At 35.7% G+C, this 72089-nt stretch overlaps 1 long non-coding RNA gene across 1 annotated transcript; it reads left to right on the forward strand.

Moving 5' to 3' along the window:
• Positions 1–20914: 20914 nt before the first annotated feature.
• LOC124081887 (uncharacterized) lies at positions 20915–36354 on the forward strand. The gene is made up of 3 exons (XR_006848177.2): positions 20915–21192; positions 34515–34591; positions 36136–36354. It is a non-coding gene; the product is annotated as an uncharacterized LOC124081887 (long non-coding RNA).
• Positions 36355–72089: the final 35735 nt, after the last annotated feature.

Consider the following 72089-nt stretch of genomic DNA (forward strand, 5'->3'; position numbering starts at 1 on the left):
TCTTCTTGGACTCCTTCCCTTCCTTTGGGTTCCAGTCATGGGTGACTGCTTCCAAGAAACTGTTTGCTTTTCTACTTTTTTAGGCTCATATTATTACCCTGTCCATCCCTAGCCAGTGTCCCATAAAGTGTCCTCTGTGTCTCCACACACAGATACTTCATTTTCCCCATGATAATATAATAATGATAACATGTATTTTTATATATTATAAATCTATGAATAATATAATATTTATTGAAAATATTAAGTTGTTTAACTCTTAAATGGTGCTGCAAAACTTTACGATGGAAATGTTTGGAAAGACTGTAATAACTGGAACCCATGAATATTCATTGGTGTTGGTCTAGATAATAAACTTCCAGAAATATACCAGCCATATAAAAGCATCATCAAAGGGTCTCGCCTACTAATTATGGGACTTCATTTGTACACTGTGTGTTATAGATCATTTTATTGAAAGAAAAGACAAAATTGAGAGGAGATTGCATGACTCTATGGCAACAAGACATCTATAACATCTTCAAGAAACGCTTGACATTTCTTCTAGTGTCCTTGGGTGTTAATTCATGGATGATTTTTCCTGGGTCAGAAAAATTGACATGGCTTGAGGAAGGGAATTGATCTCTTCATCTTAGAAAGGTAGCACAGTTCTTAGATTTGGCAACCATACAAACAAATGTGTAGTTACTATGGACTTTTCTATAAGAAACATTTTCCCTCTTCAAATTTCATTTAAATGTGGTTCAAGGATTCAGACTATACAAGTAAGTAAATACACGGCAAATCAGCTGGTGAAAAGTTTAGGAGAAAGCTAAAACAGAATTAGGAGTTGCCCGTCAAGGCCATGATGTCCTCTTGTAAGTATTAAGATCAAGATAGTTTTCAATGATAGTGTGCTATTGAAGAGAGAAAGAAATGAAGAAAAAAATCCTCATGGGCATCTATACAGAACATGCTTTGGAACAGGAAATAGAGAAAAGGGAATATTTCTGTCTTAATACTAAGGATCCCTATGAGGGTATTGGTCATAAATTTAAAGTGATATTAGGACAGTTGTGTATCTTTTGCTTCTTTATTTTGTCGTTGTTGCTGATGATGTTTCATTTAGAGGTCATAGTAGGTGGAATTTGTATTTAACCAAATTTGAGGGTTTTTGAAGGGTAAAAGGAGAAAGAAGATCAAAACAGCAAGAGGGGACAAGGAAGTGATAATGAATATGGAATCTAATGTGAGGATGAAAATGAGGACATTTGGAAGGAAGAAGGGAAAACTGGAAAGGTAGCAGCATCAACTGACTATAGGACAGTTTAATGCCCCAAACTATTTAATCTGATGTTTTAGAGTTCAATTTGGAGAAATGAATGATGACCATCAGAGAATGGGGTACTTAAAAGGGAATCTGTGAAAGGCGCCTGTCATTGATAAGAACATTGGTGTGAATATGTCTGCCAATAGCAGAGGTAAATTAATTCAAGACCATTGAAAAAGAAGGATGACAAAACTCAGGTTCTGGAGATATCACTCTGGTGATTACTGAAATTATAATACAGCATGAAATAAAGTAATTGTATATAATGAGAATAAACCAGGAGTTAAAATATTCCAGGAATGAAGTGAAATGTCCCCATGACGTTGTAGATGGCAAGAGAAAGAGAAAAGAGATCCTTTAATTTGATGGCATGTGATTAAGGAGAAGAATACACCAATTAGGAGAGAAAGAAGAGGACATCCTCCCTGCCACAGGGTTCAGTGGTAAGTGGATACAAGAGAGCAGCTCATCACCCTCTGGGAGGACCATTTCAGCATCAGAAACCATGGGCAAAGCAAGCTTTGTTTTGAATAGCTTATCTCTTATCAGACCCAAGACTTCTTTTATAACCAAGATTTTCAGTATAAAGTCATAGATAATTTAGCATATAGAAACCATAACTTGAAAACAAGAAATGAAAGAAGTTTTTAAAGGATATTTCTTACCTATCTCTGCCACATGACCAGCGCTGGATTCATGAAAGAAGGTTCCGTTCATAAGTAATTGCTAGGGAGTTTTAAATTAAAGAGACAATACTCTCATTACTTTTAATACCAGCTCCGAGATGGCTTTTCCTAGCTCCCACCTCCAGCCACCTAATTCAGTGGTGAGGTTTACAGAAGAGACTAGCGAGAGAGAGAGAGAGAGAGAGAGAGAGAGAGAGAGAGAGAGAGAGAGAGAACCCGCCAGGGCGTGGGCTTTTATTGGGGAACAAAAAATTCCAGGGAAAATCCCATCCAATGAAGGTTAAGGGAGGCAGCATCCCAAGGTCCAGACGAGATTGGGTCTTCAGGGCAGTGGCCAGGCACACCTCTGCACGGACAAGCCCTTGGACCTGGGAAAGGGTGGGGAATGGCTCTAACACAGCTGTGTCTAAGCGCCTCTCACACAGCCAGGGAGGTAACTCAAATCACGTGAAAGGATGGCCTCCCACACCTATCAAATTATTTTGAAATATAAATGTTCATCTATATCGACCCTGGAAGTCAAAATGAGAGGTCAGATGTACAGTGCTGGTGACAGTTGCAGGTTAGGATGGATAAGGAAATATTTTGGAGACAGCTCAAATACCACTGGCAATGTTGCCAAGGGAAAGTGATTTTTTGAAACAGTAACAATTTCTGATAAAGTTCTAAATAAAACAAAGCAATGTCTACTTCTGGTTTTCAGAAAAGCTGCATTTTTAGAACACTTTCACATATATTCCCAATAGGGAAATATATTTTAGCTTAAGCATCAGCTGTTTTCTAGATTCAGGTAATAATACACTGCTTTATCACCTACAGGAATGTCTAGTGAAACATCAGAAATTAACATGGAATGCAACCAAGCCTTTCTTGTGAAAAATCAACGCTTTTATTGAAGACAATGTAGTTGATTCCCGTCTGTGCCATCCCCAAATTCAGTCACTGTAAAATAGTCACTCTTAGAGTTTAGATATAAGGTGTCACCCAAAAGCTCATGCATGAGACAATAGAAGAAAGTTAGAGGTGAAATGATTGTGTTCTGAGAGTTTTAATCTAATTAGTGCATGAATCCATTGACATGAATTAGCTGGGCAGTAATTGAAGGCAGGTGGAGAGTGACTTGAAGAGGTGGGTCATTAGAGGAATTTGGGGGGGGGGGGAGTATATTTTGTACCTGGTTGCCATGTCCTGAGCTGCTTCTCTCTGTAACACCATTTTGCCATAATGTTTTGCCTCGCCACCTGTCCAGACCTATGGAGTAGCCATCTATGGATGGAGACCTCTGAAACGGAGCCCCAAATAAACTTTCCCACCTTTATGCTGTTCTTTTCAGGTCGTTTGGTCATGACAATGAAAAATCTGCCTAAAACATCAACAAATATCCATATACTTTTCTGAAGTACACCCATGCTGTCCCTGATGAGTACAAGATTAATATTCATTTCAGTTTATAGGAAAAAATGAGGAGCTTAAAGAAAATCTAAGATATAAATGAAACTTTGAAATTTTGATCAAGAGAATTTTCAAAGTGATTAAAACACAGAACATTTGGGACAAAAGCTAAACCTGAATATACATATACTTTGATGAGTTAAAACTGTCTATTATTATTTATGATTCAATAATTTTATATGTTTGCTTCCTATCCACTGCCATTCTTAAAATTCACACATTCAAGGAAGAGGGAAAACATGTTCTCAGAGAGTACTACTCTTTGCTAATTTTAAAAACTACTAAAAATTCTGAAATTCATTAGAGAATTTTGTGAACCTGAACTTCATCTTGGTTTACTGTCTAATGAATACGCATTCTGTTTTTACCTTAATGTGCTTGTGGACCTGTGAGGGTATATACAGTTATACACGTCCATGTTTATCATAAGCTTTGTATAGAGAAGGCTTCATATTTGTGATAGGAAAGTCTAAAGCTAGTGTCATTGATGTGCCCAATCTGTTAATCAGAAAGACAAATTGTTATGGGCCAAAGGAAGGGTGATGGTGGTCACAATAGTGATAAGGAAAATCAAACCTACAATATTGACTTATTATGACTGCAAATATTACTTTCAACGACAACAGTAACAACAAAATATGAAATGATATACTGTTATTCACAGCTGAAAAAAAAACAACAGAACAAATCACCCCCATTATATCAACATTCATCATAAAATTCTTACCATCAAAGCCTTTTCAGATTGTAAAATAAATACAACCTAGTTCTGTCTATATATATAAATATATATGTATATTATATATATATATATATATATATATATATATATATATATATATATATATATATATATATATATATTTGTGTGATTCAATATATGCACGTACATTTTGGGTGCATAGATAAGCAGAGTTTAGTTTTTGTTCTATCAAACATTTCAGAATCTTTTTCAGATATTTAGGCCTCACTACTCTTAGCTTTTTAAAGAAATTTAATGTAAAGGAAAAGAAAAAATAATCCATTTTTTAATTCATTTACACTTCAATCATCCGTGTTGTTTAATATGAGCTATTTGATATTCAAGAGCCCTTGGGTCTTTTCAAACATGCTTTGGAAAAAAAAAAATTCCCTACCCTAATATTAGAAGCAGCATTTTGCCAAAGGCAAGCCATAGTGAATGCCAGGGGAGCAAGGTGCTACTTGACTCTGAACTTGTGAATTGTTAAGTAACGTTTAAATAGGAGGAAAGAGAGCTCGTGGTAACTTGCTGTGTGTGCATATGCAGGCATCTCTGTCTTATACATTCACATACGATTTTCATCTAGATCTGGGGAGATCCCATTGTGGATGTGTTAGTAGTATCCTCTTCTTCCTCCTGCTCTTTTTCTTCCTCTACCTGGTCCTCTTGGTAGTCCTTTGTCCTTTTGTTCTTCTTCTCCTCTTCTTCCTTCTTCTCTTTCAATGATGTGAAGACTCATTAGACCTAATTGATATCTTAAGATAATCTTTCCATGCTTTGAAATGGAGGAAGAGAGCCATCTTTAAACAAAATCATGGGACTTTCAGTTTTCATAATTTCATAATTGCAAGTTCATTATTATTTTTTTCTGGTAAATTCCAAACTGATAATGATCCACAATCTAGTGAATTCTAGATGTGTGAGTTTCACTGACTCTAAACAGACAAAGTACATTCTTAAAAATTGTCAAAACTTCCTTCCTTCTAGAGAAAAATGTGCAAGATTTGTGGAAATAAATGAAATGCTCATGTCTGAACATTTTGGGGAATTTCTTTAAAGAAAATAATCAAAACTCTATATACAGAATCAAGAGTAAATATCAATATTTGTCTTATATGAAATGAAAACACAAGACATTATATGTTCTAAACACTTGAAATATAAAAATATGTATACTTATATCTATCATGGTAGATTTATTTATTAGCTGCTTGATGCATCTATCAATTCATTTTCCTTAAACTTTTTGACTGCTGGCCCTTTGATCACCCATCCATGTGACAGTGACTATATTGCATCATCTTTTTTTGTGGAGTAGGAAGATATTACAGTATTTCCTTTAGTGAGGTTGATGAAAATATGTTTTTTAATCATTGATGATTTACTAAATTTTTTCATTCGACAACTTAACTACTTAACTTGTGTACAATAGTGTGTACATTAGTAAGATTCTTATCAAATTTGGAAAAACATCTCAAGGTTTTTTTTTTTAACATATGCAGCTATGAGATGTCAGGGCATTTCAAATTGTGTGTGTGTGTGTGTGCGTGTGTGTGAAAAATGACAAACTAAAAGAGTCCTCTTTGAATTGATGGCATGCATTAACCTAATATTTGTGGTAAATGTCCTCTTGGTAGCAATTGCTTAAGAATTTTACTCTATATTTACAAAAAACTGTACTTCATTTAATTATGACATTAGCAACAAGACCCATGTATATATAAAGGGAACATCATGTCAGAGAAGAATGTGTAAAAGGCCTGGGTTCTAAAATAGAAGACCAACATGCATGAAGCACAGTGGAGAACACCAAAGGATGAAGGGACAGAGAGTGTTGTTTGACCAGGTGGGAAGCTGGAAGATGGGGCTAAACACTGGGTACTGTTACTCAGTCTATCAGACTTCCTGGTTAAGAAGGGAACAGGCTTTTAATGGATTATTATGCAAATGAATTGTAGCATCCTGATATTTTCATTTGAGTTCTATAAACCCAACACTTACACCATCTAGTCTGTAGGACCTAGGTAGGGGTAATATTCTTATTTATTTATTTATTTATTTATTTATTTATTTATTTATCTTATTTGTTATAACTGACAGCATAATGCATTTTAATTCATATTACACATATAGAACACAATTTTTCATGTCTCTGGTTGTACACAAAGTAGAGTCACACCATTCATGTCTTCATACATGTACTTGGGCTAATGATGTCCATCTCATTCCACCATCTTTCTACCCCAATTTCCCTTCCCTTCCGCTCTCTCCCCTTTGTCCTATCTAAAGTTCCTCCATTTCTCCAATGCCCCCCGCCATACCCATTATGGATCAGCATCCTCATATCAGAGAAAACATTCATCATTTGTTTTTTTAGGGGATTGACTTAACTTCATTTAGAATAATATTATCAAACTCCATTCATTTACCTGCAAATACCATAATTTTATTCTCTTTTAATGCTGAGTAATATTCCATTGTGTGTGTGTGTATAAATCACATTTTCTTTATCCATTCATGTACTTAAAGGCATCTAGGTTGGTTCCACAATTTAGCTATTGTGAATTGTGCTGCTATAAACATTGATGTAGTTGCATGACTATAGTATGCTCTTTTTAAGTCTTTTTAATTATATATCACTTCCTTCCTGAGTCCTTTGTACCTAGTTTTACACTCCATGAACCTGCTACATAAGTCTTTCAAATGTCTTACTGTAATTTTTAATTTTTTTTCATACATTTTTTTTCCTGCAAGATAAACATCCATATCTCAGGCTCACATTCCAGGGTGTTTAAAGTGTCTCCTTCCATCTGAGCCTTCACTTTGCTGTTGCACCTTCAATGTCATCTCAAGATCTAAGTAAAATAAAAGGCTTTCAGTGCATATGACTCATCCATTTTTTATTTGAACCATTCCAGGTTTGTTAAACAGTCCCTGCTAGGCCTCATGAACCTAAAAATTGTGTTGGTATCTTTGACTATTGCCATCAATGTTAACATGTGGAGTATGATAGACTCTCATGTATAGCTATAGGAAAAATAAATTGGTGCAGTCATTTAAGCAAAATACATTGAGCAATAACTAATTAAGTTAAACATCAACATACATTTTGATCCAGTACCAGCACTAAGTTTCTGCCCCAGAGGAACATGCTCATGTGCAAAATGAGTGACTTATAAGAGAATATTCACCCCAGAACTGTTTCTAGCAGGGAGACTGGCAATCATACAAATATAACAAATGACTCAAAATGTGTTACATTCATTTTATGGCATACTATAGAGAAGATCACCAGGGAGATTAATAAGTGTAAAGATTTATAGAATGTCAAGACATACTTTTGAGAGTAACAAAACTATCATAATGTGCACAGAGTATAATGTGTTTATTGTAAACCAAACAGGAACAGAATACATAAACATATATGTAGAAAGATATATTAGCAGTTGGTATGTCTTCTGTGGGCCAGAATTGGGATTATTGAATAAAGAAACATTTTATATTAGGTGTGATTTTTCAAGGTGTATTGTTTTAAATAATGTGAACATATTATTCTGATAACTGATATTACATAACCCCAAATTATATTATTTACAGTAAATATGTTACATTGTTATTCCTCTTCTTGTTCATATGTGCATACAAACAAACACACACACACACACACACAAACACAAGAAATTCTGTATGCCTGGTTTAATGAATAGAAATAAGATGACCAGATTCAAAGTATACACAGAAACTAATCTTGTGTTGTTGGGAGTTCTGTGTTCATGTCCATCAGATGCTATCAGTTGTTATTGGGATGATATGAACTTGGTAATAATTATGAAATTTCCTGGTGAATTTTTATATTTTAAGTAAAAATGCTTCCCTCAGTTTCTCTGAGAAATACCTGACTCCTGGATGTGCATTTTCAATGGATGAGGGTGAGGGGAGGTGGGAGGAAATGGAGAAGGGATTTTAGGTGCAAGTAATGTTGAGGTGTCCTGAGCCATTTTTTTCTGCTCCATTTTTGTATCAACCACTGCTCCTCATGGCACATTATGAGCATTGTCAGAATAGCATTTGTGAACTCTCTCTTTAAAGTGTAAAGTGCTTCACAAATACCACATACTGTTACCCACAGCTTGGTTCTTACCCCAAAACACTAGATTGACATTTCTCTACTAACTCTAAAAATGAGATAGATTAGTAAAGACCAAAAGAAAAGTTCAGTGAATAGTAACTGAGATCCAAAATGTATAAGCACTGTGACCATGTATGTAGTATTGACAAGTGTCACATGTTTCCTTAAACGGGTCTGTTAAATGGTCCATTCTTGTCATCATGAACCTAAAAATATGTGATGGTGTCTTTGACTATTGCCAGTATATTATAATTGGAATACTCTGTCCAAATAATACTTGTTCCCCTTCAAAAGACAAAAAGTCTGAAGCTGGTCAGACAGGAGGAAAAATTCATCAGTGGATCTTTTAACTGGATGGATATTGGACCAGGATGTTGAGAAGATTTACTTTACTTCTCTATCAAACAAAATAATCGGTTCTCTGTTCTTTCCTTTTGCATTCAAGCTTGAAGATGATTTGTGACAGGCAGAGATCTGAATCTCATACTTTAATGTTGTTTTAACAAAGTTTCCATTTTAATCTGTAGATAATCCTAACATAATAGACTGTGAATCAATATTTATAAATGAATTTTAATATTTTATAGCAGATTCATTAACAAACCCCAAATTTATTGAGCCGTAAAAGGTAGGCCAACGCTATGTCATATAGTATAGTCTTATAATTCCCAATTGAATCACTAGGCACTGTAGATATGTTGCTTCCCACTGCACAAGTGCCCTCAAAAAAAAAAAAGTCTATTTGTTACGTCTTTTACTTTTCTTTGGGATAAACATGAAAACAGTAAAAAAGGGGCTAAGAAGCCACAGGGGATGCAAAGCAGGCAGGCTTTACACAGCCTACAAGGGAGGCTGTTACCAAGTTACAGTAGCTGCCACAGAGCAACCAGCTGTGCATCTGGAATGAGCTGGTGTAAATGGGACACTTTTAAGAGGACCAACATAGTTCCTTGCATGTTACTTCATTTGCCTTTGGGTTTTATTAGGAGATTTTCAAAGTGTATCCTCCCACAACCAGATGTGCAAACAATGAATAAAATAATGGTTTTGCCCTCTTGGCATTTTTTCAATAATTGAATTAAATGAAGGTAAGTAAAGTGAAAGATGACCAGCTTTTCTGGGTTCCTAATCCAACCTCAGAAGGTGATGAATCTGTGTGTGTGGACCTCCCTCTGAATCCTTGATGCTGTGTTGTATTGCGATATTTTTGGACAGCTTCCTTGTGATGATTGCTTAGCTCACCCATGCATGAGGCACAGACACACTGGACATATGTGTAGACACAGAGATTCAAACAATAGCAAGAAGGTCCTTTTACAAGATGGATTTGGCACATTGTTGGCTCTCCTATGGACCTAGAAGTTCATATGGAGAAAATGCTAACATTTTAAGTCTAGCACTTGAAGTGGCTGTAGTCTTTTGTAAAACTGATGAACTACTGGACCACAGAATAAATTTGCAGGCCTTGAAAAAATGCTATCACTTTCAAGTCTCCTTAATTCATTTTCAAGGTTGTGAGTTAGTGAGGATTTCCCTGAGTCTACCTGTTTTTTTATAGACTGATGGAAACATTGCATTGTGAAAACCAGAGGAATTGACAAAATAATATAGTAGTTATCCTGGCTTTCCTGGAGATCTGAGTTAGATATCGGTTTCCAAATATCATATTGCCTTTGTGAGTCATATCCTGAATCAACACTTACAACTTTGTAGGCAGATATATTATATTTTATGATTTAATTAATGGCATTTCTCTTCCCATTTTCTCCAAAGTCCTGCATACTCTTTAGTCCAAAATTAGAGAACAACTTTGCAAAGTAGTATCTAGATACACCATTCCAGCCTGGATGTCCTTGATGTTTCCCAGCTTGGAAAATCAGGTTCATAAGCTGAGCAGCTCCCCTCAAACCAGGCAATTCTTCTACCGCTCTTAGATCTCATTGCTGAGTTCAGCCTCCCAAAGGACATTAGTTACACTGTTTGTTCTATATTTTCCAAAATATGCATATGCCTATAGTCTGGCTGATTCTAATGCTTTTGCAAAAAGAATTGAACTGCCTCATCTGATGTGATGCTCCTTATTCTGGCTGTATTTTTATGTAAGAAGTCAATAATTATTTTTAATGTCTAATTGGCAGAGACTAGTACCTTGCTATGGAAATGAAATCTGATTGTCAAACAAACAAACAAAAAAGTGAATATGAATCTGAGAACTAGAATTAAGAGGAAATTCAAAAAAATATGGAAAAATGAAAAAGAGATAGGAAGATAGTAAGAGTGAGGGAGCAACAGACTTTGAGACCTGGTTTAAGTTATTCTCTTGAGCTGCTGCCAAATGCTTTCAATCCTTTATGAAGGCTGAGAGTCTATTTCTCCAATTTTATCCTAAAATCTGCTTTCCTCTGTATAGACACAGTTCTAAGAGTGAGCTAACCCATGTATACTGAAGGCCAAGTCTCTAGGGTTCAAGAATTCCATGTGTTCCTACCTAGATCAAAGCTGACTTGATTGAATATCTCAGCATTTCAACAATCAAATCTCTAATTAAGAGTTGATGGAAAGTTGCACTGAAGAGACGCCTGTGCTGCTCCAAGTGCTAGTTCAGCCCACAGACCTTTTCTAAAATGTTCAGTTATGGTTTGCATATGAAATGTCTCCCAGAAGCTCTTGCATTAAAGGGTTTTCCTCTGTGCAACAGTGTTCAGAGCTGAGGCCTTGGAAAGTGATTGGATCAAGAAATTTCTGATATCATCAATGGATAAATACTTTGATGATTTCATTGAAGAATGGGCTAGTGGAGATGGTGAAACAATAGGAATGGAGGTTTTGTGGGACACAGTGAGTCACTGACGGCCAGGCTTGAACGATACATTTATGTCACTGGTACCTTCCTCTAGCTCTGTCCCTTTCTGCTTCATGACTCTCATGAAGTGATTAGCTTTACTCTACCACAAGCTTTCCATCATGATGCTCTGCCTCATCACAAGCCCAGAAACAAAGAAGCCAAATGATAATGGAATGATATCTCCAAAACTGTGAACCAGAATAAATATTTCCACATTTAAATTGCATATTTTGTCACAATGATGAAAATCTGACCAACATAGTCTCCTTACTCACAGTTGGAGAAAACTGGGACCTATGACCCTGCCACTCTAGACACAGTTCATGGTCATGGAGGTGAAGATTGAAGAATCAGCATAGGAGAATAGTATGAAGCCAGGGAAATGCAGAAAGAAAAAGGAGTAAGCAGCACCATTACATTAAAAGAGGAGAGAAGTGAATGTGGTGTTATTAACCAGAGAATTGGTCCTAGGAGAAGAGAAAATCCCAATGGGCATAATGGATAATACTGTTACAAGATATTTGGCAATTTTTACTGATAAGATATGCCATGACTTGTAATTGACTCCCATGAGATTCTGCCTACCTTCTAGAGTTTAAAAAAAAAGGGGGAAATACTGATAGTTGCTTTCATATAAAAAAGTGATAAGTATGGTTTCTGGTGCAACATAGCCAAGCAGGATATCTACTGGAACACTTTACCTTTTCTTCTTTTTTTTTTTAAGAGAAAGAGAGAAAGAGAGAGAGAGAAAGAGTTTTTTAATATTTATTTTTTAGTTATCGGCAGACCCAACATCTTTGTTTGTATGTGGTGCTGAGAATCGAACCCGGGCTGCACGCATGCCGGGCGAGTGCCTTACAGCTTGAGCCACATCCCCAGCCCCAACCTTTCCTTCTTTTTTCCTCAAGTTTTCCTGTAGCAAATACTAATTTTCTGAGGAAAATTTACACACTAGTGAGGGTCAATGCCTTGTGACCTATACTTGCCATAGACATTGTTTAAAAAGTTCTGCATCCGATAATCTATAGATTTGTCCTGGTACCAAGCCTAGTTTAACCACATTATTTATTTATTAGAAATATTATAGAAAGTAGTATATGAAATGTAGGATAATCATATGGTGGTGGGAGGAAAAAAATGGTTTAAAGAGACATTAAAGCTGAAATTAGTCAAGGATAATAGCATATGTTTAAAATTGTATTTAATGAATACTAATATGTGCTCACAATTTACTAATAACCAGTCTATGCACAAATTCACTGCATCAAAAATAATAACTCTATGAATTTTAACTCACCTAATCCTTATTACAACCTCATGATATAGGCACTATTATCCTTATTTATAGTGGTTTGGATATGAGGTGTCCCTGGAAAGCTTGTGAGTGGGACAATGAAAGAATGTTCAGAGGTAAAATGATTTCATTATGAGAGCTGTGACCTTATAAGTAGATTAATCCATTTGCTGAAATAATAACTTATAAAGACTATTGTACTGCGTGGTAACTGTAGGCAACTAAGGTATGGCTGGTCAGGTAGGTCACTGGGGCATGCTTTTAAAATTATATTTTGTCCCTGGTGAGTGTAGCACCACCACCATCTCCACTTTCTTTCCTAGCTATCATGAACTGAGCCGCTTTCTTCCACCATGCCCTTCCACCATGGTGTTCTGCCTCACCTTATGCCCAGAGCAATGGAGTCAGCCCGATATGGACTGAACATCTGAAATCATGAGCCAAAATAAACTTTCCTCATCTAAAGTGTTCTTGCCGCAACAATAGAAAGCCAACTAACACACGATTAATATAGATATATAGATAACACACTAATGTCTAGATAAAAAAAAGTTGAGGCACAGAGTTGAAGAAATTTGTTAAATCTTCCCAGTAGTGTGTGATGAGAATAGCAAGAATACGAACCCAGGAAATTGTTCTAGAGAAAAACCTCTTGTCCGTTACATTATGCTGCCCTTCAAATTCTGAAGATTTAAACTAATTTCTAAATATTTATTAAACACTTTTGCTATGAAATGTGAAACATGAATGTGTGTATACACATTCACACACAAAAATATATAAATATGCAAATATATACATATGTATACATGCACATGCACAAATATATACATTTATGTATGTACTGATTGATATGTGTGTATGTACATATGTGTACTGTACTAATATATATATATATATATATATATATATATATGTGTGTGTGTGTGTGTGTGTGTGTTATATTTTATAAATCTAATAACTTAGTAATTTTCCATGTGGTAAAAATATGAAGATAGTAGGTAAAAGTAAGTATCACCGTTGTTCTACTTTTCTCTCTGTGTAGTACTAAGTAAGTACCACTATTGTTCTACTTTTCTGTGTGTGTGTAGTAGTTCAAAGCTATTTATTTAATCCTAACTAGTCTAACCCAATTCTTAGTCCTTTAAATAAATTATCTCTATCAATACCAGTACTACTTCAAGGCCTCTTCATTTTATTGTCCAAGCAACTAGGCTTAGGGAGACTAGAGACCTGCAATCCATAGTCACTCAGATAATGAGAGAAAAGCCCAGGATTCAAAAATAAATCCTGGTACTCAGATAAATGAAAGATCATTACAGTCTGCTCCATGAAAACATAGCTTCCAGGAACAAATCAGATTTGACCTTTATGTGTGTATTTATTTATTTATTTTGCTTTTTAATTTACACATTGAGTTACAGGTAACATTCCAAAATTCTGAGAGGTGGTTCCGTGTTGGGACTATACTTCCTACAAACAAACTGGGAAGACTGTCATGACCACATGCTGGTTTGGTGGGGAAGGAGCATAACATAAATTTGGATAAATCAGATGAAGCCCTATTAAAGAAGTCTTGAAAAACAGCAGAGGAGTTTGGACTTAATGTGATAAGAAATAAGGCTGTGAAGGTTGTCGAGAGGCAGAGGATATGATAAAAGCAGTGCTTGGGGAAGATTAATCTGTCAACAGTTTGCAGGATGGATGCTATTTTAAAGATTGTATATTGTTATGGTACTTTATGTTTCCTTGGGGGTGTTTTGTGTATATTTTTCTCTCTTCTGTTAGATTATAAACTCCTGTAAGGCAGACCCCATGCTTTCAGTTTGCTCCTGCAGTTTCCCACAGCTTTTAGCCCAGTGCTTGTCTGTTACTCTTGATGGTTAGGAGTTTAGAAAGGCTATCTAATGATGGAGTGTATTCAGATATTTCAGGCTGTTCAGTACAAAACAACATCTCCCCTTGGTTAGATTTAAAGGATGCTTTCTTTTTCTGATTCAAACATTTTGGAATCATGTGTTCAGTGACATGAAAAGTTGTTTAAAAGGAGGAGAAGTGTACAAAGTGGGAAAGGGAAAAGACTAGAAGGGACCTCGCCCACATGGGACAGGCTTTGGGGGAGGGGCAGAAATACTTCAATCAAATTGGGAGATGCCCTCTAATTCCATGTGGGTAATAGACTGAATCAATGTTGCTAACCACAAAGTCTGGGCACTTAAAAGTCCACATTCCAGATGATACAGTCTTATATCTACGTTATAACCAAAAAAATTATCTCATTATCCCAATTTTATTTTTTTCATTTGGCAGGCAGCAGCTCCATGAAGCAGTATGTAGAGGACTGTTATGCCACTTTGGGGCAAAAGTTTTTAAAATAAGTTAAATAACAATGTCTTCCCTGGTGTAGGATATGGTAATGATAGCACATAAACCCGCCTTTGTCAACCCTGACTTAGTTTGAAATCTTCCTACAGCAGAGGAAAAAATGAGATCTAAATAATAATATGGCTAGTCCCAAATAGCTAAAGAGTCTAAGAATCGACCCAAATTACAGTCTAGTCCTTGGTCTCCATCCTGATATTCCATACTCTCTTTTATTTAGATATTGGGGTTTGTTATTTCTCTAAATTCCTCAAAACACAAAACCAAATGACAACCTTCAACCCGAATATTTACAGTACCTGAGTTTTTCTGGGCATATTTACAGATAGAGGTATAAACTCCTTTTGCTTCCAGAGTTTGGTTTCAGTTCTTTGTGATGCTAGATTTGCCAAAGGGGAAATGAATGAACACCCTCTGGGGCACACCAGCATCTGTAGAAAACTGCTGCCTTCCACTCCTGCTTAGTGCCTGCAGTGTGGAAGTAATTTATCCTTCTAATTTTACAATGCAATCTTTCATACCTACCTTTCAGACTTGATGCCTTATGTGTACACACTTCCACTGGGTATAGATAGCGTCTTTGTTTCCGTGGTTTCTTTATGATCATGGCTAGCTCCTACTCAGATAATCTCCTCCACCTCCACAGTGATACTCTTGGTAATGGGAAGTTCAGCTAGCGGTATAGTTTACATCACTATATACCGTTGGTTAATGGCCGCTTTATTAGGTATCTCCAGTGAGATGATGGGCCATCGGAGAGTATTAACACCTGGATTTACAGTCATCATGATGGAACACATCGAGGATCTTTACTAAGCTGAATTACTCAATAACATCTAAGAAACATAAATAATCAAGAAGCCTCATTTTCAAGCCTAAAAGCCAGGAATCTGTCTTGCTAATTGACCATGATGGAGTTATAATAGTGAAATACAGCACAGAAAAACTCTCTGGAAGGCTGCCTTGGGCATATAACATCAATAAAGCAATGGTGATCCCATTTCCAGCCCTGGAGTCCTTATGAAGGGCTCCTTCAAAGCGGGCCTATGTTTTGAGATGCAGATCTATGGGGAAGTGCTTTAAATGTGTAGTTATTTCACAGAATAGTTGAGAAGAACTATCTCCATGTAATTAATGTGAACTGCAAGGTGTTTCCAAAATGCTCTAGACTTCTCAGAATTAATTTATAGGCTTCAGGCACCCAATGAGATTACCTAATTCATCAAGGATGTACCATAAGTAAAATAGAGTGTAATGAAGTAACACCAAGAATAGAGTAGAATGGAATAGAATAGAATTAGGATGGATCCAAACAATTGATTCCTAAAACTAAACAATGTGTACCTATACTTTCAAAGTAAAGAACAAAAAAGAAGGAGACATAAATCCAGGACTAATCTGTAAGTAGGCTGTGCCTAGGTTGATCAATGCCAATGATAATAATGATTATGCCTTTCTCCAATGTTAAAATTTTATGATCATGAAAGAATGTTGATTCTTAAAATGTAGATAAGGCAGATACTACTCAAATTTTACAGATTATAAAATAGAAGCTTAGAGGCAGCTAGTTAAATTGGAAATAGAATACACAGACCTACTGACTTTAGCTGATTCAATGTTGGTACTGTTTTGTCCATTCAAGTAACAGGCAGCAAGGGGCTATGAGACTTTTTCATAGTTCTAAAGCCAATAAAGTAAGGATGTTTCATTCCCCATGTTAATCTGAATAGATTGCCCTCTGAACACATAGTTCACATTCTGATCAACCAGTAAACAGTATTACTTATAACTCAACCTGTATTAATAGAAAATAAGATGGAAATCAAGTTTTCAGAACTGTGGTCTCCCAAACATTTCAAACACCAAAAACTGTGACATATTTCCATCACATAGACAATTGACAAAGAAAGCAGATTTGCTTCTAAGTTTTCCAAAATCATTAATATACCACCAGGGTAAAGATCTTGTATAATTCATTAGGTTGCCTACACATTTCTGACTTGAGTCAAATATTATTTATTTCTTGAGGAGTGCAAAGGAACTGAGTAATAACAAGAAGCAGATCATCTGTTTGATTCTGTGTTATTAGACCTGAGCCCTTTCTCATTGTCTATGTAGTAATGTCCATTATCACTATGTACAAAAAACATGTAGTCTGCTGTGATCACTGCAAAAGGTTTCTATGGCTGTTTTCTGCTAAATAGGAGCAAAAATAGGAGACTTTGTTCACCAGGAAGATGTCTTGCTTCTTACTTGTTTTCCTTGATCCTCATGCTACTCTTCTTCCTTATCACCTTAGCCTCCCCTTATTCATTGATATTGGAAGATAGCAGTGCCATATTACCCTGAGTCAGAATTCTGAACAGAAACATTCATGTCCCCAGGTTGTTAAAGACCTGGAGAGACAATAGCCCATCACAATGTCCTGCAGGCTTCATGGGTTGCTGAAATAGAAAAAAATCCTTGCAAGTTGGGAACCCCCATTTTGCTCTATTTTGTTGGGAATCTCTTCTATGAGTGTGACCACTGTTTTAAGATGAAGGTAGAACAGGAGCAAAAGCAACTAAAATAAGTTATCACCAAGTAAAGGAAATGAAGGGACACAATTTTAAGAAGCAATAAGAGACAGGCACCAGAGGAATTTTTGTTAGAGTCTTAGCAGAGAGAGTAATTAATACATTGCATATGGAATCAACCCATCGAGGGATGCGATGGAAGTAATTAGTATGAAGTTTTAATAAAAGAGTTAGACATGTATTTAGAGGAAAGAGAATGCTATGATGTACAATTAATAACTCTGAGGCTGGGACAAAGCATACAGGACATGGGCTTTCTGGCTGCTTTTCCCTATTCACCCATCAGCCAGTCAGCTAAGAATGTGCCTTAGCGAACATTTTCTACAGTTGGCTCCCAGGAGTGACTTGTCTGTGGAAATCAGGGAAATCTAAAAACAGCTCTGTTCTGTTTCAGAAAGGTAAATGAACCTTCTATGGAAAGCAGAGGTGTGAAAGGCTTTAGACAAACTCATTACAAGCTCCAGAACACACTTAGTGAATGGAATTGTGACTTAGAAACTCATACTGCCCAGTGTCCCTGGGGGCCAGGAATAACCGATAAAGTACAAAGACAGGGCATTCAATTAAATACTGTAAATGAATGGCAGCTTGGCTTATCCTGCTCTGTCATTCTTATTCTATCCCTGCTCAAAGGAATACTATAGGAAACTAAGAGCATACACTGGGGCTATCACCTATATGTAGTTTTCTGCATTTGGGCAAAAGAGCTCACCATCCCAGGAAGAATTTCCAAGTTAATGAATGTAGCAAGCAGAAATCTGTGATACGCAGTCAATTTTGGTGTACCCATGTGGTTAAATATGTGACTTTTTAAGTAAGCGTTTAGCCAACTCTATTAACTACATTTATCTATGAATGACCCACTGGGTAAAACAAATGGCTCTGGGTTTAATTGCTTGCATGAAGTTAGGTTGAAATCAAGTATATAGAATTAAGAAATAGTTAAGGTCTTGAAAGAGCCAGAGAAGAAACAAACCACCCAAATAATAATGCCAAATTCCACCTCAGAATTACTCCACAGTGGTATCTGATATTCAGGATTTGTCATCAGGTATTTTGGGAAAGTATTTTCTGAGAGTTGGGTCCCACAGTGATATATGTCTATCAACAAAAGAAAGTAAGTATTTATGGAGGTTTATGACATTTATTGCTCACTTAACATTCTCATTTAATTGCCACTAAAATGCAAGAATGCAGGTATTCATAGCAGAATTTTATAGATGACAAAGCTTTCTGAAGCTGGTGAGTGGCATAGCTGATGTTCCAAACCAGCTCTTCCTTATGCAAAAGTCTTGATAATTTATCCCAGTGTTTTTTGTTTCTATACCAGTGTTTATTGTACATAGAATTAAATTTTGAATTGAGAGCTTAGGGAAAGCAATCTTCTTCTCTTCCTCTTCCTCATGCTGGGATAAATAGCCCTCAGTATATCTGCTATGTGAATGACAATGAAAGGCAATACAAATTCTGACTTACCCAAATGCAGAGTACTTATTTTCCTTTGCTGTTGCGATTTATAATATAGATTACAATTTCTATCAACAAAACAAGACAGACCAGTGTTCTTCTTTGGCACACACAAAGAGAAAACATTGGAAAGAAATTAAAAGAATACAGGAAAACAATGGATGAAGGAATGGGGAATAGTGTTCCATTTATAGATGAATGTCTGTAAAGCCCTGAAGTCGGGAAATAGCTTCTTTTGTTCTAAGAGGTGTTGGAAACCAGGGTAACTGGGGTGTGATGAAGGACATGGAAAATAGTGGGATAAGAGCATGGAGAGATAGACTGAACCAGCATCACTCTTCAGGGAAGGAGTGACATGATAAGATGGTTTAGGTCTCTTGGTTGAAAGATAAAAATGAAATGAAAGCAGGAAAGCGAATATCTCGCTAAAGTATTCATCCAAGAAATATCAGCAGGTTGGTTTATAGGGATGAGAGGAGAAGAGAGAAATGCAAAGACCACATATAGATTTTGATTTTGGAATGAATAGCTTACCTTGATTAACTGGATGGGTAGATCTCCAGGTTTAGAGTAGATTTTGTTTGTTGGTCAATTTTGTTTTGGTCAGTAACATTATTCTTAGGACTGGAATTTAAGAAGTAAGAAAGAGGTAGTACAGGTTAAAGAATGGAGTGATTTGTGGAAGATCTTTGATTTTCACTGGGGAATCAGGATCTTCTTTATACCACAGGACTCAGAGCAGCAGTCAGCACTGGGCCATCTCCTTCTCAGTCTTGATGATTTGAAATCTATTACCAGACTTTGACAGGTTCTTGAGACCGTGCTGTAGGGACACAGGAAGACAACAGGGGCAATACAATGAAGAAATATAGAAAAAAAACATGTGAGAAGAAACAAAGTGACTTCCATTCCCACCTAGGTGTCTAAGACTGATTTCAGAGCTTTGTAAGTGAATACACTTTGATAGCAGATGAAAAGAACCCAGTAAAGTTGTTAAGAACCTGAAAAAAGACTAATAACATTTGATAAGGGGAAAACCTTAGAAATAGGAGTCTGGGAAATAATGTCCCCAAATTCAAGGAATTCAGAATATTGCAGGGAAAGAGCTTCTTTTTTTTGAAAAGGAGTGAGCTACCCCACTCAGTGATTGTGCTACTATTTTTAAAATGTGACATTATCACTCATTTAGATATTTATTCAATTAATTGTGAGTTTAGTTAGCCCTTTGTATGCTCTAGGCTCCTATTGCTAATAAGTAATCAGATAAAGTATATTTCTCTTTGTTTGCAAAGAAGAAAACAAGGTAAGCATTCCTCAGAAGACAATCACAGGAGCCCTTGGAGCTGCATTGACCAGGTGCCCCTCACCTACACCATGCAGATATGCTCCTTTTTTTTCTCTCTCAGACCTACAATTCTAGGACACATGAAGTAAACAAACCATGTACCTTCCTCTTCCTCATGGAATATTCCCCCCCCCCAGGCCACAGGAGAATTAATAAACATGCCTTTATTAATCAACTAAATGAAAAATCAAATATAGAATTTCAAACATGATGAAAGTTGATTTTAAAGTTTTAAGTACATTCAAATGAAATTTTCCCCTGGAAGTATCAATAATACTTTATTTTCTTGCCTGACATATAAAAACGTTAAGGTTAGTAATTCTAAGCATATGAAGTAAGACTTCATATGCTCTTCCCATGTCTAATTAACCAGTTGTAGGAGAAAAGGCTGCAACCAAACTTTGGATTTTCTGCTACATAACCCCCCACATAACATTCTCCCATTAATGCAATACTAATGTCTGCATATGCTGGAAACATCAAATGTGTTGCAGTGACTCCCTGGGCCATGAAGTCTCAGCTCCTTGCTTACACCTCCAACCACATCATTGGTGTCATCTCTGAACTCTGTAATCTTCCCAGGGACCTGCTGAGCACATGGCTCTCCCTAGGAACTCCACGAAAGCCTGGTCGCCAGTTCAAAAGTCAGGAGGCAGCAGGTTTGCGCTTCTGCTGAGCTGCAAGGAAACATGCTGATTGCTGCCAAGAAATGAAGGCGAATCAGTCACAGATCTCCACTGAGAGAGAAGAAACCTCATCAAAGGCAGGTTCCAAAGGCAAGCGAGGAGCTAACACATTCCCTTCATACTGCACACTTGGGGAAGCAAGAAGCTGGTTTAGATGCTTTGTGGGAAGGAAGGAAAGAAGCTGTGGATAGGCAGAACAGGCAACCACCTGTGGAAGGTCATCAGGAAGCCACATCCACCTGTCCATCACCTATGCACTTAGTCCACTCCTTTTGTTTGGTAAGTGCCTCAGAGCCTTGGACTTTATATTAAGACTAAGTGGTTCAAGAAAGAGAAACCAGAGCTGCTTCAGTCTAACTCGAGTGTTTCCTTGTTCTATTTTGCTGTTACAAGTGCAAGCTTCCAACCTTCTTTATATTGAAGCATCAGTGCATTGATATTTGCCCTTCAAATATGTTTCTCTCTCTAATCATGTTTCACACTAGTTCATGGAATGATGACCAGGCCTTTTGTCTAAATGTTGTAAAGTGGCAGCAAAATAACTAAATATTTCCCTATTGAACAAAGGGAGTGCTGTGAGGTTTGGGTGAAGGTTTGGAATTTCTCTCAAAGGGAATTGCTCAGTTGAGCTTTGCGAGTACCATATTGCCAAAATTAGTCGGAAAATGTTTGCTAAGATCTCTCTGATGGTGAAGGTAGTGTAATATGCTATATTCCAGTAAATAGCCACAACTAAATCTCCTTGTATTGTGCTCAACAATTTAAAAGCATATTCACACTACAGTCATAGTAGTCAGGTGTGATTTTTTTTTGTCAGAAAGTAATAGATCTAGTAAAAATATTTCTGAAACCTTTCAAAAGTGTGGTATTCCCAGATTTTTTTTAATATAATTTCTGCCTCTGAAGATAATCTCTCTCCTTAGTGAATTGCATGAGACAACATGCAAATTCTTGGGACAACAAAAAAGAAAGAGGTAAGAAGAGTACACACACTCTTCCCAGCTGAAATGGACCAAATGGAGCCCACAGGGAAGGAATGAGTGTTAGCAGCTATACGAAAGAGAGAAATAATTCCATAGTAAGTTTTTCCTATTGCCCTCTGTTAGGCTTATTTGTGCCAAGCATTTTTACTTTTATACCATTTAATCTTTAAAGTGTTTCTCATCAGAAAACAATGGACCAAACAAGTTTTACATCATGTCTGAGAAAGAAGTGGCAAGGATCGAAAGTGAACTTAGACCTCGGACCTTTTGAAGGAACATATTAAAGAGAGTGGCCTTTGCAACAAAAAGTTTCCTCTGGGGTCTTTCACAGGAGATAACATGTGGATTCCTTAATGACTACTTCTCAGAGTCAATATTTAGCTTTACAAAGAACTGCTACTTTATTTAATATTGGGGCACAAGTCTTCAATCTACAGAGTTGGTCACTCCCTTCATTTTGCATACAGCTCAGAGGTTCTGAGTGATTCGCTTGGACAAAAAAGGCGAAGACTTGTAATTAACTCCACAAAAGGACCTAAAGTAGTGAGAATTGGGCTCTGGAAGCCTTCCCTCTCCTGACTTTATTTCCATGTGCACATCAACAGATTGAACTGAGTAGCTCGTTAGAATCACTGCTTCACACAGAGTAGTATTTGCTTATTTTTAATTGATTCTTATGCATCAAAGACTGTGTCCCAGATGTGTCCCTTACTGATTTTCCACTCAGGCAGTCCTTACTCCGTGTTTGGGGATTATGATCAGACTGAGAAAAGCTGAGTTAATTTACTTTTTATACAAACATACCTTGTTTGGGATTGGGACAAGATTTCTTGAGAAATAAACCAACAGGACAGGTTAAAGGATTTAATCATTGACAATTGTCTGTAAGTTTGTCCCAAACCAGCATTCTGATTTTCTTGCCTCGAGTTGGTACAGTATAATGGATGCTTTTGAAACCTCTTCTCAAAGGAACGTTAAATTTTGCATGGATTTCTGTAATACCCACATAACTAGAAGAATTAAACACAGCTCTTCATTCTTCGGTGTTGATCAGAAACACATGCACTTGCATGACACATTGAAAATGTAAGACTGTTGCTTTTTTCTTATCCTCGCATCTAGATTGGAAGCAAACTCCTTCCTTCTAACACCATTATTATCCAGATGTCTCTTCTACATCCCATTTCCTCTGGGATTTATTTGTTAGTTGTCATAATTGAAAACATCTGCAAATTTACTTTATATTAAAATTTTAAAGAATAGGAATGCAAAGTGTTCATTTGCAAGCAGTCATATGAGTTTTTAACAATTTGAAAGCCAAAGGTAGGATTCCTGGTAAGATTCAAAAAAAGGAAAGTTAAGTTGGAAATCAGAAGATAGTTCCAGTTCCCAGTCTTTCTCTAGCTGGATCTAGGAATTCCAGCAGCTCACTTAATTTCTTTCCTTGAAGAAATAGGAAACAAAAGTAAGTACTCTCTCAATAATTTTCTAGAGATAGCACTCTATCACTGCTTGTTTCTAAAGTCATAGACATTTCAGGCAACCTGACAGGATATTAGCATTGCTACTTTTTTTTTTAACATCTCTCAAAAATAGCCATTCCTGGAAAATTTTAAGGCTTTTATCATGTTTCTTTGCTCTGATATATGTTTTTTTTTCTATAGATGTTAGGTAGATAGACAGTTAATTTAAAGGTTAACTTTCTCCTGATATTCTCAAGAAATGAATAACATGGCTTTCCATATTCTAATCACAGGCACTTAGCTGCTAAATAAAGGCAGGTGTCCAGTCAATGCAGATCAATCTCTGGGCTACGTGGAGATGTGTGAGCATCTTTCCCTGCATGAGCTCAGTATAAGAAATTCATTTAACCTTTAGCTTCCAGTTTGATGAACCTGTGGTGACACTATGCTGTTCCTTTCCACAGAATGGTTCATAATAACAATAAAATAAGGGAACCATTGGAATGACAAAGATTAATTTCTTTTTACTCTCCCTTGTGAGAATCTAAACTGACAGTTGTCACTTTATAAAGCTGCAACTTCACTACAATACAGAGATGGCCCAGGTCATCAGTTGTGCCTTTTCTGGGGAGTGCTTGAGCTGCCATAGAAGTTGAACATATACTGAAGAGTGTAAACTGAGAGTAGCTATTGTTTTTCCACCTGACAGAATTCAAACTGGAAAATTTAAAACCAGAGCCAGATTCCTACTTTATACTCAAAACACTCCACAACTTATCTCTTCACTGATATGCACAGTAGTTTCTCTGATTTGCCTCAAATCATCTCATCTTTTCTGATGAGGTTAAGAAAAGATACATTCATTTAGTTCCCAAGATCAATGCTATATCTTAGTGTTACAGATAGAGAAAAACTGCATAATTATTTTGGAATATCCTGAATCTATTTAAGATGCTTTAATAGTAAACATATGCAGATGTTTTTACCATGGTTTTAGTTAGCCATGCAGGAAATGAAAAAAAAAATTCAATTCTCGTATCAATTTCATACATATGTTGGCATATGCAATTCACAGTAATGGGTTTTTTACCCTCTCAAAACTACTTTTTTTAATGATGTATACATATCTCCAAAATGGTCTCCAGGTAGAGAGACATTTTATACATAATAGTCTGGAACTTGTTTTTCAAGGCTATCCCAGATAGGAACTTCAGTATATTCATGTTCAAACATCCAGTGTTACTAAAATCATGATTTCAATTCAGTAAAATAATATGAGAAGTTGCATTTGCTGACTTGATATCAAATCATCATTCACAGGCCTTCTTACTTCAAATGGATTGTTTTGACTTCATAAATACACAGAAATATGCTTAGAATACTGGATGATTCAAAATTTTTGTGATAGTTCAGAAAAGAAACAGACATTACTTGGAAAAAGAAAAAAATGCTAAGCAATTATTCTTTACAAGAATATTCTTACACACAGAGATATAAGAAAATTACCTTCCTCGGCATAAGTTTTAACATCCATCTAATTCATATGAACAGACCATTTTGAGGTGCTATGGGGGATTCAAAATATTTAAAATTTTCTCCAAATTTAAGAAACTTCTCTATTATTCATGTTAATGTACATGCAAAATTATAAGACACAGAAAATGATGAATTTGAGCATTTAATTTGCGGACTAGAAAGACTCCCTTCAAAGTAGAGAAGATGGACTGAGAATGTAGCTTAGTGGTAGTGTACTTTCCCAGCATGCATGAGGCCCTGGGTTTAATCCCAACACCCTCCCCCCCAAAAAAAAAAATCTCACCTAAAGTAAGGAGTAAGCAGTCAGTAAACCATCGTGATAATATATTCAATATAGGGTAAATAGATAGGATAGAAAATTCTACCTTGGGTTTTTGAGCCCCCTGTCTCAAAAGTGAAATATGCCGACCATCTTTAGTTTATTATGATGATTATTATTATTACAAATGCAAAGGTATTTAAATATGAAGATGCAAACTGAATTGGATGTCCAAAATGTTATAAATGAGCATGAGATCTGCCATCCCGGAAGAGAGGAATGATCTATATTGTTATTATCCTGAAGAAGAAGGCGATTTATACAACAGTGACAGTGCACTTAGCTCTGTACGGTGGGTGGGCGATGCCTGTCTCGGTTCAGCGGGCTTCCTGTCTAAATAAGACTGAATGCAAAAGAGGGTAAAGACAAAGACTAAATTCATCACCAGAGATACAAAATTGAACTCATCCATTTCACTGATGCAGTTTGTATGTGATTTTTTTTTTTTCCTTTCTGTCCAGAGGGGTTATAGAAAGAAGGAATATCTTCTAAATCTTCCTTATCACTATCCAAGATGTTCCCAGATTTCGCACTCTCTTTCTCTGTTCCCCAGGATCTCAAGGGGATTCTGGTTCTTCTATTCCCTCCTCTTTTCAACCTCATGTGTCACATAGTTCTGAAGATTATTCCCAAATGCCCATTACCTGTGTGCATATCGGATTCTTTTCTAATTGGCAGATGTTCCTTCTGGACTCCCAGTGATTGGGGAATAGAATGAGCAGCCATCCTTAATGGGGGAAGGAAGGCACAGCCAGGTGAAATCACTTCTGTGATTAATGAGTGACAGATGTTCCAGTGTCATCAGTATTGCATTCAGGAACCATTCTTCTTTACTCCCCTCCATGAAACCTCTCTGTAGATTGTGAAATCTTTAAACATGGAGGGAAGGGAAATAAGAGTTCATCTCAGAGGAGAGCATTGTTATTCATTCAACAAATCCTTTCAATAAATATTTACTGATCTCTGAGCTGGGCCTCTGAGGATGGCTAGGCATTTTATCAATGGAGTTAAGTACGTAGGAGGGCAGTGTAGAATGAAGGATCAGGCAATAAGACAAGGAGGTACGATTTGAAAGAAAACTGGTAAACCAATTTAGTAGAGGAGAGAATGACTATCTGGCCTCTGTCTAAATGCTGTGCTTCACATAATACTTTAAATGTTATATACTTGTGCACACATGGGCATGCTATGTCAGTAAACATGTCTGATTAGGAAAATCCATTGTTTTGGTAAATAATTTTTAAAGTTTGCTCTCATTTTCCTGATGGGAAATTCAGTCTGTAAAGGGCAGTAAATTAATAACAGGTAGTTACTGTAAGGGGAGCAAGAGAAGCAAAATGATTGACATGAAGAGGGAAATATATCTGGGAAAGCCCAGAAAGAGGAGAATAAGGAATATAGGGATGTCAAGAAAATATAATTCTCCAAACAGATTACTGGTAGAGTCTGGCATGCTCTTTACTCAGTCACTCAAACATGAGTTAAAAGTTGATTCCTTCAGGGCCAAAGGCCTTCTCTTTCCTTCCTCATGTAAATCAGTTAAAATTTCAGTAGCTCAAGTCCATACACATGAAGAAATACCACCACAAGGTGAAAACCAAGAGGACCATGTATCTGGTTTTATTTGAAAACCTTCTTCCTATCATTTCATCCAGAGTTGACACTGCAGTGACAGGGCCCCCAGAGAAGTCTGGGAAGCTGGGTCTTCAGTGTTTCCATCTTTATTCCTTTTTTTCTAGGCACTCCTACATGACTCCTGGGCCTGCAAACTGAAGGCTTACTTGGATGCTAGAGTTGCCTGAACATTCATTTAATGAGGGATCTCCTGAAGGAATAAAGATGTATCCCTTCTGATACATATTAAACATTCAATATATCTGATGATTTCATGAGTGGGCTGGAGAAGGGAGTACTCACCAACTACAGTTCCAGGGAGATCTACAGGCACAGAGAAATTGCAAGGAGAAGAGGGCATCTCAGAGCTAATTTGGGTCCAAAACGGAGGGGTAGCAGAATGTATCTCTCTCTCCTATTTTCCTATTGATCTTTTTTTTATCTTTTTTTATTGGTTGTTCAAAACATTACAAAGCTCTTCACATATCATATTTCGTACATTAGATTCAAGTTGGTTATGAACTCCCAATTTTACCCCAAATACAGATTGCAGAATCACATCGGTTACAAATCCACATTTTTACATAATGCCCTATTCTACAACAATCCGCAGATGTCAACTGCCCTCAGGTTGCCTTCAATAGTGAGTAGCAACAACGACTTAAAAAGAATAAATCTCAGTTGCAAGAAAATGTAATTTTTGTTTATTGCCTACGTTTGACACTGGTAAGAGGAAGGGGACATTTCTGACCAAACAGTAGCTCAAAGAGTTAAATTCCTGATTTTGTCATATTATAATTAAGAAACTTCCAAGTCATCCAATTCCTTATGACTATAATAGAAATTTGATTGAGTTATTTTTATTAAATATTCTAGCGGCTTCAAAACACAAAGAATCTTTTCAGGCACAAAGTACTTGATTTAAAATAGCAACAGAATCAATAAAGACCCATCAACCAATGTTTTTTTCTATACCAACATTTTTCTTTTTCTCCTATTTTCCTTTTCTTGTTTTCTTTCTTCTTCCTTGAATATTTGTTTTCTAACTTAAGTAATCATAAAAAAAAGTTTACACTAAATTGAATGAGCCAGGGAGTGTATGAATGAGAAAGTGATTTTGTGATTGATGGTAATGTCCTATGTTCTCTTCCCATACACTTGGAGATTATAATCTTCTTTTAAACATCACCAGTCTTATTCATCCATCTAGGGCCAATTTTTATCTTTACTTTTTAAAAATTATTCTCTTTTGGGAGTAAGGCATTACTTTTATTTCTGTGTTTACATTGTACATAACACATGATACATTTCTCAATCCTCCAAAACCTTTAAAAAACAAACAAGTGATTCTGGTCTGCTTTTCCAAGAAACACGAAATTTAAACATTGAAGATAGTTAGTTTGGAATCAGATTATTTCATTTCACAGCTAATAAGTCACTAAGAACCAAAAGACAATGTGGGCAGTAAGTATTTAAATAAAACTAACAAAAATGATTACTGTCAATGAAATTCAGCAAGGTTTGATAGCTAATATTAATTCAAATAGTATAGCCTCATGCACAGGTAACAGGCTCAAAGACTTTGAATGTTGAAAAGAACCATAGATATTCAAAGTCAAACACAAAAAGAACAAACAAATGAATGTTATTGTTAATATATTTTTGTGTGATAAAATAATGCTGTTGCAGGGCTGGGTTTGTCGCTCAGTGGTGGAGCGCTTGCCTCGTGAGTGAAGCACTGGGTTTGATCCTCAGCACCACATAAAAAAATAAATAAAAATATATTGTGTCTATCTACAGCTAAAAAAATTTAAAAATAAAAAATAATGCTATGCAGAATGGAGACCTGAAAAATACAAAATTCTTGTTTTGGGGAAGGGGAAGTTGATTGAGGACTTTTTATCATTCTATTTGTAGAACACCCGTGGAGAGTATATTTTAGAATTATATAGGTAATATTGAGCCAGCTGCAGTCTCAAATACAAAAACAGAGAAGAATTGTGGAGGGTTAAGATCAGGTGACAAAACTCAAATCCTGTGGAAGTTTATTAGCAGAGGATTTCTGGAGAATGCAACAGTTTGGTACAAAGTGAAACATTAAAACTCAGAAAGAATAATCATGTGGATGTTTTATCTCAAAGGGAAAGGTCAGTCATGCACAGCAGAGCACAGTCATCAGCAGAATTCCAGGCTCTCACTTCATGCTTCTGTTTTTGGTCTCCTAAAAGAGGTGAGGTAAAGGCAACTTGAACTTTGGAAAAAAATCAAGACAATAATTACAAACTAATGCATGATCCTTCTTGCACTTCTCACAAATATCCAAGCAGAATAAAGGATCTGTAGAGTAAGTAGGGAATGAAATAAAATTCATAAATATTTTTTAATAAATTTTATTTTTAATAAGGTGTTTATTTTTAAGAACACGTCTTTTTTTAAATATTTATTTTTTTTAGTTGCAGTTGGACACAATACCTTTTTATTTATTTATTTATTTTCATGTGGTTCTGAGGATTGAACCCAGGGCCTCGCATGTGCTAGGCGAGTGCTCTATGACTAAGCCAAACCCCAGCCCAAGAAGAACATGTCATTTTTTTTTCCCCTTGGAAATCCAACTGGATTGGATTAAGGTGAACACTAGACATGTTTAACCCAGAAAGAAAAGAAAAACACACACTTAAGTACACATATTCACATCTATTTGTGTGCCTGTCTCAAATGTATCTACCTTCACATGCCTAGGAACAATGCCTGTTCTGACAAAGTACCCCTGGGACAATACTTTTAGGTATAGAGACCCTTTCAGGAAAATAGCATTCTGTGATGTGACATTATTTATCTACTTATTTACATATTTTAGTCATCCTACACTCTTTTTTAGTTATAGTCTATAACACTTGAATATAAAGCTGGCTGAACGACTCTTTTTAGATATTAAATTTGAGATTAGATACCTGTGCTACCTGTGAAAAATGAGTATCACAGGCTTTTATAGTTGGTGGTTGGTGAGGTTTCTTTGTGTGTGTGTGTGTGTGTGTGTGTAATTGTTAGTGTTGTTGCTGTTGCTGTTGTTTTTATCCAGGAAACACTGACTCTTTCCATGAGGCAGCTCAATACTTCAGACCTCACTCACTCATAATGAAATACGGCAGCAGGTCCCCACTTTTGAGGAAGCTCTCAGGTAAATTAGATTCTGTGTACCTGGCTTCATATGAAGGGGAGATCCTCATGACCTGACTCAAAAGTAGCCTGAGGTAACATGCGTTTGTCCAGGGCTCTCACTTCAGTACCAGGAGCCCAGCTAGAACATGATCATGGCAGTGGTCCTTCCTTAGACCCTCCAGGACCTGTGGCTCTCAGATTACCACCCTCACCCCAATCTGCCCGGCAGCTCACTTCTGTTCTAGCCTGGAAATTTTTCGATCCTAACTAACTCTTTGAGACAGGCCACTCATAAAAAGGAGATGAGAACCTGATCAATGTTTACTGCAGAAACTGGAAAAGATTCATTTCTAATTGCCTATTTTTTTCACTTCATTATCTCAAATCACATACCTTGACAGTTGCACCTGAGCACTCACCCACCCTCCCCTTCTCTCTATTACCTTCTAAGTGTTCTGTTGGCTCCAATGATACAATTACAATTGAAGAGAAACAGGAAAAACGTGCCTTTGTCTATGGGTTGCCAAGGGCATGGGGAATCCAAATTAGTACAGTAACCACTTCAGAACCTCTGAGGATTCACAAGGAGCAATCAGGAATGCTTGAATAACCTCGGGACATAAAATCAGGACTCCAGACACTGGGAGGGAGACCCACGGGAATATGAGAGCTATTAATAGCTAGGATATTAAAGAGAGAGGGTTGTTAGTATTTCTCATTTGCAAGACTGAAACTAGAAAATTTTAAGAAACTTGCTAAAAATTCCATATTTGCTTATTAGTCCATAGATTAATATAAGTAGATGATATATGACACCAATGTGTACCAGTAACTATAGAAAGTTCTTCAAAGTTAAATGGTATGCAATTCGTGTCTTTTTTTATCAATATCTTTATTTTTATTTGTTTTTATGTGGTGCTGAGGATTGAACCCAGCACCTCATACATGTGAAGCAAATGTTCTACCACTGAGCCACAACCCCAGCCCCAATTCTTGTCTTTGAGAAGCAAGTATCAGACACAGCTCAAAGACAACAGGATTGTGGTAGAAGATGATCTTCCATGATGCAAAAGGAAGGTAGAGGCTATAGGTAAAGTAGAGGACTTCAGAGAGGAAGTACACAGGGGCTGGCATTTTCTAAAGAGAAGAGGAAGAAGAATAGGGAAAAGAGGAGGGGGTGGAGGAATAGGAGGGGACGAAGCAGAAGAAGAGAGAAAGCAAAACAGCATTACAGTGTTTCTCTCTTTGGACATATAATCTCTGAATATACACAATGGATTCATCATGAAAATGCCTCCCCATCACGTGACTCTGACTGGATGCCTGAGTAAGCTGTCTGACTGCACCTGTCTACATGCCTTCTGGTTTCTGATCAGACCAGGCAGCTCTCGGTTACTGTGGTCCAGGCTGAGTTTGGGGAGGGCCTGTGCACCAGTTAACAGAACAGGATGTTTTTCTTGAATGCCTGCCCCACCTCTCTGTGGCATTCAGACTACCTTGAACCTTCTTGAGTCTTTCATGTTGCTCCCTACCCTGCACCTCACCCCTTTCCCAAGAGAAGCACAACTATCACCAGAGTGGACCTCGTCCAAAGAAGATTCTAGTCTTTGCCTCTTAGCTGGAGAGCTTTCTCTTATTTGTCCACAAGAGGTAATGCTCCTTGTCTGTAACTCCTGGGAGAGTGGCTTTTCTGTCCCTCACCCACAGGCCTAAACCTTTAGCTTCATAGGAAGAAAGGATGGGGAAGCCCACAGGAATTTCATGCCTGTCCCACCAGTGGACCTTCCAACAGCTGTGGACCTTCCAACAGCTCCTGTATCATCACATCACTGGGCTGGCTCTATCACAGGATCAGCCTCAAGCTTGCTCTTGAGCACCTGATAGAGGCCCTTGGGAAAGATCTTCCAGCAAGTATGGATTTCCACAGCAATTAGACACTAACTTGCTAAGCCACACTTGTCTGGTGGGAGATCTTTTAAATATTTAGGTGATTCTTACCTACTTTTTGGCAGCCTGGGAGAGACACCACCTCTATAGTCTACCAACATGAGGCAGATCTCATGTTCCAACTCTCCTTGAAGAGACTGTGCTTAGCATTTTTGTTTACTAGGCTACCTTAGCACTTCAGTACTCTGATTGGCTAAAGAAAATTTATAATTTTATAGTATAGTTGATTATTACTCATTATTAGGATGGAAATGATTTTCTTTGAAGGTTTCTACATTCTAAGTAGAAACACAACTCTACTCAAAATATTGAAAGCAGAAAATTTCCAGAACTAAAGGAGAAATTGACAAATGCTCTCCCACCATGTGGCTTTCATTAGAAGCCAATGCTCTCACCATGATCTTGAACCGCCAGAACCATGAGCTAAATCAATTTCTTATCTTTATAAAGTACTCAGCAATTAAAATTTACTAAAAATTGATACATACAACTACAAAGTTGAATCTCCCAGATAATGCCAATGAAAATAAACTGAACATGAACAAATACATACATGAAATATCACTTACATAAAAATCAGAAACAAGGACAACAATCTAATACAATGGAGATGAGGAATGAAATAACTTTCAAGAAGTTTTGAAGCAAATTTCTAGTGTACTGGAAATCTTCAATATTTTGATATCAGTCCTGGTTACACAGTTACACAGGTGAATAGATTCTCATAAATCCATTGAGCTGCATACTTAAAAAGGAAAGTGAAACAACATTATAGTGAGCTATAATAATTAGTTATTTTTAGGTATATCATTGTTCAATTTGTGTGGGTAATACCCCGATATACATTAAGGAAAAATAGCACAATCATAACATTTTTACAAGGATGGTGGCTCCAAGAATCTGATGACAACTGAAGAGTTGGCAGGTGAGCAGAAGCTTCATTTTTAGTAGGCCTGTGGCAGCAAGGGTAGCACGGTAGGTCCCACAGCACTGGGACCAAGACCATTCCTGAGCCATCATGTGCCTGAGGGACCCTTAAGCATGGAAAACATAAGATAAAACTATTTAAAGATTAGTTTGTGGAGGTAAAAACAAATACCTGTAGATAAAAGCAAAGATGTAGACTAAGGGTATTTATAAGGGAATTCAGAGTGCCTCAGCCTAAGGGATTCTCCATTAATCTGGGCCAATGTTTCTCTTTCTAAAATTTGCTTAAAAATTTAAGAGAAGGATCCAGATTCAGGAGAGATACAAAGGAAGAAAAAGTTATTAGAACAAATTAGGTTCTTCAAAATTGTGAAATATCCAGGCTTAAATTCCCTTTCTCATTTTGTCTTTCCCTGTGCTTTCTTCCCCTTGATTTCCTGCACAGTATTGTTTTTAGGTCTGTAGCATTCTCTCATCACTCAGGGAAACATTCTCTCATACCACCATGTGCCCCATCTTCTTCTAATGGTGAGCATATCCAAAGGGAGAATGAATGAACTTGCACACACCCAATACATAAGGATTGTCAGTTACATATTGACATAAGCTCAAGAGCACACAGGGATGCTTAAAGGAAGGCCACTGGACTCTGCATATGGGATAGAAGGACCTGTGGATGGAGTAACAAGAGTGGCCTGCAAGAATTAGGGGGAGTTCAGTCCATTATTATCATGGCTTACCATACCCTAGAATATAACTTTCAACTCTTTGTACAACATATATAATCCATATAAATAAATGATTCCTGACTAGCCCATCCTAGGAAAGATGAAATATGTGCACTTCCTATTATACATTTCTCCTTATTGTCCTAAGTTCCCACCTTCAATTTATCACCAATACACAAGGTAGCATCTTTAATAAAACTTGCTCTGGCATATTCAGACTGTCCAGACCATCCCAGATGTCACAGTGCTACTATGTTATATTTGTATTACAGCACAATATTTTTTAATTTCAACTGTTTGCTTATCTCTCTAGTCTTTGGGCAGGGAGCCGGTCTTATTATAGCTGTTCCCTTGGTATCTGCATGGCACTTTGCACATACTGGACCAGAAGAAACGTCTGTTGCTTGAATAAATGAAAAGAGGGATGGATGGGAGATGGATAGATGGATGGATGGAGGATGGATTAATGGAAGGATGAGTGAATAGATGGATGGATGAGTGAATTAATGATGAAAAGAAGGCCAGCCTTACAAATTAGTGGTAAAAAGGATTAGTTATTTTTAGGTGTACCATAAAATACTTCTGAAACATAAATAGTGCTCCTATTTAGATGCAAACGTTTAAATATCTGAAAAATTTCCTTCGTTTAACTTACTACTTTGACTTCTATTAAATATTAATGTTCTTGGAAAAGGTAACCTTTTTTTATCAGAACCCCAACTAGTGTAGATTCATCCTGATAACAAAGTTACTTCTCTGTTTTTATCTGTCTTCCCTCATTTTTCTGTTCCAAATATGTTCTCTGGAGACGTTGATTGATAAAAGCCAAGTGCTCAAGGTTAATATTTTAAAATAGTTTCAATTTATAATAATAAATTTCTGATTTTTAAAAATTTTCCCTTTCTCTCTCTTTCTTTTATAATAGATAGAAGGAAAATACACCCTTGAATGACAAGAAGGGACACTGAAGAAATTTGGGGGACTAAGACCACAAAATTTCAGGTACAAAGGAGGCCAGTGTGCTTTGATGAAAAGGCATTATTGATGGTAACTTTCCCTGGTCTACAATAAATCAAAATACTTTAGCAAGCTTTCAAAATGATGGATATAAAGAAATTCCACACCAAGAACCTTGCATTTGGATTGTAATCAATATCCCAAATGAAATAATATCAGTCTTTAAAAAAATGATCCTAGTTACTCCAATCTAACCTTTGCACTTTGTCTTCTGTTAGTTTCTTTTGTTTGCTTCCTAAGTGGAATAGACTTAAAGTAAAAGCCCTTGATAGCTTTCTATGCAGAGAATAGTGATAGCATCACGGAGCCCTTCCCAACAAGGCCACATTTCTTATCTCTGTGAGATGAATTATTCACCATTTCAGTCTTCTTTCAACATTGGGACATGGAAGGAAGGTGAACTTCACAGTCAGCATTGCTCTTGTGGGGTCAGCCAAGCGCTTATCTTCAGAGCAGCAGAGGAACATTCATTTTACAAGGTCCTCTACTTGATTCTACTGCAATGGAAAGCCAACCAGGACCTTATCAGCCAAAGAGATCAGCCTTGGAGCTGTAAGAGAATGAGCTCACCTTGAAAAGAATGATCTCAGGCAGGGAAAAAGATAGATTTCATTGCAATGAATTTGCAATTTTAGATATGAAGCTGTGTGCAATTTGGGCATAAGTATCATTTCTACCTTTTAATTGAGACTTCTATCTTTCTGCCACATTTTTAAAAATAATGAATTCAAAGTTTCCACTGTATATCTAACTCCATTATCCAAGGATAGCTAGAAATTCCTCAGCCATTTCACTTAACTGCAGAAAGAGTTTAATTTTCAATGATATATTTGGCCATATTTGTCCCTCACCCTTATTTCCCTATGTAGGATTTCTTCACCCTCTTTTTAGATCATTTTGTCCCACCATCTCAGGTACAGAACACACATTAAAAACTTAAGATGAGCAGCAACTATAACCATTTATTGCAACTTTAAATAATATTTAAATATTTATTATGTTCACAGAATTGAAACTTGGGACTTAATGGGTTTTAATCTTATTTGATGCTCTCAGCAAGTGAAGTAGTAAACTGTTATAATGATGTTAGATAATTTGTGTATGTCCTTTTATCCAGAAGAGACTTTTTATTTAAGTGAGGTACAATGGATAAAATAACCCCAATTAGGTTACTGTCTTGGTCTTTTCTTTTTTCACTCTTTCATTGCATTCATTCTACAAATAATGATTAAACCTGTCCCATGTGCTACACATGAAGACAAAAACTTGAGGATGTTACAATGCAGGATAATGAAGTGAATTATGGAGTGAGACTAGAATAGAATATATACAACAGACTTGCTGCTAAGGTTTCTCTATGTCTCAAAGATGGTGTTTAACTAAGGATATGCAAACTTGGGAGTGATTAAAATATTGATTTATGCATCCTCAGTCATTCATATGCAATCTGTCCCCAAACTGATCTTCATCTCAGGTTTCCTTTTCTTCTTGTCTTCTCACATGGCCAATCGTATCTTCAAAACAAAAAGACCAACTAAGGCATATCATCTTAATAAGGTGAAGTATCAGAACCTACCACCAAGGCACCGAAGAGTGGAATGATTCCAAGTGATGATTTGCAGCTGAGATAGGGAATAACTCTGATGTCTAACAAATCCTTTTACAAATCAGGTTTCTAATATTTTGCTTTCAATAAAATTAAGTTATTGAAGTATGGATTCTTCAAAATAAATTTGACTGCTTGATAACTATGTGTTTTTTATCCTTTTCCTTTTTGGTTTATAATTAAGAAGGGAGTCAAAGAACTGAAATATATTTATATAACAAGTTTTTCCATCTCCAGCCATGTATTTATGTGAACAAGGTTTATTGTACTTAGCCAATGAAAACTAAAACTGAAAGACACTGACAGGTGAATTCTGAAACATTATAGAAATAATTAATAATCATAATTAGATAAATGAACTGGAAAAGTTATAATTAAGAGTCTTTTGAAATTTTTTAAGAGTTTTTGATGCCATTAAGAGATTAGTTCTAAGAATGTTTTGCTTTTTATAGTGAAATAGTAACATCAAAATATAATAATATTTATATCATTTTGACCAATTTGTACCTAATTGTAATAATAAAACAATTCAGCTAGATTTTTTGCGTTTTTAAAATTTTTTATTGGCAGACACATCTTTTTAAAACTAGAAACCTAAGGTTACATAACATCATCTCTTTCTAAAGTAAATTGAGATACTATTCATTTGTTTACTTGTTTGTGGAGAAGTATAATAGTGATCAGTGAAAGGATTTCAAAAATAAAAATGCATTAAATTTGAATAAATTTTCTGAAAGATAAAATGTAAATATAAGTGCAGGGAACAAAGAGCTTGTTGAGCACACAGATGAATAGAACTAAGCAAGATGGAAGGAAATGGCACTGGAAAAGCAGGGACCAAGGTAGGTTTTCTTGAAATTGCTTCCCACATCTGGGTCACTGCAGGTGATTATCAGTGAGACATGGCTTGAAAAAGAAATAGGGAAATCAATTTACTAGAGTGTTGTTTGAAGGTGGCAACACATTAAAATTTCTGGGGTGACTCTTCCCTCTCTCTACCAATGACGTATGTTGAGCTCTCTTGAAACTTCAGCCATTCCCCAGAGTGCTCTACCAGAAAAGCTCATGTTTAATTCAAGTGTGATGATTTTGAAGCCTTGGCAAAAAGCCACATCAGTTAAGTTTGGAATTTTTCAGATTCTCCTAAACTTTGAAATACATCCCAAAGTTCAACTAACAGGGTTGGATGTTTCATCAGCCAAGAAAATGAAGGTTGATAATTTATTTTTTAGATGTTCAAAAAAAGATGTCCTAATGTTTGTTTCTATTCCTCAACTGAATTTTTTTTCGAAAACAAGGGAAGATTTAAGTGGCAGGCATGTTTTCCTTATTGATCAGGGAAGAACTCTAATACCTAAGAGCTATTACAAAAAGAGACAAAGGAACCACATCCCATGATCCAATCCCTGGAGCAAGACTTTTCCCATGGGAAACCTGGTTAAGAGTATTGACATGCAACAGACTATGAGCTGAGTCCCACAGACACCTTTGGGTAATGCCCAGCATAGCAATGTAGCACAGAATGCCAAGACTTTTTTTTCTGATATACATATAAAAAGTCCAAAGGAAAGAATTAATATTTAACTGCAAAAGTTTTATCAATTAACACAGATGACTACATAAAATCTATCACTCTTTTCAAAAGGAAGAAGGAAATAAGAGAAAGGAAATCACTTAAAGGCATTTTTAAAAATCAGAAACTGGAGGTTTCTAGCTAAGGTTACAGATATTGAATTTACAGGGGCATCCATCATCATCGATGTGTATTTTTCTCCAGCAGTTCTAAGGAACTGAAAAAGAATGGGGAAAGATTACATTAACCAGAGCTACAGATTTACAGAGTTGGTGTGATGGAAAGGTGAGAGGACAAATGTATTGAGGTAACTGGCAGGAGAATGATCCAAATAATAAACTCTGGTACCAATGCTGTATGGAGAAAGAACTAGAGATAAAAGTGGATTTGGGTATAACTGTGAGTATGCACAGGCTTAGGGTCCCTTAGGATGGTGGGGAGGCATGCAGAACATTTACAGGAAGCAAAAAGAAAGAAACAATGCTAACTCTGGCCAAAGCCTGAGTGGGTGGTAAGAAAGAACACAGGTAAGATCAGAGTAGAGTCACAGTAATATTTGGGAATTTGGGACTGGGACACTGAAATGGAATTTAAGTTCTTCAATAAATGGCAAGAGAAGAAATATTTTTGAAATTCGTTTAGATGTTGTTTGAGTCAGCTTTTTCACTGCTGTGACTAAAGGATCTGACCAGCACAACTATAGGGGAGGAGAAGTTTATTTGAGGGCCCGTGGTTTCAGAGATCTTATCCCAGAGAAGGCCAGCTCTATTCCTTGGGGCTTGAGGTGAGGCTGAACATCATGGCAGAGTGTGTGGCAGAGGGAATCAGCTCACATCATGGTGGTCAAGCAGCAGAGAGAGAGAGACTCCAGCTACAGATACAAAATATATACCCCATGACCATGCCCCAAATTAACCTCATCCTCCAGCCACACCCCACCTGCCTCTAGTCACCACTTAATTAATCCCATCAAAGATAAATTCACTGATTGGGTTAGGACTCTCATGATCCAATCATTTATCCTCTGAACCACCTTGTACTGTCTCACACATTAGCTTTTGGGGGACATCCCCCATCCAAACCATAACAGACATCAATTATGTTAATTTATCTCACAAAATTATAGTCTTTGATTTATCCTAATCACGTTCAGTAAAAGATGGCAGGTTGTTTTAGGGTTTTACAAACACATCATGACTCTTTTTATATATGCCAAGACAATGTCAAAGATTTTGATTTTATCCACATAAGATTAAAAGAGCAGGAGAAGAGAGGAGAGGGAGAACGGATATGAATATAATTCTATAGATATTTTTATAGACAGTTAACTTGAATTAAATAATGCTTTTCCAAGTCTTGTTGACTTTATCATTATGTTAATATGAATTAGAAAAGAATAATTTTAATCACCCTTTTAACATGAAAAGCAATCAAATAGACCAAAGTGCCCATCAGCAAGACTGCTGGGTTCTTTTGTTGTTTTTCATGCCCTGTATCACACAATCAAAACACTATTTCATTAAGTATCTACTATATACCAGGTTCTAACAAGACCCCACATGTGGAGATCCCTCTGTCTCTCTCTCTCTCTCTCTCTCTCTCATACACACATGGTATTTGTACATTCAGTTTCCTCTTCCTGAAATATAATGCCCCCACACCCCACATTTTCTTCTGGGATATTCCATTCCTTTCTTAAAATCTTACAAACTTGTTGCAATGATGACCATCTTTGGCAAATATTATTTTTCTTTTATTAAACTCACTTTCTACTGTTACTGGATTGCAGCAGATAATGTCCACTTTTCTAGCCACAAGATTGAGTTTAACCTTAGCACTAAACATATTGTAAGGTGCATGGAAGGTATTAGATGAATATTTGTTAAGTTGGTGGTCTAAAGCATAAATCAATTAATGAGTAAATCTATACCAACACATAAATATTGTGCTGTTCTGCTATCCCATTCCAAAAAATTACAACACACTAAGGGGACATGGAGCTTCAGTTGTAATACCCAAAGTGGTAATATCACTTCTATTTTGAGAAGTGCTTCAAATATATCCTACATTATTTGAATTATAATCTAATATAAATTTTGACAAAATAATGTTTCCACTGGGAATGGATGACCCATTGGATCAAGGCCACGTGTTTCTGCCACATACTTCACAACCCTGTTTTCTTCCTCCTTTGTCCATCGACTCCCACCTCTTGCTTGTTAGGGAACTGTCTTTGTAAATTTCACAAGACCTACTAGATATTGTTAGGAATGACAATGTAAGTAAATTAAGTCCAGGATAGTATGCGCTGATGAAATACTGTAATTCAATTGTATTGCATCAGTGGCAACAGTAAATAAATGAACAGCATAACATGCCGAGATAGCCTATTGATCTTTTCAGTCAATATTGGATGAAAATTCCTAACAAAACATAAAATTACAATATTGTTAGAAAAGATCATTTGGGGCTTTTAATAATACAGGCAAGTTTGGAAGCATAATGGTTTCATTTATAGTGACCAAGACTTGAATTCCCAGCAGATTAGATTATATACAGTAAGATCCTACTTATCCCAAGTTTACTCACTATGTAAACTCTCAGCAGTGACCAGCCAAAGCACAGCATAGATTTAAATGTTTATGTTCATGCAAAAGTTTAGCACATCATCCAGGTACCCCATATGCCTCCTTCAAAGATAAAGCATTTCATTTTAATACCCTATTTTAATTTATAATTATAATTGTTCAATAGAGTATGCAAAAAATATGTGAGTTGGATTTTAGGAGAATGAGAGAAGACAGAATTTCCATAATTACAAATGATGGTTCCTTTTAATAAAATAGAAAGTGTCTTTCAAAAAAACATGGTTAAAAAGATAAAAGCAAAACCACACACACAGGAGTTCCAAGACTTTCGATGGAGGGAGAATTATTTTGCATATCTTCACAACCACTCTGGTTGCTTTTGGAGTTTAGTTAGCCCAGAAAATAATTAATAACAATCTCTTCTTCATTGAGAGCCAAAATTATTTTCAAATATTTACAAATTTGACCAATATGCCATATCTAGAATTCCACCAATTTTCTGGTCATCGTGGATCAGTTACTCTGCATTCAGATTGACCCAATTAAAAACTTTCCAATTAAAATCAATATATATTTGTTGTCTATTCTGTTCTATACCCTGTGGCAGTCTCCTGAAGAGATAAGTACATGAATGTTAAGTGATTCTCATTATTGAGGTTAGAAAATTTGGGAGGACCACTGAAATTCAAATATGTTAGTGCCTTCTTTATCTACTTCTTTGGGGAACATATAAAAAGGAAAAAAAAAATCAGCTCCACATACATAAAAAATGAACTAAATTTATTAAAAATTTTAGATGAGGGATTTAAAAATAATTTATAAAAACAGAATATAACTATTTTTGCTGTGTTAGTATTTTTATTTTTTGATGTCTTAAACAGGTTTGTTTTGTTTCAAGTGTTTTTCCCTCTAAATGGTAATATTTTTCTGAATAATAGTGCATCCTCTAAGAATTTGAAAAGTTTTTTGCCAGAAAGAATTTTTAAAAAATAGGTCATTGCAAGTGAATACTTCCTAAAAACATTAGTTTTATTGTTAAAACTTAATATAGTCTTGGGGCTGGGGATGTGGCTCAGTAGTAGCGTACTTGCCTGGCACTGGGTTCAATTCTCAACACTACATATAATAAATAAAATAAATAAATAAAGGTCTGTCAACAACTTTAATATATATATATATATATATATATATATATATATATATATATAAATGATCTTTTTAAGACGTTTTTATTTGTCACTCTCCAATATTTCTCTCCCTCCACTCCCTTTTTATCACTACTGCCTCACACTTTGAATACAAGAGGAAGAGGACCAGTCCTTGTAGTTATGATATGGAATTCTGAACCCAAAATGAATTCTGAGCCAAGGGATGTCAGGAACCTACATACATTGTACAACAGAATAGTTCATTCTCCACATGGAACACTGTAAGTCCTCATTTTGAAGCTTTTATGTTCTTTAACTTCTGCCATTTCAATAGAATAAAACTCACCTTAGCGATTGTCATAATGGAAGATAAGAATTGATCAGTTTTGCAGGAAACTGCTCCATTAAACATTAGCTCACCCTTTACTAGGGGAAGAATGAACCATATGAATTCCTTAGTAGTAAAATAGAGCTTTTGTTCTTCTTGTTTGTTTCTCACTCAAGTTTATTAGATACATTGGAGGACAGAAATCATTAGAAACATTCTACCATGAAAGAGTAAGTGCAAAATCAGGGAAAAGAGGAAACTTCTGAAATTGAACTGAATCAAAATCAATGCAACAAACCATAAAACGAATGAAGAAAGTCATGTAAAAAACAACCTATATTTCTACCCTGAAGACAGTTTTAAAATGAAGTTTTGAGGAAAGAGAATAAGCTGTCTCCCCAATCCAACCAGACTAACTAAAGGAATAAGACATTGTGTTTAACTGAATCCACCATGAAGGCTCAGCCTTACATTTATATTGAAGGGATGTTCCCTTTCATGGTTTCTGTTGGATTCTACCATTTTGTAGTTGAGCTTCTCTCACTGCTACTGATTGGTTTGCATGAATGACAAATGGTTTATACCCAAAGGACTTAAAATCAGCATACTAGACCGGCACAGCACAACAATGTTTATAGTAGCTCAATTCAGAATAGCTAAACTATGGAACCAACCTAGGTGCCCTTCAACAAAATACACACACATACCCCCCCCATATATATATATATATATATATATATATATATATATTACATATATATTATATAATGAAATATTACTCAGACTTAAACAAAAATAAAATTATGGCATTTGCCTGTAAATGGATAGAGCTGGAGAATATCATGCTAAGCAAAATAAGCTAATCCCACAAAAAACAAAGGCCAAATGTTTTCTCTGAGATGCAGATCTTAATTCACAATGAGGACAGGGGCTAGGGAAGAATAGAGTTTATTTAGGTAGAGGGGAGTGAAGAAAGGGGAGAGCAGAAAGAACAATAGAATGAATCACACATTATTATTCTACATACATATATGGCAACATGACCGGTGGGATTCTATATCATGTATAACTAGAAGAATAAGAAATTATACTCCATTATATATGATGAGTGCATTCTACTGTCATGTCATGTATAACTAATTAGAACAAATATAATAATAATAATAATAATAAATAAAAAAAATTACACCAAAATTATAGTGTTTCAAACTTGCATACCCTTGCATGTTCTCATATTAATCCTCTCATTAAATGTTTGAGCAAAATGATAGCAGTATTCATCCAATTCGTTGATAATAATGCTAAACATCAAAGCGGTCATCTCAAATTGTAACATTAGAAGTTGAGAGGGATTTTCCAAAATAGATTCAGCAAACACCTTTAGTTTCTCCTTCATGGGCACTTCCTTGCTGGCCATTAGCCAGATATGCTGAACTAGAGGATACACTTTTGCTCGAGTGTTTATAAGAGAACACTGGAATTCTAGAAAGAAGAGGGCATAAAGGGAAGGTACCTAGGAGTAAAATGACATTTTATTAAATAGGTGTTTATTTACATTGGTAGACAATTACAACAAATTTCAGAAATGTTGCTGGAAATAAGAATAGGCTGTCTTCTGGAGAAAGTTTGCACTTTCTCCAGAAATATGTTACATATCTAGTTGTTCCACATCCTCACCAGCTGTTGGTCTTTTAAATTGTACCACTGCAGTGAGTATATGATAACATGTCATTATAGATTAATTTACTTTATGTTCATTTCTAATTATGATTAATACCTTCTTAAAAAAAATCGTTGGCCATTCAGATTTAGTCTTTAGTCAATTCCATATTTAAATCCTTTATTCCTCTTTATGTGTGTTGACAACACAAAATAAGAATGAGTTTTCTTATTATCAATTTATTATCTTTTCACAAATTTACAAAAATAATTATATATAAAAATTATATACTATGGATACAAAAATGTTTTTGAAAATATCTACTGCAAGTATATATTTTCCCACTCTGCTGCTTGTAATTTTTACTTCATTTTAGGTGATATTTAATAAAGGGAATTACTGAGTATTAACAGAATTATTCTCCTCTCAGTCCTGTGGAATCACCTTCTCACAAATCAGATATAAATTTGAGTCTGAACTCTTTATCCCACACTACTGGTTTAACCTCTGACTTCCTGCTAATTTCAGACCATATTAAATATTTTTGCCTTGTAACAAAGCTAGTTATCTTGCACCACAAACCCTTTATCTAGGTTAGCATTTAATTTAATCTTGATTCTTTTTTGCCTTTTATATTGTGATCTTTCTTTGAAAAGAGCTCATCATTTTCCAAAAAATTAAGTTGCTTAAGTTTTGTATTGTGATAGCATAATTGCATTGAATGTAAACATCAATGATGGAGATTCAACTTTTAAAACTGTGGGTTCTTCCAATTTATTAATATAATCATGTTTTATATTTTCTATTAAGAGGTCTTAAAACTCTACCATTAGATTTTTTTTAAAGGTGTTTGATATTTTTTGATGACACTGAAAATATTATGTTTTTAAAAATATTTTCTAATTATTATTTGGGGCTATTTGGAGAACTGATCTTCATGAATAAAAAATATATCTAAATATTATGATCTTCCTAATGTTACTTATCAATTGATATACTTAATATGAATTTGAATGTGCACAGTCAATTCTCATTATTCATAGTTTCATTGGATTCACCTACTCAAGAGAGGATTTATTTGTAATATCAAAATCAGTGATCATTATACTCCTATGGTCATTTGCAAACAAGCATAGAGTGACAAATTCTTTAAGTCACTCACATATATGTTTCTATTTGAGGTCAAACAAGATGACACTTTTTCTTCTTGATTTAACTCTCATACCACAAAAAAAGAGTCCTTTTAACATACTTTGTATGTCACTAATTTTTTTTTTGCATTTTTCTGGTTTTTTACAGGCAATATTGATATTGAAAGAAATCCTCACGCCTAGTGCTAATGTGCTACTTAATGTCCCTAAGTGCAAGAAAAAATGTGATGTACCTTGCAGAAAAAAAATGTGCCAGATAAGTTCTTACACCTTGCTTATTTATATTTTGCTCTTTCAATATAGAAGAATCAACGATGTTCATTTAGATGGACATACACATAACAGAATTTATATACTGATAGCTCATTAAAATAAAGTAAACAGAGGCCTTCAGGAACCTAACCCTATATTTCCCTTAGGGACAACTATTCAGTATTTGCTAATTTACTGTTTATGGTGATCTTATTGAAAAGATATCATGTAAAAATGAGAACTGTCTCTGCTCTTTTTTTAAACATACATCTATCTAACTCTGACCCGTATGTTATTATTTTTATACAATGAAAAGTCAGATAAGATTTCCAACATAATGTCAATATCTTTGCCACATTTACTGATCTCATGGGAAAGCATTTAATATTTCAACACCAAGAATAAGGTTTAGAGGCCTTGAGATGAGTAATATTAGTAAGAACTCCTGAAACTTGTGAGTAGGAATCTTCAAAAATTCTCTTCCTGAAAGAAATCAATAAGAACATTGGTAAAAACATCTTTAATCAATTATCTTGATATCTAGAAATTATTCAAGCATCCGAAAACTAGGGAGTATTAACTAAAGAAAACTTGGCTGAATATTGGTAATAATATTGTGCTTTGCCACATTTTGACTTACCTTATTTACATCTTGCTCCCCTTAGCTCTGTGGTAGCCTTGAAGACCAAAGCCCTGTAACCAAAATGAAAATCAGCAACGTAAACTTAGCAGTTACTAAAAGACACAGAATAGCACTGGTGCTTGCACAAAACCCCATTCCCAGGAAGTTATTTATGATGTCTGGCAGTTCTCTAAAACACTTGACTCACAGAATATGTCTTTATTTGACTTAACCCAGACTTCACCCACACTGATTTTCCTGGTGACATTTGTTGAAAATAGTCAATTATCAATTTTTTTAGCATTGCAATTGCCAGAGGTGAAGATAAGAATTGGAGCAAACAAGTTAGCCAAAATGGTAAAAAAGAAAATATGAAGATTGAAATGTTCATAGAGGATTTTAAAAATAATCACCATATTTCTTGTAGAATAGTAATCCTTGTACATGCATAAAAACGTGTGTGTATAACTAAGGCTATGCCCTTGCTTCAGGAAGACCTAAGAAATTCCTAAGCTCTCACTTATCATTACGTAACCCTCAGCCTCTTTTAGGCTAGAGTAGAGTAAGATAAAAAGCTGTTCCAGCAATTTAAGGAAACCACTATTCAATAAAAATGTTTCCACTGAGAAAACTGATCAGATTTCAGTGATTCCACCTGACAAAACATGCAAACTTCACAGAATTAGATCCAAAAGTCAAAAAACGAACAAATAACAACCACCACCATCACCCCAGTACTGAGGATAGGAGAATCTGATTTCTTGATTTAACATATTATACTATTATATTATATTTCTGACTTTCATCAGAAAATTATGAAACTACAGAAAAAAAATATACCCCATAGAAAGAGGAAAAAAGTCAACAGAAATTCTTCCTGAGAAACCACATTGTTGGACATACTAGACAAAGACTTTAAATCTGTTATTTTAAATCATGTTCAAAATCTTTATAGAGCTGTGAATTTAGAATTAAATAAAATATAAAAATGATATCCCGGGCTGGCTTTGGCAGAGCTGGCCCAATGGTAGAGCACCTGCCTAGCATGTGTGAGGCACTGGATTCAATTCTCAGTAGTGCATATAAACAAATAAACAAAATAAAAGTCTATCAAAAACTAAAGAAAATTTAAATGTCCAACCAAATACAGAATTTAAAAATATTTTAAAAACACACAAAAATTATTTAACTAAAAAATTAAAATAACTGAAATAAAAATTGCAACACATTGATGCATTATCCGATTTTATGTGGCTTAGGAACGAATATATAAGCTTTAAGACAGAGCAATTGAATTTCTTTTGAGCATAGGAAACAAACAAAATAAATAGCAAAGTGAAATGAGCATAGACTCAGAGACCCATCAGACATAATGAACTATGCCAACATAATGCATAATGGGAGTCACAGAATTAGAGTGGAAAAAAGGACAAAATATATGAAGAAATTTTTAAAAATGCAAAATTATAGGAAAAAACATTTGTACATATATTCAGGAAAGTTATAATATTTCAAGGAGAATAATTCAAAGATACTCACACCTAGCTCCATCATAATATGTTTAAAGACAAGGAGAGAATCTCAGAAGCATTGAGAGAGAACACGCATAATACATAAGTAATCTGCAATACAGCTAACAGTTGCTTTCTTATCAGAAACCATGGAGGCAGAGAGCAATGGAATGACATATTCAAAGTGCAGGAAAAAAGACTAATAATCAATAATTCCATGTACAAGAAAATGTTTTCAAAAATGAAAAAAAAAAGATATTTCCTAAAGAACCAAAATTGAGTTCCTTTTGCTAGCAGTCTTGCTCCATAAGAATATTAATTTGATTCAGGCTAAGATAAAAGCAAATTAAGCAGTAGCTTGATTCTATACAAGCCAATAAAGAATCAGTAATGGAAACTACATAGGTATAGTGCTACCTGTACAGACACACACACACGCACACACACACATGCACACGTATGCACACAAAAGTATGATAAAATATGTTTATGTATGTATAATGCATATATGGGTTCCTTCTTGAAGATTTTGAGTTACAATTCTGATGATGTATACATTTTCTAATGCTTACAAACCAATTTTTTTTAATATTCATTCCAATTATCTAGATTTTTTCCTAAAGATTTTATTTTTAAAACACATTGTCATTTTTAAAAATGGAACATCTAGAGAGACATTTTAAAAAATATGATTCTTTAATTTTGGAAAAACAAAATAAATATCATGGGAATTCAAAGGTGTTTAGAATGAACATTGTTTTGATTTTTTAACTGGGCTCAAAATATGCATGCTTATAAATATATCATTTTTCTTTGGTTATTGTTACTGTATTTTTCTCTACTTATAAGATGAAGTATATGAACTTGAAAGTCTATCTTCCCTTATGAAAAACTATCTTGTGAAAAAAAAGTATTATTTCTTTTTTGATTTATCAGTCTAGAGAAGAAGTATCAATTTTAAGCAGGTGCAAATATACACTAGCTAGGAAATAAAATTGATAAAAGTAATGGAAAGAAAAAGGAAAAATATTTCATCTTGAATCTTGGACTCAAGCTGAAATGGTGTGGTGAGCAACTAGTCTGTCCCTAAGATTCTTTGAGATTTGATATAGCTCCTTGACCTCTGTTGAACAAGATATTAAAGGTAGAACTCCAGTAGTGATCCAGATTTATCAAAGAGAGCCATTATTTCAATGGTCAATAGCATCCCACTTAAGGAGAATATTTGGGTGATATAAGGGCTTCTAATGGTGCTATCACTTGGCTTTTGAAACACTGCTTCCCAGTAAATAAGCTACTTCAAATAACTGCATGTTACAAATACAGGTAGTGTGTTAGTTTGTACAACAATGGGTTCTTCATATTTTTTAAGTAGAAATTCCCATGAGTATGTGTATCTCTTACATACACAGTGTAGAAATAACATGGAGGACAGCAACATGAAGGCTTTGAGCTCAGCAACAGCATGTATCCACCCCAGAACTGAAAAATGATAGGAAATCAGGGACAATGGCATGATATGGGATACAGATACCAAGTTTAGATTATAAAACAGAAACTGCACAGAGAGGGATCTTTTCTATGTCTCTCACACCCTGCCCACACTCTTAGCTATGATGCCCTTATATCAGTTGTGTTTCATTTATTCTGTGCCAGGTAAATACTTTTCTTAATACTCTGTTAATTCTTTTAAATGAAGAAAAGGAAAGTGGGGAGGGATGAATGGGTAGATGTGCATTCAGTAGAAAATTAATCACCTTCCCAAATCTGATTCTAACAAGGTATTTAAACTTATTTGAGTTTATTATGCTGATTTATAGAGTTATCAAACAGCTAAATAGATGATGCAATCTATCAGTTATGTCATCATGACAGAGAAAATGACCATAATCTTAGTGTTTGTAACAGAGAGGTAATGTTTGGCCAACAGCTTCTGTCTAGTCTATATGTATACCAACAAACATGATAAAAAAATAAGAACAGTGCATTAATACCTATACTGTTTACTATTTGATATCAATAGTGTTCACACAATTGAGAGTAATCAGTTTGGTGAAATTTTGGTGATGTGCTAGAGGGAATGGAGTCGTTAAGCATTTTCCATTAAGTAAGAATGTAGCATATTTAGATTGACAAGCTATTCACACAGAAAATTAAAGAATACTGGTTGTTGCAGAATGTTAAGTGTTAAACAATGAAAAACTCAAAACAGAATATATATGATTGAAAGGCACCAAGCAGAAGGGTGGGAATGAAATGGAATGGTTCCTCAAACTCTTGAGTTAAATTTTGAAAAAAATATGGTAGATGAATTGTTAGAGTCTGTAAACAAGTCTGGATGGCGCCTGGCATTTTGCCAGAGGGAGTGGTTAATGTTAAGGTCTGTAAACAAGTCTGGATGGCGCCTGGCATTTCGCCAGAAGGAGTGGTTTGTGAAGTAATGCCAGAGAGCCATTAAGTGTGGAGATTCCTTATTGGTTGACTGCTGTATCGAGTTTTTGTTAATTAGATAAGCTGTGTGGAATGTATATATACCGCTCCTGTCCTTCAATAAGCGGCTCCTACTCCTGCTGTATCAATCTACACAAGTTATTTGTCACCCCCTGGTTATTTTGCTGCAGCCGGACTGCGGCAATGAATATGTACAATGGAGAGGGAAGATGATCTAGAAAAAAATAAGTCGTGTCTAAAAGTTTGAAAAGATATCAATAATTTTGAAAAATGACCGAATTACCTTAGCTTAAGAAGGAGAATTGAGACATGTGGTTGCTAATTTGAATTAAACTGTGAAGGAGTTTAGATGGACAGCCGTGACTACTGTTGTGCAATATGAATATATGCATATATACAGATATTATGATGTGTCTGTCTTCTCATACACATAATTCTTTCTGGCAGATCATTTTTTTAAGAAAAAGTATCTAACAATTTCACTTGAATTATGAGAAAACCCTATTTTATTAAAGCAATGCATCTGGTAGGCTGGTAATCCCTCTTGATTTCAAACCTACTGAAATCGTGGTGGAAATTGTTGCACAGTGCTGTGCAGAAAATTCCCTTACATTAGTAACAAATGGCGAAACAATGGTCCACGTGGACCTTACCCTTCCTTTTTTTCTCCCACTTAAGTGGTGAAATGAACTTAAATATAGATTTATAATAAATGGAGTAGCTTTGTTTTTGTTTCTATGTTTCATTACTTAATAATACATTTCTGTGAGTTCTTTTGCCTATCTCATCCTGACGCTTTATGTGTCCCATGAAATGTTCATGCCATTCCAAGAACGGCAGAGCAGCTGTTGGAGGCACTTGATATTGCTCAAACAATGCCCCAGCGCGCTCTGTAATTTCATAAAAAGTCAGTCAGGGGAGGGTGGAGCTCTTAGACATGCATAATGGGAACTTTCCCTATAAAGAAAAATGGGCACCATTGCTTTGCCATTTGCATATAGATTTCCCCCCTACTGCTACCTGAGAAAATTAAGAGCTTCCACCCTATCAGTTTCTTAAACATGTTCTTGAGAATGTCCACATTTATGTCAGCACTTTTTCGACATCCTAATGATGTTTTTTCGAGGACTATGGCATCTATATGGCTTGTTACCAGCCTAATGAAAAGTTGCTTTAGGTGTCAAAATAAATCTAAGAATGTTCTACACTTTAGCTGACTGTAATATATCATCATGGCCTGCTTAAGTAGTATAAACTACAACATGATAAAGCAGCTAACAAAAACCTATGAGAACCAGTAGCTGTGATAATGGGCATTCAGTGTAAGGATAATATAGCAGCAATAAAAATTTCAATAACCAAAGGTTATATACCATACTTTTTAATGGAGTTCTTGGCTAACTGAGCTTTCTTCCATAGTATACACCTATAAGCATTCCCCTTTCTTTCTTCCCCCTTGGAAAAATATTAATGAGCACCTTTTTCAGATCTCAAGATTCTTTTATTAAATTGTACATATGGGAAATGAAATTGAGTTTTACCACATTTATAGATAAACTTCCAAATTGTTTTGCCTAAAAGCCTAGTAGATTTGATTTTTTGTTTGTTTTAATGAATTAATACACTGAAAGGCACAGCATAAAACTAAGAAAACAATTCTCTCATTCTCATCCATTGTCCTTTACTTGGTGATTACTCAGTGACTTCTACCTCTTGAACTCAAGTCTCACCATTTCTGAAGTCAGTGTTGATCTCTCCTTCTGCTACATCTGACACAGTGGTATGCTTTTGACTGAGACTCTCCTGTGCCATCACACACCCACTAAACTCTATTCATTTGTCCCTCCTTGCCTTTGTTTGTTTCAAACAACTTCATTTCTGTGAAATTTCTCTGATTAGTCTCAGCTAGAGATTTTCCTTCTTCCACATGAACACCTGTGGAGGGGGCATATAGTTATAATGATGGTTTAAATATAGTATCTAACTAGGCCAGAAATTTCTCTTCATTGTAAAGAAGACCTGCATGCTAATTGAAGGAGTTAAAGGGTGGAATGATTTCTTTTTAAAAGTAAGAAACACTCAAAATGTTTGTTTTCTAACTTAAGACAGAGGTATATGTTTAGTTAGTTTTGCATCTCTGTGAACAATGACCCAATAAGAACTACAAAGAGGGGAAAGAAATTATTTTGGCTGGTAGTTTCAGTGGTTCTTTCCGTGGACCCTGACAGAGAACTCTCCTCAGTAGGGACAAAATATAAACCCTAAAGTCACACCCCCAGTGACCTACTTCTTCCAGCCTTGCTTTACCCAGTTAATCCATTGATGTGAATAGATTATGAGAATTCTAATAAGTAGGTTAATCTACTCCATTAATCACTGACTAAAGTATAATGTTTATAATCTATTCATTTTACATGTGCTTTTGGGGGATACATCATATAGAAACCATATTAGAGCATAATTTTTCAGTATTTTGGCACTGCCCCAAATTTTCATTTGATTATTTATTGGATTATTATAATTTATTATTATTTTTCCTGTTCATAGTGCTCCCTAATGAATCATCTATGATTTTTATATTGATACTTTTTATATTGAAGTAACATCTTTAAATACACTTGTGTAAAAATTGACAGAGATAATTCTTATAGAAATTTACATTTTTTCCTCCCTCAAACATTTACCCTTGTCCTTCCTTGTCTGAATTTGACAGTAATATTATGTAATGGCTCTTTTTGGGGACTAACAAATTGACTTTGGTGAAACTTTCTAAGACATCATATTAGTTTTCTATCATTGCTTAACAGATGATTGTGAATTTAGCAACAAAAGACCACACACATCATCTCACAATTATTATAGATCAGGACTTCTTGCCGTGCTTAGTAGGATCAAGTCAGAGTCCCCAAAGACTGCATTCAAGGTGTCAACAAAACACATTTTTATCTGAGGTTCAACTTGTGAAGACACTATTCAAGCCTATCTACATTGTTGTTCAAGTTCATTTCCTTAAGACTTTGTGAATAAGTTCATGCCTCTCATTGCTTTTGGGTGTAGACCACCTTCAGGTCACAGATACTTCCCAGATTTCCCTGCCACATAACATTTTCCATTGAAGAGGCATGGCACTTTGCCTCATCAAGGTCAGCAGAAGAATCTGTATGCCCAGGTCTGCTAAGTTAGAATCTTACAGAATGCAAAATAATCAAAGGAGAAATGTGCCATAACTTTTACCATCAAAAACATAACTTACTCAAGGGTGTAACAACTTATCATCTTTGCCATAGTCTCTTGGTTAGAAGCAAGACACAGGTACTACCTTCTCTTAAGATAAATAAATATACTAGAACATAACTTACTCATAGTCACATTGGCACATCCCCTTAGGTATTCAAAATAAATTATTGAAAATTTCACGTATTTTCTCTTGCCTTTTTCTCTCAACCTACCCTTTCTATATTGCCATCTCAGTGTATGCAATCAATGTCATCTTTATCTTTTATACCCTTCTATTTACTATTCCTGGAGGACTGTGCACCATCACTAATGACTTCTGTTTTTTATTTCATTATTTTTATTCCAAGATTTCTTCTCCCTGCCAGAGTACACTCAAGCTCAGTCCTTTCCCATTCTAGAAAATTCCATCTTCAACCACATTATTTTTTTTTTGAATCTACTTTATCTATTTTAATATTTTTAGTCATACTTCTTGAAAAAGTTGCATTTACTTTATGAAAAATAAAGACTTACTTTTTCATCTAAACTTGTTCCTCTCATCAGGGTGTTTAGAGGCAATATAATGAAAAAGGAACCTAAGTCTCCTCTTGAAGGTTCCCCATAAACTTCAGCCAAATAAAATATTTAATGACTCATCTTCTCTCCATAGATTATTTCTCTCGAATTTGCTCCACAGCATTTTAAACTTAACAATGAATAAAATTGAATTTTAAACCTTGCCTAAATTTTCTTTCTTATTTATTGACTCCTTTCTTCTAATAGACTTGAACATAACATGAGTAATTTATATTTATTTTAGAAAGCTAAAGAATTATCTGTGCATACCCTTCTTGGATTCAAGTTAGTAGAAAGTGCGCACAGGGACAAAAGATAATGTCCTGTTTTATTTACTAGGAAAGGAGAATGGGATTTCCAAACCACAGCCAAGGTTTTGCCATCTTCAAGTGGAAGAGTCAGCCTTATAGTAATTGTTATGTTACTAATTTACTTCCATTAATGCTCTTGGACTTTGTCTATTTTGTTAACTGCTGAATCTCCAATAGCTAGAAGAGTACCAAGCACATACCTGGTGTCTGATAAATATCTCATGAATGATGAAATAAAAATCAGACTTATTTTCCTCCCATTAAGTTCTCCTCTTTAAAGTACAACCTTTAAACCTTCAACGGGTGGTTTCACCTAATTCTCCCTCATTCTATTATACCTTCACTTCAAGGTTCTTCTTTAATCAAGTGAATTCAAAATTTATTCTATTGTTTGTTCCTGGTTGCTTTATAATTTTCAAGGAGGGTCTCTTCAGATTTCCTGGAGCATTTCTTCAGTTATGATAACCCCCAATCTTTATAACCATTGACTATATTCTCTTTTGCTGAAGAATTTAGGTGTTGAGGTGCTAAAAGCTATATAAATAATTAATGGAATGTAGACACTTAGATGCATAATTCAATTGTATTAGACAAATAGATCAGATATGTTAGAGGCACTGCGCTGGCAATAGATGGGCGACTTCTTCTGTGCCACTAAAATACAGGGCTGAGAGAGTTACTGGTGTTACAACTAGGATGAATTACTGTGACCAGCCGAGATATAATAACAGTATGAATTATTGAATTGGCATCTTCCTGAGACAGCTTTGGTCACAGCCTTGCTATGTTCTGGAGATGATAGAAGGAGATTTGTGTGATGTAAATTTATAATCAAAGAGTGTTCAGGATGAAAGATGACCTCCAAGGTTATGAACCTGAGCAGGAGTCTGCATCATCACATGAAAAGGGAACTGTAAAATATGAAGCATTCTTCAGTCACTAGTTGGAAGTCAAAGAAATTTCACTCTTACAAATTTAACTCTAAGAAAGTTTCAGCGAGGCAGAGATCGAATGCAAGAAACCAAGAAAATCATGCATTAAAGAGCTCAGGTGAGGAAGTTAGATCTGTGAAAAATCAGATTAAACATGTTTCCCCAAATTATGCCCAGGAGAGGATTATCAAGTAATTAAAATATTTGGGCTCTGAAAAACGGGAACCTAAGGCCACACACACACACACACACACACACACACTTTGCAATCACCTATCAAATACTAAGGATATTTGAATGCCGTATTTATTTAGAAGCCGGATATTTTGTTAATGTCCTGATGGTTTCATTATAACAAGACCGTGAAGATGCTATTTGTTTGGAAAGTGTTCCAAACCATATGCTCTGACCCTGCACACCAGAGGTTTTCCTTTTCTTCTCCTAGCTGTTCATGAGGAACTCAGACACACTGGAACACATTTCTTTGACATTGCTGCTTGAAATGCTGAGTGATGGAGATGGATCTGGGAGGCGGCATCTCCTTCCTGAAAACAAAGTAGCCTTTAAAAAGGGCTGTTAAACTGCTGTCTCGTGTTTGATTATTCTGTCCTCACTAAAGTCCTTTATTTTTTACTACTAAATTGTCATTTTTATGAATGACATTATTTTAGTCCAATGACTGTTTCAAGAAACAATAGGTCAAAAGCAGCAAACCTATAGATCAGGGCTGGAACTATGGAGAAAATAGCCTCAAATAATAGACCATGGGCAATTCAATCTAAGAGTGTTCTCCAGGAAATTGTGTCAGATAGTCAAGGAATTTAGGGAAAATGTCTTCTAGACATGGTTTTAATTTAATGTAATGAAATAGTAATACATAGATTTATACTATGCAATAAGACATTTTTATGTCTCTACATAATTTCAAATTACATATGAAAAATACAGTAACTCAAATTAATGCATTTCTAACATATGATCAATTGCATTGCATTTCCTGGCTGTTAAAATTGTGTTTTATAGCATCAATAACAAACGTAATAAAATGTATTTCCTTATTAGGCCCCTCAACTTTTTTTTTGTAAGAAAAGCAATAACCTAAAATTGTTATCTGCAATGTAACGTAACTTTCTTTTTAAAAATGGCTTAATTGTTCTTATATTGTGTAATAAAGAGAACAGACGCTATTGACAAAATTAATTCAAAAAAAACCATACAATTTTACTCTTTTATTTTCCTGTAAGACAACAAAGATACATCAAAAGCAACTGAAAAACAGTCTTTGAAAAAGGAGTTATTATTACTTATAAAGTGTCAGAATCAATAAAATATAACCTGTTTTTCTTTATTGGCTTGAAGATATTTGAATCACAGCTCTTTTATTTCTAAATAATTAATACTTTTCAGAATTTTATTTACTTAAATAAAAATTGTTTAATACTTGTACTCCAAAGAACCAGTGCTTAGCTTGTCTGTATTCTCTCTTCTCTGATGTGTATCACCCTTTCCTTTCACATACACACACAGTCTTCTAGCTCTGTAGAAGAGAGAGGTCAAGAAATGTCTTTCTACTATCCACATGGGATAGATTTGGGTTTAGATTGAGAATATCACTGGTTTTCAATTCTGTGTTTGAGCTCCTGGAATACTAGAAACCCAACCCAAGTGTGTTTTCACCCTCTTATCATCTAGTTTTGGTTCTACTATCTATAATTCAAAAAAAATAAGCACATTTTTTTTGTATTTAAAGAATTCAAGGAATAAAAGCACCTACAGCAAAAGACCAGGTTAAGTACTTTGTTTTACAATTTATTGGATGTTAATGTTACATATTTTATAAAAGAAAACAAAGCTGTCACTAAAATCTGCTAAGATTAGCTTCAAATGTCCTTTCCTGGCCTGTATATCTGTGGGGAATTAGGTTTGCTCTCTTCATAACAATCATTGATCATGTTTCCTGCACCCACCATGATCAAAGTCTAGTGCTCTGTACTGTACACCCTGCATTGTGGAATGTGAAATCTAAAGGCAAGTAAATTCATGTTTGAAAAGTCAAATAACAGCACATGGTAATAGATGCTAGAGCCAGCATGAAGATCCAGATAGCATACATTATAGTATATGTTTAGAACTCCACTCCTTGGATAGCAATTTTCCTTTTCACTCTTATTTCATATCCCCTATATATAGGTTCATGATTAAAGTATTTGCTTTTGATTGGTGCAGTTTTGAATCCCAGAGTTGTATGAAGACACTTTTTCTCTTATGCTTCTCTTAAGGGTGACTAATATGCATGCCTCCAAAGAGCAAATATTTTCTGAATTCTCTGGATTCTCAGAAACCCAAGGACAATCTTGGCAATTGACATCTTCAAATTACTGATGACCTATAGTATTAATCCTTTCACCTTGCTGAGGCATGTCTGCTCGGCCATGGTAATCAGGCCTCTTTTTGCTCAACATAATCCCATTAACAAATTGAAAGATAGAACAAGATTTTTTTTTAACCAATCCCTTTGACAATAAGTAGTGCAAAGGGGTTATAATTATGGATTATGTCTTTTATTATACATTGGAGCAAGCACACATTAGCCTAATTAAAAACACAGTGTGAATATTCAACTGCATCGAGCTGCAAATGTTTAAGGGCTGTCTGTAACAGCTGAAAATATATTTTGGTCTCATAGAAAAGCTCTTGTCAAGTTGTATGGAAAACTGAGTTCAAGAATTGAGGATTGCACATTTTTGTGTTGGCGGATTTATTGAGACCTCATCATGTAAACACTTGCTAATCTTGGACTCAGACATACAAAGCATACCTGAATGAACCACAGGATTGCAAAGTGAAGCTATGCTGAGGTTGACTAATATAAAGAAGTCAGATGCTCAGCTTCACCAAATCTCTCAGATTGGTTTGGGTTACCTTTAGAAAAAACTATGAATGAGCAGAAATCCACCCCAGAAAATACTGTTTCAATACCTTGGGATGCTAATTTGGTGTCAATTGAAATCCCAGCATTACAGAGCTAGATTGGCAGTTATAGGCAATAAACTCCAACTCTCTGAAATTAGAAAATTCAACAGGGAAATAACTTGACTAAAGTTACAAGGCCAAGCTGAACCAGAATAGCCACAAATATTTGGGCAGCTTGATCAGTGCACAATCCCAGCAGGCACTAGTCAGAAAAACTGTTGAACAAATCTGCAGAACCCTTTGCAGTAACACTGAATATGTCCATGGTCCTTAGTCTATTTCACGATTCCACCGATTCCATACATTCTCAATCTACCCACTTTAGCTATTGATTTTTTTCAACTTCTTATCAGCTGAAAGCTTATGTTAGTTTTTTTTTGAAATAGAGACTGTATTCTCACTTTATGGAATGTGTTACCATCAGACACCATAATTCTTTAAAATGTGTTGTTGTGCTCTTCACTTCTACTGCTAAACTCTATTTCCTATTTAAGATATTCAATGAGCCTTGATCCAGAAAGTACATAACATGACTTAATTTTGGTGGACTAATATAAGCCTGCCTATCTATGCTACTCATATTTGGACTGTAGCTAAACATCCCTCAACAATGCTGGGTAGAATCTCGTCCTCCCAGTGTGTAGTACTATGACCAGGAGAGCTCAGTGACTGGGAGACATGCTATCATCCTCCTGTACTGGCCACAGCGTTATCTGGGTCATGGTATCAAAATCAAGTTGACTCACAACCTAAACCTATCAAATTCACTCCTGCTTTACTTTTCTATTTGGAACTACCATCTTTCACCAGGAAAACTGCAATAGCCAGTGCTTTGATCACCTTTTTCTACAGATGTCTACCTTTAACTAATTTTCCACAAGGCAGTAATAAGATATTCCTAAAGTACAAATCTCATTATATCTACTCTGTTCTTGCCGCTAAACCATTTTAGTGGCTGCTTAGTGCCTCTAAAATAGAGATCAAACTACTTACCATGGCTCTTCAGGTCAGACCTGCTCTCTTGACCTTCTCTTCTTCGCCTCATCTACTCTAGCCACCGTGACCTCCATTCTTTTCTGCTAATATACCAACATACTTCCTGTCTTAGCAATTTTGAATCAATAATGTCCCCTTCCTAAAAGCTTTTCATCTTGCTTTTGGAATATTCAACGCTCTTCTTTACCTTTCAAACTTCAACTCAATAGTCATTTCATCAGGTGACTCTTTCTGTTGTCATCCCACAACTGCCTAATAGGTAACTCATTTTATAATCTTTTTGAGATTTCTCCTAATTTTATTTTAAGTAATTTTTCATGTAAGTTAATACACATTTCTTTCTCCTAGATTAAAAATCCCATGCTCTCCCAGATTCTTTCTTTACTTTGTTCCCAGCATAGAGGGCAGTGCGTACAAAGAATGCATAGTATACACATGAGATGTGTGAATACCTTGGTGCTAGTAGTGCCTGACTTCAGCTATACAGCTTAATTCAGACTCCTTTGACTGCACAGCCTTTTAACATCCTGTTACACCTGCCTGGAATAGTCTTTTTGGTTGCACTTTAGCTTCTGTTTAGTCTTCCAAGCCTAGTGCAAACACGACTTCATCACCTTTCATACTCCTAGGTTGGTTCCTTTGTTAGACTCTGGTGGCAAAATTCTATTTCTATGTGTAGAATTTTATCACAATGTTTTATTTTATTTTTTGAGAGAGGATACTGGGGATTGAACTCATAGGCACTGTACTACTGAGCCATATCCCCAGCCCTATTCTGTATTTTATTTAGCGACAGGCTGTCACTGAGTTGCTTAGCATATCACTTTTGCTGAGGCTGGCTTTGAACTCATGATCCTCCTGCCTCAGCCTCCCGAGCCACTGGGATTACAAGCATGAACAATGTTTTTAAATTTAATTTTGCAAAATTTTTATCCTTATCTAGCTTGTACTTATACTTCAGGAGCACATTTAACATGCATTTTTTGCTCACCCATATCCTATTTACTGAGCACAGTGCCTGCTACATATATAGTAGGCGCTAAGAAACACTGGTTAAGTGGACAAAGAGATGAATAATGAGGAGCTGTTTCTTATTTTTGTTTGTTTTTATGGAATCAAGGTATTCACTATGAGAAGAGCCGCTACCACAGTAGTAGTGGGGGCCTGTGTGCCTTCCCACTAACAGAGCAGATCGCAGTGGGAGAGTTCAATGTCTTATTGAACAAAGATTCTTTGATGTACATATTTGAAAGCAGAATCATATTTTCTACAGTGATTTAAGATTTTGTTTATTGCCTAGGCTTTTCTGGGTTCTGTGGCAAAGGTTACCTCTTTTTCTTCAACCAGAATCCTTACATTCAGTCATTCACAGTCTTGCTTCACTTGTCTTGCAGATTAAGCAAAGAGAAAGTTTACAGGCATCTGTACCCCACAAACATTCTGACTACCTCTGCCAGGCCAATAGGCAGAAAGAAAGCTGTCACCAGGATATATTAATGGCTTCATTTATACATGGCCTAAACAAGAAAACTGAGAAGAGCCATCTGGCTTAGATGCTGGGAAAATGCCTCAGGAGATCATAGTAAACCCTCCCTAAGTATTCTTTCTCCGGGCTAAATGACCCAATTCTTCCAGAATTCCTTCATAGATTTTATTCTAGGGTACTACATTTCCTGGCCACTAGTAAACATTATAGGACTAAGTAGTTCTTTCCAAGCCATACATTATTTTAACTCATTGAATAGGATGGCGCGTAAATACACAAAATCATGGACTATCAGAGCATTAATGATATATGGAGAACATGTAAGTAAATCATCACTTTAACAAAGAAACTATGGCCTAGGCTGGCTGTCTGACCTGAGCAAGACCTCCCCAGTTATGTACAGATTGTCCTTCAGTTTCTCCTGAGCATTGCTTCTCATAAGCCTATGTGGCTATAAAGACAGACAGAATGGGATTTTTTTTTTAATTCACCAAGATCTCTAGATTCCTTAGTAATACTGACTACACAGTAGTATTTTCAATGATATGTGTATCATTCTTAACGACCAATTTTTTAAGTAGTTACTGGTGATATCAAAATTCATCTGTGATTCTTTTAGACAGCACTCTCTTATTGTCCGTAACTTCCTTTATATAACATGCTGACAAGTCCTGGCTGCAGAAAAATGCAAAGAGCAAAAATGAGCAGAGACAGTTTATAAACAAATACTTTTATAATACTCAGTGTTGGATATTTTAATATCTGATAAGTAGAACACGTAATATATTGAATATTGTCATTGTTTTCATGTAATACCATTTTACTCTTTTATTATTCTAAATGGCATCTCAGTATGAAAGTTCAGAGCACTTGGATGCTTCTAGGCTAATGATTCTTTGTATGGCATTGAGGCTAGTTGGTCAAGAGAATGGGAAAATATTTGGGAGTCCCATTAAAGGAGTTTCTGAGGTTAGCTATCCAGGTGTACATAGAGGATAACCGTGCTCAAGACTGGCACTCTAGGGCTACTCTCCATTCCTCAGTTCTTTCTCCTCAATACCCCACCAGAGGCAATATATTATTGATAATATTAAATAAGTGTAATGAGTACAGAAACCCTTTAATCTGTGATTCTATGTCCCTGCTCAGTGATTTCTGTCATTATCATCATTAGCTATATTACTCTATGAGGTCAATAGAAGTAAATACCATGATTTTCTCCATGAGAAGCATTAAAAATTATAATCCAGATTATGAACAATCACTATAATGCTAGTGAAAATGAAATATTCCAACATAAGAATTTTTAACTCCCTTTAGTGACAAACTACAGAATTTCATATGTGTGTTTACTTTTAAACCAAAAAATATAAATTAATTAATCAGTTTAACAGGTTAGGAAATGGAGCAGTATTTTAATGCCGTCCATACAAAGAGGAAAAAAGACAAATGAAAATAATTGCAGAAATAAAAAATTATAAATTTCTGAAAATTAAATTGATAAAGAAGCAAGAAGGTTGTGTATAGAGAAAATACATAGAAATTTCCTATCTGTTCAACAATAAAAAAATCAAAAGTTAATAATACTCAAATTTATAAATTACAAAAAAGAAATTATAAATTTAATAAATTAGATAAAAAAGAGAAGTTTGTGAGAATAATTTTGGAAATATAAATCACTAGAATAAGTTCTAGGAAAATAAAGATTTAAAAAAAAATTCCTAAAGTGTTCTTGAGAAAGAAAAAGCAAAACACATCCATAAAAGAAATAGAGAAATTTACTAGACAATAATTTAAAAAATTTATTGACAATTTTTAAATGTTTACAAAATATTTATTTCCTGTGAAATGCATGCTACTTCTGAGCATATGGCAAGATCACAATATTTTAAACATTATGTGATTGGCCAGGTGCAAATAGACATATAAATGGAAACATTTATTTAAAATACTCCTAGAATCAACAGCATGCCTATAATCCCAGCAACTTGGGAGGTTGAGACAGGAGGATCACAGACAGGTTCAAGTTTGGGGCCAGCTTCAGCAACTAAATGAGACACTGAACAACTTAGTGAGATCTTCTTAAAATATAATAAAGGGGTGGGAGATGTGGTTCAGTGGTTAAATGCCCCTGGGTTCAATTCCTTGTACATAAATAAATAAAAATAAAATATAATACTCCTTGAGAAAAAGATTTACAAAGCAAGAAAGTAAGACAATTGCCAAACAAAAAAGATAAATTAACAAAATGCAATAAAAGGATTAAGTAAGTACTCTTATTATTTTAAGAAACTATGCACTTTTTTCCATATAAATTAAATTAGTATTTAAGAAAAATAATTGAGCAATGTCAATATGTTTTGACTCAGAACAAATAAACTGAGTATATCTTCCCTGGTTTGTATTTTTAATACAGAGTAAATTGCTATAATATTGTTAGAGCATAATTTGACATAGAATCAGTTGTTAAGACCTATGCATATCTTTTGACTCCAAATTTCACTATTAGAAATATTTATCAAAAATATCAAATGAGTACATATATGAGTGTACTCATTTTTTCAGGCATTATGAAATATATTTGCAAAAGTTTAGGAGATACCTATCAATGGGCATTGATTAAAATAATTTATAGGCTATCCACAAATAGTGGTACGTAACCATTAAATCATGATACAGATATTTATTTGTTGGAAAGGAAAGATGCTTAAATATAACTGAATGGGAAAAAAGTGGATTATAAATTGGGAAGGGTTTTTAAGATGCTCTCAACAATGTTAATGATTTTGATAGTTGATAAGATTCATCTAATATATTTTTAAGTACGTTTTAGTCTTTTATAATGGGATTAAAATACTCATGATAGGGAGAAAACTTTCATTTTGGAAACATTAATGGTTTGAGTAACCTATTCCCCTGGGTAAATCAGAGTAGTCATCTACAAGCTCTGTCCAAAGAGAGTATGGATTCTGATTTTGATTTTGTCCACCATGATAACCTAGTCACAGAACTAGCAAGAGAGCATTGGGCAAAAGAGTCTGCTGTGTGTAGAAGTCAATTAAAGGTTTGCATAGGATATGTTACCTGCTAAAAGAGGCTGATACTACACTGCAAAATTCTACCACCACATCTATACAAAAATGAAATCTTCCTATGTTTTTTCCCAACACCTTGAGTTTACTTGGATTTAGTATTCACTAAATTCAAGCCACTATCAATGTTAACATATTTCTCCTTATTCCTTCTAAAGAAAATGGACCCAAGAATGTGGAAACTGGCAGAGACATGCAGAAATTCAAGGTGGCATGCCTAAGCAGGGTCTACCAAGAGGTCTATTAGGGAAGATCTTGCAATCGACTAGCATTTTCTCATCTCATGGTTGAAAGGTTTATTTATCTTTAACCAGTAATCCACATTCTGAATTGAAGCCCTCAACAGAAATCAGATGATTGTTGAAAATTATGGTACTCTAGTTATAAACCTAGCTGTGTGGGGGCCCGGGGTGGGGTCACAAAGTAGAGGAGACAGGACCTAGTTAACGTCAAACAATTATATCAAACAGTATGAGTGTTCCCCACCATTAGAATAACACAAATAGTGTATTGTCGGTATTCATTGATATGACTTAGTTAAGTCCTGAATTTAAAGACTTACTAGTATTAAACACAAAATAAAACTTCATCCAAAAATGGAACCATTCAAAAGACCCATAGCATTATCTTTCTAAGCAGATGTTGCAAAAAATTACCTGGAGGTTGGCCTTATCCTGAATCTGGGCACCATTCTTTACTATCTATCTTCACTCACCCACCTGAGTCCATGGTATGAAGAGAAAAAATCATATTGTTCAGTACCTTTACTATCTTTGTCACCACCTTTACTATCTTTGTCATGCCACATGACCTCATTTCATAATAAACTGACCTCATTACTTGAGGTCAGTTCTCTGCTAGCTTTTACTTAAATTACTAGAACAGTTGCCTACCTGATATTTCTAATTCTTTGTTCTTTTCCAATCAGTATACCCAGTGTAATCTTTCTAAAGTCTATGACCTTACAAATTCCCCTATAAAATGATTCAGTGACTACACCTTTTCAACAGCAAAAATTACTAACCCCATGGGACGGTTGAATTTCTCTACTGGTCTCTCCAGCATCAACTCTGCTATTGCCCTAACACTTTATCCCTTTATCCTGAATTTCTGTTCATTCCACTCTCCACCAAGCTCTCTTCACCTTAGGGCCTTTCTCCTGCTGACCACCCACCAGATATTTCTGTGCTACCTGTATCACTTGACTCTCTTAAAGTCATCCTCTAGATTCTGTTCAGAAGCCTCCTATCCCAGAAGATGTTTCATCTGACTGTATGCATCCAGGGGTTAATAACCCTGTCTCTTGTAACATCCCAAATGCATCTCTATTTTAGGGGCTTGTCACAATCTCTGTCACAATTAGGTTCCCCAAGGGCACTGTCAGCTCCCAGAGGTCAGGAACTCTAAATCTCATCCAGGAACCACATCTCATTCATTATTATATCTCTATACATTTTCCCCAAACACTTAATGTGAATTAGACTGAATTCCTATCATTTTTGCAACTCAATTCACCAGCCAAACCCACAGTTTTTAACATAGCCTGCATTGCTAATTGCATGTTTTGCTATGTTTAAGTCATTGCTGCATTCTTGAGGTCAGAATCCATTGCTATTTTGAATTCCACATGATGCTGAGACTTGTGTTAAATACTTGGTAGTAACATTCATGAGGAGATAGACTTGATCTCATGAGTAAAGAGATCATTTTTTTCTTTGAGAAGCAAAAGTCTAGGTATGAGGAATATAAAACAGTCCCAAAGCACCAAACCTGATATTTCATGAATTTAGGAAAGTTTTTCAAAAGAAGCTTAATGTGCAGGAGTTGACATTTTATTAATAATTCCTTTCTTGAGAAACTCAAGAAGCTTGGGCTGCTTTCAACTCTTTCAAGTCCTCTATTCTGCTGATGTAGCGAGAAGCAGCAAATTCAAAGTAAAGCTAAAGAAGCCTGAAGCTCAGCCTCTGGGCGGTCGTTTTCAGTATTTATGAGTGCCTGTAAATGGCTAGTGAGCTGGTGGCAGCCCCATTGATTCTATTTTTAACAGTTGACTTCCTTACAATCAATAGGATTGACCAAACCAACTGTCCAGTCAGCAGCAACAAGAAGATGGCCTCACTGCAGCCCATAACATGTGTTGTGGCTCCAGGTGTGCGTCTACATTCACAAAGCCTTGAGCCCAGGAACATGCCCGCAGCACCATATATGCCCCACCTCCTCATTTGGTGCCAGCTGACCCCATTACCATAGAAAGTAGGTGGACAAAGGCCCAGAAGTAAATTATGCAGCTCTTTAGCACCCTCTGGTGTCCAGTCTTCCAAAAACCCAAAATTCTCCTGGGTTTAAAAAAACATTAGATGATGAACATTCCTGCTTTGAGCAGGAATGTGCTGTAACAGGAATCCAGAGTAAGACATTTTTTTTTTCCACCTGATCATACATTTTCTGTGAAATGAAGAAAACTCTTGATTGGGAAAATTTCCCCTTCAGAGTATCATCTAAATAGGGGAAGTAATATCACGTAGTCAGTGCATTTGGGCATACAGCTAATATGGAAACTACCAATTTTGAAATATGAAATGCACTTTGCAAAGTAAGGTTTTCTAGAAAAGTGTTTATATAGAAGTCATCAATTCAATAACTTCATTAAGAGGAAGGAAGGTGCAGACAAAGAAGTAAATAACCAAACTAGCATATTTGTTCTCTCTTAAGACATCTTTTCAAATGTCATAAGAAAGACGCCTCTGAGTGTGCATCAGATCTGGGACCCTAGTTTGCACTTCTCTGTTAGGTTGAAATTTTACTTTGGGTGCATCACAATCATTATGAACTTCAGGTTTTTCAACTATAAAGCCAGGAGAAAGAATATAAAAATTTAAGATCTTGTAAGGTCACCAGGGTTGGACATACATACTTCCTGAAGATGACAGATGGGTACATGGCGTTCTAGATCTATTTGTGCAAAGGTTTGATTTTTCTTCATAATAAAAAAGTTAAATGGTTTGCAGTTGGAATCAATTTTCCATGTTCCCTTGAATATCAAATTAACGAGACTCTACAGCAATTCTGAAAACACAGAAAGAATGGTTGAGTCTCATTTTAAACCTTCTCATGATTATATATTTTAGAATAAGCATTGGTAGTTCAATAAAATTTCTCTTTTTTAGAGTGGCCTTAAGCAATGTATGAGAAGTAGTGAATTAGAGAGAAGGATTTCTGCAGAAAAGTGCCAAGTGTTCTTCATATAAGTTTTTATCATAACCATGCTCACTTATTAAGATCCTACTAGGTACCAAGAGTTTTAGATACCTCATTTTATTTAATCCTCCTAACATTCTTACAAGGTAGATTTTATTATTCTCATTTTGTAGAAAAGGAAACTAAGCCTCAGAGATGCAAAGCAATTTGTCCCAGATAACACACAACTTGTAGAGCTAATATTCAGACCAAGTTTTAACTGAACTCAAAGCCTTTTTTTTTTCTAATGGAACTTGCTTCTTTTAATTTAGATAGCAAAGGTGGGGTGGAAAGAATTTCTGAGCCCATTGTTCAAACAGAACAGCTCAAAGATTGTAATAAGTCCTAGAAGCAGGAAATTGAGTTTGCGTTGAATGTCCTTGTCGGTGAGGTGTGTGCAGGCAGATGAGGAACTCTCCCCATTTAGTGATACAGAATCTATGGTTCAGGAGCTCTGCTTATTTATTCACCATTTCACAGATTTTAATTGCACATCTATTATGTGTTATCTATTTCTAGGTCAGTAAAATGAAGAAAAAACTGGAGTTTGTCTTTAAAATCATGTGCCACTCAGAAGAGCTGTCTGTAAGGGGAAAATAAAAAAGAAAGTCTTGTTCATTCCCTGCCCCTTAGAAAAATTTACCACATTGTGGTGTTCATCAGAAGTCAGCATAACTGTCAGGGTTTATGCCACATTCATCTGCTCTGTAGTCCCTGAGACCAAATACACCCTTTGGTTCCACACTGTCAGGAAGAAAGCTCTGGTTAGGGAAGAGGAGATGTGGAATGTCCCCATTCCTTACAGAGAACTGAGGAAATTCTGTTGCTAAAATTGTGTAGAGTCACTCTGCTATCAGAGAGATGCATTACTGAGATGGGTGGATATCTCCCTGGATTTCAGATTTTTCTCTCTGCTCTGTCCCCTGTAGCAGCATACCTCATCCTAACTCATCTTAGAGACAGAGTATCAGCCTTGATATTCTAAAGCTAACAAGGGCTTGCTCATATGCAATCACTGTGGGATTGCTTAGAAAAGACAAAAAAAAAAAAAAATAGGTGTTACCTGATAGTTCTCTATCTTTCAGTATGGACATCCCTTTGGGGATGTTGAAAATATTTGTTCCAATATCCAAACATCCCAGAGATGTCAAAGGCTTTCCCACATGTCTCCTCCACCCATGGATGCCAAGGTACCAACCTGGACATTTTCAGGACTCCCTTTGTTGTCAAAGCACTGATGCTAACCAGCTAACTGTGTGAGGAGGCAAAAGTGTCAGAGACTTGAAGAAAATCACTTGCCTTGGACAGTAGATTAGTAATTCTATTCACCATGGATCTTTAGCATTTACAGGATTGGAAACTTTCTCATGACTTACAGACCTGGGGGCAGAGGTAGAAACAGAGAAAGACAATAAAAACTATAGGAATGAGAGAGAGAGAGAGAACAATGTAGCAGAACCAAAAATGACCAGGAAGTTTAGAATAAACTGCACAAATGCAAATACAAGGACATTCTCCTGCAAAGCTCAGAGATATCGCAAATTCAAGCTTTTAAAAAAGCAAACAGTGTTATATTTTTTTTAAAAAATGTCTTTCCATTTTTTTTCTTAGCTTATACTAAATCCCCCATTTTTCCTTCTAATTCTTTATTTCAGGATGACTGGATTCTACTGTGTTTGAGGGAAAAAAATAGGAACTATAAACCTAAATTATAGCCAATCAGATTGTACTCACAGCTCAACTACTAGACAAATTGCAGCTCATGAAATTTGCTATGGGTCAGGAGACTGAGTAATTTTATTTTAATCAGTCTTATTTGAAGCTGGAATGTCGTTGCAGCAAATCCTGTGAACAGGATTTCAGAAGGGATATAGACTGGTCTTTCTTCCTCTCTTTCCCCTTGTTTTCTTTTTTTCCCCAGTAAACTGTTTCAGGTCTCTGGCAGATAATGAGGAATAAAAGTTGAAATGGTCAAATTTTATTGCAATTCTGAATAAAAGCATATCCGGGGCTTATGTTGGCTCCAGCATTTCTTCCAATGTAGGATTAAGCTATCTAAATCATGTCCCAACATTCATTTACCTAGCAAAGTCTGGGACAGAGCTCAGGCCCAGTCCTAAGACCACAAATGCTCAGCTGATCATTGGGGCCTTGCCATGGTTCAGATTTCTGGGGCATTATTCCATGTCACAGTCAGCCTCGCAGGCTGCTGAAAAATCAGACGGACCCATATCACAGCAACCCAGCTGCCTCCTCAGAAATGGGAGCAAATGAGATCTGTTGAGAGTCAGCAGTGTGTGGGATAGACACAGCATTAGCACTTCTCAGCAATCCTTCGAATTTGTAATGTGATATTTGCTGCATCTCAGAATATAGTCAGACCTCAAGAGAGGTACAGATAAATGGTTACCAGGTTAGGGCAATTGTCAGGGTAAGCATCTCATGCACTCTTCTTTCTTCTAAATGTTGAAACCCAGTTTGTGGACGGAGCCATGCAATGGTTAAACAGGTGAAAGAGAAAACAGGTCAGCTTTTGGAGGATGATGATTTAGCAACAGTCCAACCAGCTGCCAGATGTCACATTGCTGGGGATGGAGTTCTGAAGGGCTGCTTTTGAAGAGCCAGTACCTTTCAGTTTATGTATACCATACACCCATATGCAGAAAATAACTTTCTGTAGCGAAAGGGCTGGAGCAGCCTATGGCGTTCCTTTCTTTATAATGTTCTTTTTCCTCTACATTTCTCATCTAAAGTCTATTCGCTTTACTTTTTTGGAGGGTGGGGTACTGAGGATTGTACTCAGAGGCACTAGACTATCAAACCACATCTCCAGCCCTATTTTGTATTTTATTGAGAGACAGGGTCTCACTGAGTTCCTTAGCACCTTGCTTTTGCTGAGGCTGACCTTGAACTCTCAATCCTCCTGCCTCAGCCTCCCAAATCACTTGAATTACAAGCATGTGCCACCAGGCCCAGCTTATTTGCTTTCCATTTAAAGATAAAGAAATTGTTAATTCTAGCCCAATAATCTGATAACATAGCTCTGAGGAATTTTTTTTTTTTCAGAGAAACAACAAAATAAAGTCTACTTTCACATTTTAGGCAGTTTATGTATTAACTCATGTATTAATAAAGTATTTTGAGGCCAAACACCAAAGGTTTTAAAAAAAAAAAAGAGAGAGAAGACATTGTCAGTGACCTCAAATAGATGAGGGCCTCAGGTGACCTGCTGACTGAGAGCCTGGGCACATCAGATTGGGAGCAGCTTCTCCCTTTGCCAGGATGGGGCAAAAAATGACCAGAGACCTGGCTGGATAGGTCTTTTTCTATGTGATGGTAATGGGCAGTGTAATTCATCAGAGACCCCCTTTGATATCAGTATTAACTAATACTTATTTAGTACCTACTATATGCAAAACTGTGTTATTAAGGGTTTTACATGTCACCACATTTAATTTTCAAATGAAGGCTATGGGATTGTTATAAATGCTACCATCTCCATTTTTACACAAAGAAACTGAGTCACTGAGTTTTTGTGACCAACTCCAGGCCACACAGTTAATTAAAGACAGAATCAGCATTCAAATGCAGGTCTTCAGACTCTAGAGCTTGTGATTTTATTTATAAGAAAATGATCCTTTCTTTATGGGAGTCAGAAGAAGAAGAAAAAAAAAAACTTTCCTTACTAACTTTAAAGGAGCTCACCAAGTGACTCTGTCTAAATTCTCAAAGGGCAAGTCCAAATATTTACTTCTTAATGAGTGAATTAGAATTGCCATTTCCATATCTTAAAACCACTGTTTTTTTTTTTTTTTTTTTTGCTTAATTGGAACTCCCTTGAAACTAATAATTGTATTTCTAACAAGCTCTCATAATTTTCACTTAGTGCTCTTTCCCATTTATCTAAAACCTTTTATCATAAAGAGAAAAATAAGAAATAAACAAACAAGATAAAATAAGCTTATCCAAGAACGATTTCTCTTTATTCATTCACTCTTCACCAAGAAACATATACAGTTTCAGCTAAGAAGGCTTTTTTTTTTCCAACAAGAAAAAGTTTGCAACAAGCTTTTAAGAAATTGATTTTATTCTAGGGCAAGTAATTATCGCACATGCATTTAACAGTAACTTATGTGATTTTCCTACTTCGCTGCAAACTCAGGAAGTATACGCTTGTTTTTTTAGAATGGAAGACAGAAATTTCCAAATGAATGAGCCTCAATTTGTATTTCCCAGCATCCCCAAACTCTGTCTTTTCTCTAAAACTTTACTCCCTGCTCTCACTTATTTTGTCGACTGAAAAAGACTCTCTACATAGACTTTCGTGGTGTTGATGTTGAATTTCTGCAGCGAATGTATTTTTCATGATTAGAAGTCACAGCATGTTTCTTGTCTGGGGAATGAAATACAGAAGAGCAGTCATTCTTAGCTAAGAGTTCCTAAGTCACAGTTTTAAACTTTGATTCTCCCCAAAATACATAGGTTTAGCAGTAAAATGGTGGTACTATGAATTTGGAACAAAATACATACATTGCAATTGTAGTTTTATGCAATCAAAACATTTGTATACACAAGCAAGACATCCCAGTAGGAAAAAAATGGAAGACTGGATTTACACTAAATCCAGGAAGATCTAATTCCAAAAGTGTGGGTGGGTATACAGGAAGCATAAGAAGTGGAGGCGAAGAGCAGTTGTCAACTGTAGGTCTGCAGGGCAAGGGGAAGAAGAAGTTTTCAGAATTCAAAGGACAAGGTGGCATTGGAACACCATAAGAAAAGCAGTTATCTTCTTTTAAGAGACAGATACCCCGAGGATACTGAACAGTGAAGAAACCAAGCAATGGACATCCCACTTTCCTCTCCTGTCTCTCCATTTCCTGTCTCCTCCTGAGGCTTCCGTTGATTAAAACTACAGGGAAGCCAGTGGGTATGGGATCCCCTAAAGTAGTTCCTTCTAAATCAGTCAATCACAGAACATTGAGGAAGCTTGAGAAACTGGAGAAAAATTTGGTGGGAAAAAAGAAGATACCTCACTAACCTGTGACACTGTGGTTCAACAGTCATCGTTGGATATGACCAGTTTCTACCCTGGCACTTAGCAGATGGTTTTCCTAAGGCAAGTTCCCCTGGGCTCACTAATCTTTGGCTTCCCACTCTGTAATATGAAGATTCTAATTCTACCCTTCATGGAATTAGAAGGAAAAAAAATATTTGTGTATGACCAAGCCCAGTACCCGGAGCCAAGGAAGAATTAAGGTTCATCCCCAGTCTCTTTCCAAGAAAACTCGTTTTCCATATCTATTCTTGCTCTCTGTTTTTTTTTTTTCTTTAGATATTAGATATACACAGCAAGAAAGTTTTCTTAAGAAAATATGAAAGCATTGGCTGAAAAAATTAAGCCCACAATTTTATCTCCTTGAGAACAATGCTGAGCTACGTGAATAAACCAGCTGGCTTCTGATGATAAATTTCAAAGAACTGCATCCAATAGAACACAGTTGATATATCTTAATTTTAAAAAAATATACATATATGTTGTCTGAAGTAATTGTTAAGGCATGTCTCTTAGATATGTTTGCTTAGTGATCAACTGATGCTTATAGATTATCGACTTGTAAGGCCCCCTTTTTTTTTTTCAATAAAGGATTCCCATGGAGAGTCAAATCAGTTTCAGTAGTGACAGATCTTTATTCATCTGGACCTCCTTAAACTATTCTTGGGCTGTTTTAACTAGTATTTGCAAAGCGAGGCTAAATCATAATTGGACATGCAAA

Source organism: Marmota monax, unplaced genomic scaffold (genome assembly GCF_021218885.2).
Source record: "Marmota monax isolate L192 unplaced genomic scaffold, Marmota_monax_Labrador192_F-V1.1 WCK01_AAM20220418_F8-fsc00031, whole genome shotgun sequence".
NCBI lineage: Eukaryota > Metazoa > Chordata > Mammalia > Rodentia > Sciuridae > Marmota > Marmota monax.